Below are 60,948 nucleotides of genomic sequence, written 5' to 3' on the forward strand. Positions count from 1 at the left end.
ATTGGCACATCAACTGCTTGGAGTTGCTGGCTGTGCTTTTGGCCCTGAGGGTTCATCATTCCGGGCAACCTCATTCTCGCAGCTGATGCACTATCACAACTGGTCACGCACTGTGGAAAATGGAGACTCCATCCCCAGGCAGTCCAGCTGACATGGAGTCAAGCCACAGGTGGACCTGTTTACCTCCCAGAAATCCTCCCATTGTACTCTGTGGTATTCCCTGACCAAGGCCCCCTCGGCACGGATGCACTAGCGCACAGCTGTGTGAGTATGCATTTCCCCCAGTGAGCTTCATCGCACAGACTCTATGCAAGGTCAGGGAGGAATAAGTTCTAATAGTTGCCCCTTATTGGCAAAAAACCACAATCAAAGCCCAGATCTCTGGAACCTCCACATTTGGTCTCTGGATAGGAAGAAGAACTCTGGGGACTATCACCAGCGGAGATAACATTTCTCAGGCTAGAGCCCCCATTAATAGGCAGCTATACTCCTTGAAGTGGCACATTTTTACTACATGGTGTTCCTCCTGAGGTGAGGACCCATAGAGATAAGGCCTCAGTTCAGTGCTTTCCTCTTACAGCAGGGTCTTGTGAGGTATCTTTCTGCCTCCACTTTGAAAGTGTATGTGGCTGATATAGCAGCTTAGCACAATACTGTGGATGGCAGGTCTTTAAGTTAGCTTCTTGAGAGGCAATCAGAGGTTGAATCTCCCGAGAATGCGCATCATCCCTTTTGGGATCTTTCTCTGGTCTTGCAGGCCTTACTGAAAGATCTGTTTGAGCCCATGCAATCAGTGGAGCTTACTGCCCAGTCTATAAAGACGGCCCACCTGATTGTGCTTACATCTCTCAAGAGGGTGGGGACCTACAAGCCCTTTCAGTTAGTGAAAAGTGCTGGCCTACTCTCACGTTATCCTGAGACCCAGGCCTGGATATGAGACCAGACTTCCCACAACTCCCTTTAGGGACCAAGTGTTGAACCTGCAAGCATTCCCTCCTGATCAGGTTAACCAAGCTGGTAGTGAGCGTTCACTCCACTCAAGGTGTCACTGCCACTTCAGCTATGACACACAGTGCTTCGTTAGCAGACTTATGCAGAGCTGCGGTCTGGGCTACACCAAAAACCTAAGCAAGATTCTAAAATCTCCGAATGGAGCTAGTTTTGTCTTGAGTTTTTGGTGATACCGGGTAAGTCTCTACGAATTGTCTGGGTGCAGTGCTTGCATTAGTGCCTTTGCCCTCTCTGAGGTGATAAGGTGTGCTCTTAGTTTTAGTTCAGGAATGGTGAACAGTAGGCTATCCGTCATTCTATCCGTCATTCTAGCACCCTTGCAGAAGTTGAGTTCAGCAGAGGCCCTCACCTCCAGGCCCATTACTCGTGAGCTGCCCCTTTTCAGGTGAGGCATTGTTGGCGAACCTGGTGTCTTCCCCTCAACAGAGCGAGCTCTGTCTTCAGTCACTGTGGGATAGGTAGCCTCCCCTATGGTGGAGCCCACCACAGAGTCCTTAGGATGTATTTTCCAAATGGGAACCTCCTCTTCAGATCAGTTGCAGTCTCTATAGCATTCCTGTCCCTCTTGGGAAGAGAACGCTTCCCAACGTTAACAACCAGGTGTACACAGCTGTTACACCTGGTTGTTGCCTTAAAAGAATCAGAAGCGACCCCACAGGTGCGTGGCCTCATTGAAAGGTGAATAGCAGTCCTTGTCAGAGATAATTTACCCTGGGTGTTGGAAGATTATGAGTGAGCATTGCTGCACTTGCGCTGCTTTATTTCGTGACATGTTACAGTTGTTGTGCCGTTTAATACTATAGGGAACCCATATGTCTTTTTCAACACATATCAAAGTGACTGACGGAAAGGTAACTTCTCAGTTACGTATGGTAACCCTCCTTCCCTGATGGGAGGGAACAATGATGTGTCCCTCATGCCACAACTCTTTACTGACCGCTGAAGTGTCCAAGACGCTACCTCGGCTTCTAAGAACAAAACTGGAGGACACTTGCATGCCTGCCAGTTTATACCAGTATGTATATCAGGCCTTATCTGATATTGCCAGAGGTGATTGGGGCTCCCAAGAGCAAACCCCATTTGTCAGTGTTTTGGCTTTTTGTATGAATATGTTAGCCCTACTGTTATCTATAAGCTAGTGTGCTCCAAAACAATAACAAAACTCACATTTAGAAGATATAAGCAGTCCCTCCCTTCTTGATTTAATTTTGATGACATATTAATTTTTCACTTCAACTTCTCCTCATATTTTCTGTCCAATCAAATGCTCTCTAGAATCTGAAGCGTCCCGCTGCTGAAGCTGCAGCTTAAATCGGTAAATCTTCACACATTAACTACTTTCAACATGGTGAATGGCACATAGTGCACTATATAGGGGATAGGAAATAATTCAGACAGGTTAAATATGCTTTACATTGAGGCGAATTAAGTTAGTGTCATGTGAACACACTCTGCTCTAGTCCAGAGACTTTATAGCACAGAGCAGATCATCTGCCCAAGTCTGCGCATATGCAGAACATATCGGACCCATTTGGATTCTGTACAGAATGCTATATTTATTTTAAAGTGATATTGAGGAGATTAGGAGATTTACATAGCTCAATGTCTCTGGCTGAGCTGTGATTTAAACAAAGTGCCATTGGCTGTTTTAAAAAAGGGGAGGAGCTGTTTGATCTATCCCGCCCTGTATTTTTTCAGTGGAAATTATGTCAACACATTGAATAGTTCAAAAGCACTTCAGGGGGTCTTTTAACATAACACTCACAAAATCGCTATAAAACTATGACCAACGAGAACAGAGATGTATTTTCCTGTTACCTTGTATAGCTCAATGTCACTTCAGAATACTATTGCATGAAAAGAATATTGTGGTTTTTGAATTTAATGTACATTTCTCTTTAAATCTACTGTAGGCCTACTACAGACGCAGATGAGTGTTGGAGTGCAGAAAAAATCAAGACATCCCCTAAATTACCATGAAAATGGAATAAATAATTATGAAAAATTACCACAAGAAAATAAAAGCAGTGAATGTGAATTACTCTATACTTCAAGCTAAAGGAAATACTCAAATTTAAATATTATAAAATGCCCTCATTTAATTCATGCGATTTGAATATGCACTATTCATATACACAACCAGGCACACCAGAACACAAATGCTTGTGAAGTGCAATTAACACATTTTTTTCATCTCACTTTTTTATCTTTTTTATTTTTTAAAACATTATGGTAACATAATACATGAATTTATTTTGTATTAATAAAGTGTGTATAAGAAGTAACAATGAATAATACCTTTATAGCATGTATTAATCCTGGTTAATGTTGATTCTGCATATATTATACTGTACATTTTTTGAATTATTTTAATTTGTATAAATTAACATTGCTTAATGTATAATCAATGAGTATGAATTCACATTGATTTGTATTATATTTATTAAATTACAGTGAGGTTTATAGATTTTGCACCTGGTTTTTTTTTTTTTTTCAATGAATAACCAAAAAAACAATAGACTTTAGTCTGGTAGCACCATATATTTTTAACATTTGGCAAATTAAAAAAAGGCTATAGGGATAGCATTACAGTGTGTTTAACGGATTGTAGGCTGATGAAACCTCTTTTCAAAACAATTTAAGGAGACAAAAACACTAAATGAGTTGTGAAAGTAGTTTTGAAAATGCAATGCAATCTATGCGCTTTGTACAACATGCATGCATTGTTAAAAACAATCTTTATAATAAACTAAACTACTGTATATTTATAGACTTGTCAAAAGTCTTATATAAATTATATTGGAAGATGTATATAAACACACATAAATTGTGTGGCTTATTTTGTTTTTATAATGGTCATCTTTAGAGCTTGACAGCCCCATTTCACCTATAAATGAAATAAAGCAGCATGAACATTCTGCCTAACATCTCTTTTGAGTGTTCTGCAACATAAAATGGTGATCGGTTTTCACTTTCATCTTTGTAAATGTAAATTAAATGACTGGGGTGCATAATGGTACAATGTAAAATGTTACACGATTGCACCAGTGAGTGTTTCTGGAGGTTTAATAATATAATGAGATTCCGCATGATGCAACAACTAAGAACCCTTTCGAAACATTCATGAGCAAGTTTGTTTGCTACTGGATTTTGTGAATCTTCTATATAGGCCTTCTAAAAACCTCCCATTCTACCTCATTCAGTCCTTCTGAATTAAGATCTTAGGACATGGCAGTGAATGTCATATGATGTCAGATGATGTTTGCTTTTGGATCTACTGAGACTGTGCATCTAAGTGCATTCAGACTTTGGCCATACATGGTTGTACACGTTCTGAAACGGGTTGACTGAAGTCTAAGAAAACATTCACTACAAGCCTGAGCTGAATCCATTGATCAGCCTGTTTTTGATCTTAACAGAATATATTATATTCTTGCCTTAATATATTCTTGCCTTAAATGACATAATTTTGTTGAGGATGTGTCTGCTGAATCCATGCTATTAGCTAAATTAAAGTAGCCTATACCATAAAATCAAAATTGACCATTCTTATTTAATTTATGTGCTTGCGTAATCTATTATCAATGTAACATCGCCCTTTTTCAGTGACATCTCTTCTACTGGCATGAGGGTGGGACAACCTGTCAGTCACATGAGATCACTGCAATAGCAAACCACAACCATCCAATCAATTCCCCATTGACAAAATCAAGTCCTGTCCTAAATTTTTATTGTTCCAGAAGCCACTTCAATCAGATATGCAGACTATCGCAAATTTAGTTTCATGCCAAATTTCAGTGGAAATCGAAAACTGAAACTTGATTGATAATGAAATGATTATTTCATAATTTCAGGAATTACAGTATGTCATCGTATTGCAGCAAAGGCAAGATAAACTAGGGGAAAATGGTCTGTCTCTTTCTCTGTGCCTCTTATCAGGCCGGGCAGCCCATAATTTTAGAGCTGAAAGAACGAGGTCACTGAGTTGAGGTTGCTATGGCAACGTCACATCTAAAGAATAGTGAATGTTAGGAGCAACCAGCAAGCAAAGCTGAAGTTGTGTTTGTGTTACTCCTGAGTTGATGAAATCCTGCCATTATTTGTTCTTTCTTTACCATTTACTCTTAAAATAACTTTGGTTAGTTAGACTTGAGTCGTGGCTGCTAATTAGATGTAATCTGAATAATTCTTAATGATCATTTCTGTCTGTGTAAGATTGCAATGTGAGTACCATTTCTTAAATGTCCCCAGTTTTATATGTAAAAATGCATAAAATTATCTGTTAGGGTTGCATTTCGTGGTAGTAGATACTGTATGTACATGTTTATAGATTGTCGACATGAAACATGGAAACCCAACGTGTGTGTGTGTGAGAGAGAGTGAGAGAGTGTGTGTGTGTATTATGCAGAAAGAGAGAGCTTACAAGACTATATACGATATCGGGTTCACAAGATGATATTTTAAGACATTTATATATAAGAAAACTTCAATGATTAAATATATGACTGGAAAAATAGTATTTTATTCAACTAAAACTCACAAAATGCAAAACAATGCAGGTGAATAATGCATGTTTTTTAACTAGTCATCTTGTAATGAATGCACTTCAGTTCTAACTTCCGAGTATGGTTCTTATAATGTGCAGTAACAGACAGAACAAGATAATGCAAGCCCTCGAAAAGGCTTTGCCACAAACTCAATGCTGATATCATAAGACAGGGTTTCACCTTTACAAGAAATATTGTCACGCTTCAAAATCGCGACATCTTGCTGCACGATATATATATATCGGTAAATGTTGTGTTTCCTAAGGTTCCTGTGTTTCCTTCCTGTGTTTAGCTGTTGCTAGTTTGTTTCTATGATAACTCATTGGTTAATTGATTATGTTCACCTGTGTATTGTTCAACCCGATCTCACGACCAAGTCGTACGAATTCGACGGATGATTAAAAAGTGGCTAATTCGTAACAATTCATACGACCTCACTCGTACGAATTAATACGATTTTGCTAAATCGTACATATTTTACGAATTGCCCAATTCGTATGAATTTGTACGAATGACCTACCACTTACCCCGCCCCTAAACCTAACCATCACGTGGGTTTAGACAAATCGTACTAATTAGTACGAATGAGGTCGTACAAATTAGTACGAATTAGCCACTTTTTAATCATGCGTCGAATTCGTACGAATTGGTCGTGAGATAGTGTTGGTATTGTTTGGTTCCTTATTTACTTGTGTATTTAAGTTCTCAGTTTAGTTCTTACCTTTGCTCTGTATTGTCTTTACATGTGTGATGCTGTTATGTTGAGTCTTCCCCTACTGGATTGCCTTCTTTTTTATTGTAAGTAAAAAAATAAATAAATAAATAAATAAAAATACTGCTGCAATATAGATCCTCTGCTATTGTTCCCTTGCTTGCACTCTGACAGAATACAGGACCAAACATTGATCTAGGAGCTGCTTTCATTGCCCTCACCTGAGAAGGTCTTCCTTTGTTGGAATACGTTGCTAGGTTATGTGAGTTGGCCCAACGCTCCTAACATAATCCCACATTAAAATATATTTTTGGGGGTGGGAGCTTAATATCATGGCCCACTGTATTAACCGGACATAGGGAATCTTACGTGGCAAGAAGCCATTCTCCTTTTTTAGAATGTGCTTACCCATCAGTTGTTGATGCTTTTCCACCATTGGGCCAAGCCTTCTCATTGCTTAACCATTCCATTCCTGGCCGATCTGATATAATTTCATTTTCCACTGAGGTGCTGAAGGTGTCAGTTGTTGCCTTGGTAACGCAAGAGTTTATATATGGTATGAGATGTAAATTAGCAACTGCATTATGGGGGATTATCAGATGTTTCGCTACAGTTTACTTCGCTACAGAGAAACTGGCAGCCAGGCAACAGACAAGTGACCAATCCTGAGAAGCGACGGCACTGCACACATTCTATCAGCATGGTTGGCTCAACAGGCCGCTATAGACCCCTTTTGCGCCGACGTCACAGTTACGTCACAGCGCTAGCCGGAGGCAAAACAAAGTGAAAACTGGAGGCGGCCAATGCAAATCAGCACAGTTTCAGCTGCATAATAAGGAGCTTAAATAATTGTTACTATTATTAAAGGAACACTCCGACTTTTTGGGACTTTAGCCTATTCACCTTACCCCCCAGAGTTAGATAAGTCCATACATACCTTTTTCATCTCCGTGCGTGCTATAAGTCTGTTTGACGCACCCACCGCTAGCCTAGCTTAGCACAAAGACTCGATGTGACTGGTTGCAGCTTTCATACTAATCCAAATGAGTGACAAAATAACGCAAACGTTTTCCTATTTACATGTTGTGATTTGTATAGTCACATAATGTACAAATAACAAAGTCAAATGAGACACAGACATCTTTTAACCGTATAAAACCTGGGAACTATTCTCTGAAGGCGAAGCACTGCTACTTTGACGGCGTAATAACCGCATCACCGGAGACACGCCGTGGTGAGGAGCGGAAAGTTCGCTCGGTGTTTGGGTAATAGAGTCAGCAATTTATAAATAGTAAAAGCGTAGTTTAGAGTCATGGGTTTTCGCTCTATTGTAAATAGCTGCGACAGTAAACAGGGGAGGTAATACCATGTTTCACAGAATTCCAACTAAAAACGCTGACTGGATGAAAAATTGCTAACTTACTCTGGATATTTATCCAAACACACCTAAGATTATCAAGGGACATTATGTTTGCTCGGTACATTTCAATGAGGACGACTATTTTGAAAAAATTGAATTTGCCACACGGACCATAATGTGCTGAAGGATACGGCCATCCCATCGATAGCACAGACAGGACAAGTGGACCACCTGCGGTTGAGGTAAGTGTTCCGTTATGTTTTTAGATGACCTACTGTAACAGTGCCATATTAGCCAGAGCTAATGTAACGTTAGTGACACTATTATATGATTAGGGTATGAATATGTTTTTATCTTGATGCGGTGCGGACGCGCTTGGGGGAAAAAAACGAGCGCGTTTACCGCGTTGAACTTGCACCCTGCGCGCGGCGCGCCTAGTAGCCTAAATTTGAAATAACCATGGAAATAACGAACTTGAGCGTGCAAAAGGGTACGATAGGCTGTGAGTTCATTGTGCAAAAACAATTTGTGCTATTACTTTCCCCTTATTCTATCCTATAGTAATGCAATACTGTATATTATATAGGCTACTGTTGAATACATTTGGTTAAATTGCATTTAAAATATATTGATTCCTGTAATAATAATTATTTATTCATGTGATATTTATAAATCTGGGTGCGTTTTTGGTTGGAAATCAATGAAAAATGGTACTGTATTACCTGGTCTCCCTTGTTTATTGTCACAGCTCATACAATAAAGCAAACACCCATGATAAACTATGCTTTTCTATCTAACGTTAGTAATTGCTGACTCTTTATTCCAACGCTGAGCGAAGCGAACTCTCTGCTCCTCGTCACGGTGCGTCTCAGGTGATTCATGTTATCACTCTGCCCAAGTAGCAGTGCTTCGCCTTCAGAAAATATATACGGTCAAAAGATGTCTGTGTCTCATATGGCCTTGATATTTGCACACTCTGTGACTATACAAACCACAACATGTAAATAGGAAAACGTTTGCGTTATTTTGTCACTCATTTGGATTAGTATGAAAGCTGCAACCATTCACATCCAGTCTTTGTGCTAAGCTAGGCTAGCGGTGGGTGCGTCAAACAGACTTATAGCACGCACGGAGATGAAAAAGGTATGTATGGACTTATCTAACTCTGGGGGATAAGGTGAATAGGCTAAAGTCCCAAAAAGTCGGAGTGTTCCTTTAAATGTCATCTTGTTGTGTTTTTTGGTGCAAGAATTGATGAAAAATGAATATGCTGTATCTGGAACTTTTATTTCTAGAAAATATTCACATCACTAAAATCGCACTGTAATGTCACTCTTTACATTGTCGTGGTCTCGGCGCTGGCTCGGCAGAACTGCAGATCGTACACACAAGTCTTGTACAGGACCATATAGGCATCCAAAGATTTATATGCCCTCAGTTTCTCTTTACGATCGGTTTCTCTATAAGCTAGGTGTAGAAGTCAGGCCACTCAACCGAGGTAACGAACGTTAACTTAATCCTGTCAGATCATCCATGCATTGAGTGAGCATGTAGGCGGCTACAGGTCGGCCAGTCTGGTTCCGTCCGTTTAAAATAACTTTTGGAAATAACAATCGCAGTCCTGGACACTGGGTGACCTTACACATTAAGATAATATCGGATTTTCTCCAGTCATTGTTAAAAAAACAAGCTAACAATCCTTGCTAACTAGCGTTAGTGAAGCGGCCAGATGGATCTTTCTGCCTCCACCTAAGCTCCGCCCACAAAAAAACGTCACCATGTTTACCAACTGTAAAAGGGTCTATAGGTCGCTATCTCAGACTGAGTACAGAAGCGAACTGAAATTCGTGAAAATGACGTAGTCAGGCTAGTTTGTAATAGTGCCGTGCCGGGGTTAGACATCGTAAAGCAGATTTTCACATCCAGACAGATGAAACAGTATATTTTTGATTGATTCATAAAGACCGGTCCAAAGTAGACAGAATTTAAACACTTATTATAGGCTTACAGTGATTCAGGATAAGACAAAAACATGTTTTGGAAAATGCATTCATGATGTACTCACTCGTTGTTTAAATATGAACACAAAAGTTACGGACTGCAGCTTTAACAATCACTTTTTTTTATGAACGTTTTGAAGCATCAGATGTAATCGATACACTCGTTATTTGAAGCGACTTTCAAAAGGTGATTTACTTTTTATTTTATTTTTTTTATTTACTTGGTTGCTACTGTAGACATCAGTGTTTATACCCGAACAACAACCTTTTATCACCGTACTTCTGTGATCATTTGAATATTTATAACACATAAATATTGAAACTGTGTGTGGTTGTAAAAGACTGTAAAACTTTTTAAAGATTAAAGGACAACTCCGGTGCAAAATAAACCTTTGGTCTAATTACACATTGATAGCCAACCGTTATCTGAGATTTGTTTTCATGATGATCGAATGTAAAGAGTTTTATCTCTAAAAAACTGTTTAGCTTATAACGCTATGGGGCATAGAGTAATGAAAGGTTTGCATGTAGGGACCCTGATTATGCTACAGTGTTAGTGTTGGGTTATTTTGAGCGTGTTAGTGGTATTAACTAGCAATTTTTATTTTCATTACTCTATGCCCCATATAGCGTTAAATAAGCTAAATAAGCGTATAAGCTAAACAGTTTTTAGAGATAAAACTCTTTACATTCGATAATCATGAAAACAAATCTCAGAGAATGGTTGACTCAATGTGTAATTAGACCAAAGGTTCATTTTGCGCCGTTGTTGTCCTTTAATTGTGCAGCTCTACTGTCTTATACTCTTATTGATATCTGACGCAAAACATAAATGAGTAGGTTTTCAGTGCATTTATTACTATTTTAATATTCATGAGGTGAGACATCACTATTAAAGGATAAGCTCCCAGCACTCCACCCAGACATCACACCAGAACCGTATTTGTAACCAAAACGTTGGTATTTCGCACGGTTTCAGTATTTTTCAAAAAACACTGCGGTTCTGGATAAGAACCGATTCTTGGTTCCCAACCTTACTCCTAACCCTGAAATCTATTCCTTTCCGTGTAAACACCTAGATTCCCTGATCCCCTCCTACTTTCAAGCCCTGTCTCCCCAACTGGTCCCCAAATCTCCTTCGTCGCTGCTGGTTACACCGAGCCTCAAGCCGTCTTCATCAATGCTGGTCCTGCCCAGCCTCCCATTCCTTCCTCCACCTCCTTCGCTGGTCAAATCAAGCCCTCTTTTTCAGCCTGGCTCCACCTCTGGCTTTCCGGATACCAGCTTGGCTAAGTTGTAAGGATATCCTGGCTACACCTTGGGCCTCCGTGCCCTGGACTCTACCACGACCTGTAGACCCATCTCCAGCTTGGATCCACCATTGTCCGTCATCCCTCAGGCTCTGTCTTACTCCCTCGTTCCTGTGGTTCCGCCTTGGCCAGTCATTACCCTTGTTGTGCCATGGACTTCTGGGCCTCTGGCTACGCCTCGTCTCTCCACCCCTTTGACCCCTCCTTCCCTCAGGTTCCACCATTGTCCTCACTCCTACCGGCTCTGCCCTGATCTACCAAGCCCTGTCTCCATCTCGGTCCAGCAAGACTGCACATCCACCTTGGCCCTCCATTCTATCGGTGTCACCCTGGGTCTTCGTCCCTTTGGCTCCACCTGAGTCTCCACCTTTCCTGGCTCCATTTCAGTCGTCGGATTCCTGGCTCCACCAGGGCTTCTCCATCCATTGGTTCCGCAATAGGAACCAATCCTAATTATTCTGCTCTGAGTGGCTCCCTGGCTCCTCCCTTCATCAGCTCCACCTTGGTGTCACACTCTTATTGTGGCAAGGGTGATGTGGTCTATCGAAGTCTGTGATAGGAGAGAGGAGACACAAACACCTGTGACTGGCTTGGAAAGACCTGCATATAAGTGTGCACCTTTACTTTGTTCTTTTATATTGTTTTGGAATAAAACCCACAGTCTCCCCAAGCCGACCCTGTCCTCTTCCTTCCCTTCATTCTGAACCGTACCACAGATATGTTCAGTTTGTGGAATCTTATGTTGTGTTTCCTTTAGTTCCTATGTTTCTTGCTGCAATTTACATTATCTGCTCCTCTTACATTGCCTGCTTCATGACATACATTGTTTGGGATCTGCAAAAATCGAAGGAATGAAATCTAATGTGGGGGTTGATTCCCGTATAAAAAACAAACTGCCAGGCAGTGGAACACAACAAAATAGATTATTTTTTAAAATGTGTCCTCTAAAGTCTTCATATGTTGTACAGTTTGTTTTTCTGGTAAAACCATCATTGTTTTAAAAATGTATATTTGTACTGTAATGCAAGACAAATAAATTGAATACAAATATTTGCAGCAGCTTGAGTGGACTATATATATATATATATATATATATATATATATATATATTAACACTTCAGTGTGTGGAGTGTCTGGTGTGTAAGATGGGGAGAAACAGTTGGGGCTGTGATGAGTGATTCTTCACTACATCCTGCGTGTGCGTATATTCCCTCCTATACATATTGTAGTGTCTGTGGATTCTTTTGAAGAGATTCTGAGGTTGCATTAATATTTAATCAAAGAATTCAACAATAAAATCCATGAGGATCTCTCACTCTCTGACTCAGTCTTTCTTCATTTTTCTTTCTCTTTATTTATGCATACAGACAAATAGTATAGATGCATACTGTATGTGTGTGGGGGGGGGGGGGGGGGTAGGCATGCAGTAATTGCACAAGAAAACACACTCGCATGCTACTTAGTGGAATTGCTTGCACAGGGTCAGAGAGCACATGTGTACTCTAAATGATGAGCTCTAAATCTTTTGACATTCATTATGATCTTCATCTCACTGGAACTACCTATATTATTTTTCTTTTTTGTTTTTTCTTAATGAGGACCCCACATTATACATATTTAATTTCAAACATTTGTTTTTACCACTTTTTTTTATTATTAGTTTTATTACACATTATATTATAATAAAATCAAACTGAATAAACTCAAAATCCTAATTTTCTTGGCATTTCGTATATAAAAATCTAGTATGGGGTTGGTTTCCGTATTTAAAAAAAATCTGCTGTTGGAACAAGACAAAATAAATTGTTAATACGTTGCACAGCACTCTAGCAAGCCGCACTCAAGCTGCATGAATTCATACAAATCCTAATAATCATGTTGTCCAGCATGATTTTAGAATCTCCCATGAGTGTTTTGTGTGGAAGGAAATTAAGCAAGTGATAGAGAAATTGAGCGGAGCAACTTAAATATTTTGTATTTATTTTACATCATAACATTTTAATCTTAAAACATTCTGTTCATTCATTTCTGTTTATCTCTTATTTTTAATGTGGCCTCGGGCGTTTGAATCCCACTGTAAAAATAATTAAAAAAAATTAATAAATAATCTGTATGCTCTCCTGTTCAAGAAACAGTCTGCCGTTTACTATTAACTTAAGAGAAATCAGAGAGTGACATCTTGTGGTCATCTTTGATCAAGTCGCCATAGAGATGGGAGCAAAATTGATAAACACAAATACGATAGAGAGCCTTCTCTCTCTCTCTCTCTCTCTCTCTCTCTCTCTCTCTCTCTCTCTCTCTCTCTCTCTCTCTCTCTCTCTCTCTCTCTCTCTCTCTCTCTCTCTCTCTCTCTCTCTCTCTCTCTATTTATACTGCAGTGGAGTGGGTAAATTTCATTCCTTTAGACCCCCTTCTCCCTCCTCGCCTTTCCCTTGAGACACAACGCACACAAAGAGCCCAGCAACCACTCTTATTAACTGACCTGAAGGGGGATGGGTGTGTGTGTGTGTGTGTGAACCCCTGATCCTCCTAACTACTATACCTACGGTTTGCATTGTGAAGCATTGAACTATCAATCACACATGCACAAAATAAAGCAACAGGCACTGTGTATATGTATTTGCATGTGTGTTTCTCCACACTCAACACTTGGGAGTGTCTTGATTTTGTGTATGAGAGAGAGAGATCGAGAGGGAAAAAAGAAAGTAAAGGAAAGGAGGTGAACTTTTGGGGCCCTGCTTCCCCCTAAAACAAGAGAGTAATAGAATCCATATGGACTCTCTCTCTCTCTCTCTCTCTCTCTCTCTCTCTCTCTCTCTCTCTCTCTCTCTCTCTCTCTCTCTCTCTCTCTCTCTCTCTCCATGTCTGTCCTATCTGTCTCTCTTTCCCTCATTGCATAAGATAATTATTTATTGAAAATGAGGGGAACTTATAAAGAAAGAGTAAATTATCAAAAAACAAACAAACAAAAAAACCGTGTAGGCCTATATATGTCCAAACAATGGGAGAAAGTGAGAGACAGGGAAAATGAGAGAGAGGATGTGTGTGTGTGTGTGTGTGTGTGTGTGTGTGTGTGTGTGTGTGTGTGTGCGTGTGTGTGTGTGTGTGCGTGTGTATGTATGTGGGAGAGCAAGTCTCTTGTGTGAGTCATAAAGAAAGCGAGATGGAAAAATACAAGTAGCTAGAAAAGCGCGCGCACACACACACACACACACACACACACACACGCGCGCGCACACTGTAGTTGCAGTTCTGCATTAAATATGTGATATGCTGTGCGTGGTTTATTTGCACATTAACAAACTATTATCTACAATGACCGACAGTAGCACAGACTACAGTAGATATTGATTACATGTATTGGGGATTTTATCCGAGCAAACATAATAAAAGCAGACAGCTTGCATTCCATTGAATTTTGCTCTAATTGGCCAACTTGTCAGACTGTACAGTAAGGAAAGACCCTCCAATTACAGAAGCGTCTGCCCTTTCCTCCACCCCTCCCTCGTATCCCCCTTCCCTTCGTGAAGTACTCCCTCCCCCTCTCCTTCTCTCCTTCTCTCCACTCCTCTCACGGCAGAGCGCGCGTTTGATTTGACAGTCGCATCTCTCCTTGTGTCCGCGAGTGCGCGCGTGCGTGTGTGTGTGTGTGTGTGTATGTTTACGATCGTCGTGCTCCACGTGCGGCGTATGGATGCGCTCTTCGCGCGCTGTCGGTAACAGAAACCATGACCGGCTCGCCGCGCGACCCCTTCTACTCCTCTCCGTTCGGTCCGTTTTACCGGAGACACGCGCCCTACCCGGTGCAGCCAGAGTACCGGATGCACGAGCTCAACAAACGGCTCCAGTCCCGGCCTGAGGTGAGTGATCACCAAACATAAAACAATAGATGGGGACTTTGCATTTAGCATTTTTATACGTTCTTCATAAAGTAGGCTTTAAATCTCACAAACTCTAAACATTCATTTTAGATAAGCTAATAGATTACACATCAATAGATTCCTCGCGCAATCGAAGGAAAACTTTTCTGTCCACTAAGAGGATTTTAATGGTGAAAAAAACATTTCCCTTCAAAATTGCTTTTGTGATAAAATGATGAAAAAATTGTTCAAATCGGAATTTCTAATTTGCACTTTTCCCAAAAAGGACTTAAAATCAGTTCATGCATTTGTATGTAAAATGTCATAATATTCTGTTCCAAATACTGCAGTCGTTTCATAACGTTTTAGATATCAATTTCAAAATATGTTAATAATTGAATATGATAGAAATAAGAAGTTTACGGTGAAGCACATCTCTGCCAGGATAGCAGGTAGCAGAAGATCATAATTGTAATTAATTTTCAGTTTTTGTGTGTGTGAGTGTCACGGTTATTTAAATGAATAGATAAAATGGACTATTCTACTATTTATCTAAAAAAAAAAACTGAAATAGATTCACATACCAAATACAATTAATGGTTGCCAAAGCCATGATCAGATCTTTATTATCCACATATTTCACACACACACATATCATAAATAGATGACACATAATTTAAATAAGTTAAATTTTAAAACATATATCAAGGTCTCATACTGGAATACATTTCCTAAAAATCAATGTTTTCCTTTTGTGTCCCACTGTTATGTTACAAACTTATTCAAGGACTTAATACCAAATGCACTGGATTATGTGGTGGTTTTTTTTTTTTTTTCAAGGTGATGTTCGGGTTGCAGTGTGATTTATTATAGAACTCGCTATAAGACTGAGAACGGACAGACAGTACAATGAGACCAGTAATGCCGTACCATGTTTATGACACACTGTATTTAAAAAAGAACATTATTCTCCTCCTCACTAGGTCCCAATTTAAACTGCAGTGCAAGAATCCATAATAAATTGTACTTTTAGAATATTGCCTCTACTCAGAAAAAGGAATGCGAATAAATGGTGGAAAATAAAATATATGGGTAGAGGTAAAATGCTGTTCAGCACACCTGGACATAATAATTTGACGCTTAGCGCTAAGAGAGACTGAACTATTGGAATAATGACCTACAGAAACATCCATTTCTCACAGTCTAATAATTATCTTTCACACGTTTTTAACACAAAGACTGAAGTGCAAGAGCTGTCACAATACAGTTATTGTGCCTTTATTGGCTGGTATAATGATGTCCAATATAATCAAGTGAATATCAATAGCAGGCCAGCGATAGTTGGCTGGATTTGTGGTGTAAATAGCTGCCCTTAATGGGGCGAGTCAACTTGGGTGTGTGTATATAATAAACAGTAAGCTTTGAAATGATAATCACTGTGCCAGGCCTAATTATGGTCATTTTGGGTCATTCAGGGGCCAAGTACTTCTGTGCCTCTCCTCTGTCTCACTCGGTGTTAAAAGTGTGTTAATGTGTGATCCCACAGGACTGTGATATTCTGTGGTGGGATGCATTCTGCACTGAGTTCTTTGAAGAAGATGCCACGCTAACTCTCTCATTTTGCCTGGAGGAGGGACCCAAGACATACAGTAAGTGTGTGCAGAGCCATAACCAGTACCCCCACCCTGAACACCATATCATAAATTGTAAAAATTTCAGTGGTAGATTCTTTAACTTTTACGCTTACTCTAAATATTTAACATTTGGTTGGGTCGGTGATGCTTGTTTTCGTCTCTTTTGTATTTATTAACTTATTAAAAATACATTAAAATGCAGTTCATACATTCAATGACTAATGTTTTTCATTAGTGATGCACAAAATAAAAAAATGACATACAACTGTCCTAATATCATAATAAAGAAAAAAATAATAATTTTATTACATTTTTTTTTAACAAAACTGCTGACCTACTTTTTTAAATATTTGTGGTGCAAACTACAAAATCATAAGACCTTTACAGACCCTCGTGATTTTGTGTCAAGGTCAGTAAGTCAGGTATTTTGACATTTTTAGGACATGCAAGATTGCAAAATGTTTTTTTTTTAAAACATTATACTATTTATACAAAAATACGTTTACCTTGTGAAATATATTTTAAAATGTATTAAATGTGTACATGTGTTATTACATTTTAGTTGACATTTTTAAATGTTTTAATTTTAAATTAATTAAATTCAAACTTTTCTGGAAAGTGGTATAAAAGACAAAACTTCTCTAAGTGTAATCGGTTACACTTTATTTTAAGGAGTCATTGTTACAGTGTAACAGTGTAACTGAGTAATATGAACTAATTACATGTACAGTGTACTTATTGCAGTGTAGGTTTATGTTTAAGTTTGGTTTAGGGTTAGTTGCATGTAATTATGCATAATTTATAGTTGTTATTATAGTAACTACATGTAACATGTGTAACAAGGACGCTATTTTACACATACGTTTTAAACAAGCTTTTTAAAGATATTGAGCCAGTCATTTTTGTCTGTAAATTTTGTAAACATCAAAATATTATGAAGTCATGGTGTACATACTAATTATTAATAATCAATTAAATGAGAATAAGATCTGTGAGCATATTTGTGTTTGAGCGTATTACTCTTAAAACTGTCTATATATTAATTTAGATTAATTTCAGCTTGTTCAGATTTAGACAGGGACACAGTTGTGCTGGATTTCACTTATTCTCATTCATTCCTTATTCACTGTGTATGTGGTGAGATTTGATTGACAGGTCTGGGGTGTATAATAAATATGGGCCTGCAGACTTCACACACTTCTACTGCAGTGATTGACAGCTCCAGAGCACTAACTGTTCTGTGCGCTCGCACAGCCTGCTGGACTTAATGCCTGCGGCATTCAGTAGCCTGTTTGTTTCTAACTCTTAGGGGACCACACACAGAGACACACACACACACACATTTATGTTTTCCAGTTCAGGTGTTCGACCAGTGTGCCACCTAACTTCGAGTCTCTTTCATTATATGGGCATAAATAAATAAATGCTTGGGCACAAAGTCAATACCATTCTTTTCCTTACGTTCTGTAGTCAGCAAATGCAACTGAAATTTTTCTCTCCGCATATGTTTCTCTCACTCACATTCTTTCTTCCCCAGCCATCGGGCGCACCCTGATCCCTCGTTACTTCAGTTCTCTGTTCGAAGGAGGAGTCTATGAGTTGTTTTTTGAGCTGAAACAAACAAAGGAGTCGTTCAACAACTCAACTATTACTGTCGACTCTCATCACTGTACAATGACAACACAACATGGCAAACCTACATTCACCAAGGTACTGCACGCACACGCACAAGTCTGGCTCAGTGAGTCTTTGCTTCCTCATTTTCAGCACTAATGTATTCCTCATTGTGAATTCTGGGCTGGAACTGCACAAAACAAAAAAGGAAAATATAACCCCCCACTCTTTCCCTCTCCCTCATACCCCCCCGCTCCTGCTCTTTCTCGGCTTCTTCCTCACTCTCTCTCACCCTCCCTCCCTCGTTCTGCCTCTCTCAGAAAAGCTTTTCTTTTTTCCCCTATCCTATAGGTTTATGTTTTAACATGATATGATCTTAATAGAAAAGTCTGCAAGTTACACTATTTTGAGACCTCTCATATGTTACAATAATGTTCATATAATGCTCTTGCCTTTATAATTTGTTTCAGATGAAATAAATACTTTGTTCCCAAAAGCTGTCATGTTAATAAGACCAGTGCAACTGTGTGATTTCCTGAGTGTCCTATGCAATATTCATATGGTACACCACTGTAGGACGCAGAATCTATTAGTTGTCAATTAGAGAGAGAAGAGTTTTGTCCAACTTTGCTTTTTAGTAAATGAACATTTGTGAATTAAATATTGATTTGGAAGACTGTATGTTGTAGCTAAGTTATACAGATACAGTTACCAAGTGTGTGTGTGTGTGTGTGTGTGTGTGTGTGTACTGGAGGCATTGATCAGAGCTTGTCTGCTGGGATTACATCCCTCCCGTTGCTATGCCAACCTCGCAGCTACCCTCCGTTCCCCCGGCAACAGAATGTTGGGGTTCAGAGTTCCACACAGAATTCTGCCTTTGCTGAAAATACTGCTTTAATGAGAGAACTGTGTAATTTGATTTGCTTTAAATTAATGAAAAACAAAAAGTCATTAGATGTAATTCTCTCGCATGTTTTTCTCTGGTCAAGTCGGTGTTATGATTTCGGAATTCACGGTAATTGTAACAATGACTGGAAGATTATGTCTATGTTCTTTGTGTGGTATCTTTCTTATTACATCCTGAAAAAAAAAAAAATAAATTAAAAAGTTATTAGAATGTTAAGCAAACTGAATGGTGTAAGGGGACGGTCCCAAAACACAGACCTGATTCTCTTCCTGCTTTTTTTCACAGGTCTGTACGGAAGGTCGTCTGATTCTTGTGTTCACTTTTGATGACCTCATGAGAATCAAAACATGGCACTTCACTATCACACACTACAGTGAGCTCATTCCCCGCAGTGTCTTGGCTGTTAATGTGAGTTCAATGAATCAATTAATCGTCCTAAATATTTCTTGTAAGTTACAAGATGACTTGGGTGACCATCTACATTTGCAGCTTTTAACAGAGCACACTATTTTACTTTATCCTATAATTTGATGTGCTAGATTTGACCTTTGATTTACATTCCTGCAAATGAAGCAGAAGTAATAGCAACAACAATTTTAACAGCTTGATTATTACAATTATTATTATTTTTTTTTTAATGGACTGCCAAGAGTCCAAAAACACATTTTTACAGCAGACTTGTTTTTGAGATGACAAAGAGATGGAACTCTGGTATCTTTTGATTATTTGATTTCTTGTTTGGAATAGAATAACAAGAAATGAAAGCCAGCTCCTTTATTCAATTTTTTGTTTAGTTTAAAAAACTAAAAATTTGAATCTGAAACGCCCCTTTCATCTGATTGTTCAAACCGCTCTGCCTTCAGTACAAGCTTTGACGGCACTGACAAATGCACTTATGTTAAAAAAAATGTCTGAAACCACCACTTACTGTTAACTATGCACAATTTTTGAAGCAGAAATATGTTGCTGGTCACGTAACTCGTGCTGTTGTGACTTGCAAGCGACCCCAGTAATGTGAGCCACAGCAGGCCTACATATGACAGATTATTTTAGCATGATGTATTTCCCATGATAAAAACAGTGCAAATAGTTCCGTCTCTTTGGATAAAAGGGAAGTGGAAATAAAAATTAATAATAGACTGAACTGTACCATGATAAAATATGTCTGTAACATTAGATGTTTATATATGACCAGGTGATAACACAGTTTGTACAGTAAACATCAATAATAGACTGAACTGTACGGTGATAATATGTTCATAACATTTACCACTCTTGTCTCTTCGTGTGACACATGTACAGTATAGGCCTAAATAATTTTGAAAAATGAATAGAAATAAAGTTTATATTTATACATTTAAGCATGTGTAGTCTACTCAGTTCATATGAAAAGAATGAGACAGAAAAGAGAGAAGCTATAGAATCAGTGTACAGAACGTACTTACAAAATTAGCAGGGTTTGGGATTAATTAAAATCATGTCAGTTGAAGAGCACGGCATACCTTTAAAATGTTATTAGTTTTATTATAAAACTTATATACAATTTTATTTCATACTGAATTAGTCAATGTTTCTCTGAGTTCTGTTTATTATGTTGCCTTGAGAAAGCCAGCATATATTTAAACATTATTATTATTTATTATTATGAGAAATTGACTACACCTAGAACTTTAATGGTGGCTGGTGGATTAATACGAGAATGAAACATAGGCTTAATTTTGGATACATGAAATGCGGGATGAATCCTACTGTATGCCGGAGGCAATTTTAGGCGGACCTGACTAATGATCTTGGTGACAGTAAACAGGCCAATAAATTTGGGAGCAAGTTTATTATAAACGGAGTGGAGAGGAATATTTTTTGTAGAAAGCCACACTTTTTGACCAACGACGTACAGTATATGGGAGGCCTTGACCGGTTGCGATCGGCCGTAGCTTTGGTGCGCACCCCCACTTGGAGTAGAGTCTCCCGGGCTCCAGTTCAGGTGGAGTGACACCTCTGGACAAAGACGTGAGTGGAGGGAACCGCAACCTCGGATTCCAGACTGGGAAAAATTGGTGGCTGGTAACCTAAACTAAACTCAAACAGAGATAGACACGTCGATGACACTGGTAACGCATTGTGGGCGTACTTCATCTTGGACAGTTGTCGGCTCCATGTGGAAGGATTCTTGGAAACCAAACATCGCAACACTCTCTCCAGATCCTGGTTGGCTCTCTCGGTTTGGCCATTGCTCTGGGGATGAAACCCTGAGGACAGACTAACAGTCGCTCCCAGTAATTTACAAAACTCTAGCCAAAATATGAACACGAACTTGGGTCCCCTGTCGGTGACCACGTCCATCGGGAGACCATGTAAGCGAAAGACGTGATCTACGACGTGATCTACGAACTTACCTGGCATAAAGTGAGCTGCCTTCGAGAACCAGTTCACCTCAGATAAAACGACCGTGTTACCCTGGGAGGGCGGTAATATAATCTAGTGCAATATGGCACCAGGGTCTCGAAGGGACAGGCAGTGGTTGAAGTAACCCATCTGGAGGTTGATTGGAAGTGTTACCAGTGGCAAAAACCGAGCAAGCCAAAACAAAACTGTGAATGTCACAAGCCATAAGTGGCCAGCAGAATCGTTGCTTGACTAAAAAGCTAGTGCGATTAACTCCTGGAGAACAAGCCACGTTGGAGCAATGACCCCACTGAATGACGTCAGACTACAATCCCTCCGGGACAAATAAACGATTCGGGCGGAGGCGTTACCCTTTCTAAGGCCTTCTTGACCTTCGATTAGACCTCCTACACGAGTGTGGAGATAAATAGAGTCTCGGGTAAAATGCACTTCGGGAGTAGACGGGCGTTCGGAACAATCAAAAATGTGCAACAAAGAATTGGGTTGGATGTTCTTGGAACCCTTGCGGTACGAGAGAGTAAAATCAAAACGTCCAAAAAAAAGTGCCCACGAAGCCTGCCTGGAATTTAATCTTTTGGTACCCCTGACAATTCAAACCAGTGTCGCCACTCCTCCAACGCTAACTTGACTGCCAACAACTCTCGGTTACCAATGTCGTAATTGCATTCGGGAGGGGACAAACAATGAGACAAAAACACGCACGGATGCATCCTGTCGTTTGTGCGAGAACGCTGGGATATCACTGCTCCTACCCCCACCTCTGACGCGTCGACCTCCCTCCACAAACTGACGTGGCAATGAGGTAAACTGGTCGACCATATCTCGCAGCACTTCGTTTACGAGTACTGGAAGACTGCTGGGGAGTTGGACAAACCGAAAGGCATGACCAAGTATTCAAAGAGCCCCCCCCAAGGGGTGTTAAAAGCAGTGTTCCACTCATCCCCTTTCCTAATACGGCCCAAATCATGAGCATTACGTTAGTCCAATTTAGCGAAGATAGACGCTGTCTGCAACCTCTCGAAAGCTGAAGACATCAACGGCAAAGGATAGGTATTCTTTACCACGATGCTGTTCAACTCTCGGTAATACACAATCGCAGAGATCCTTCAGAGATCCTTCCTTCTTTCCCCAAAAAAAAGAACCCTGCCCCCTCTAGAGAAGAGGAATGGCGGATGAATCCTGATGCAAGAGAATCAGAATTATGTTTTTCCATAGCCTCCCTCTCTGGAACAGAATGCGAATATAACTTGCCCTTAGGCGGAAAATCTTACCTGGCAGTAAACCTACAGCACAGTCATTGGGACGATGCGGAGGAAGAGAAGCAGCTCGAGACTTACTACACACCTCCTTCAGGCCTAGGTACTCCACGGGCACGTTAGATAAATCCACTGCCTCCTCCTGAAACACAGAGACAGCAACAGACGAACAGGCAGACACAAGATAGGAATCATGACATTTATTGCTCCACTCCAACACTGATCTTTGCTGCCAATTTTGGGATTGTGTTTGATAAGCCAGGGGTGTCCAAGAGCAATGGATGCGAGTGGAGAGTCCAGTATATAAGATCTAAGTGTCTCAGAGTGTGTGCCTGACATGATGAGTGTGACTGGTCCGGTGATGAGGGAGATGGTGGGTAGATCTTGACCGTTGATTGTATGTACAGCTATCTTACAGATGAGGGGTAAAAGGGGGACTTGAAATTTTTGCGCAAACGAATGGTCCATAAAGTTACTTTTAGCCCCTGAATCCACCAGTGCTTGACAGTTGTGATTCTGGGCTGATCATCTTAGTCTTACCGGGAGGAGCGTAGATGTTGATGAGGTCTTCTCAGCGGAGATCCTACCCGACAGTAGCCTCATACTTACTGTCGGGCTTGGCCTTTTTCTGTACAGTTATACGCATAGTGTCCCGCTGCTCCGCAGTAAAGACAGAGTCCTTGGGATCTCTGCCTTTCCTTATCCTCTCGGGAAAGCCGAGCTCGCCCGACCTGCATGGGCTCGTGATTGTAGATGGGGCTGACCGCATCCTTGTCGCTGGACCGCTGACTTTCGGCTCCTCCCAACACTCTGTTGGGTAGTACCCGTCGTTCAACCCTGGTGAGTCACGCATCCAATCGAAGAGCCAGATCCACCAGTCCATTAAGCGAAGTGGATAGGTCCAGGGCATAGATTTTCCTCTGAACGCGGTCAGCCAGCCCATGCAGGAACATGTCCCACTGCGCTTTTTTTTTTGTTTTTTTTTAAACAAACGAATAAACGAGCTGGCGTTCATTTTTTATTTTGAGGTTTTGAGGTCGGTAATATTTTTTTAATGTTTTTTGGAAAAGTCTCTTATACTCAGCATGGCAACATTTATTTGATCACAGATACATTGAAAACAGTAATATTTTAAAACATGATTAGAATTTATAAAAATTGTTTTTAAATTGTTTATTATTAAAATGCAATTTATACCTGTAATGTCACCTTCACTTTTATTTACATAGACCTTTATACAATACAGATAGTTTAAATTCAGCTTTGCAGTTAATGAAAATAGTAAACAGTCATTATTCAATTGAAATCAGTTAATTGTTGATTCATTTCAGTTAAATTTCTGTGCAAAGTACATCAATTATGAAATGAGTTCAATTCAGCCATAAAGCAGCTCTGCAGAAAACCGTGATGTTGTCATGCAGCTAAGTTGAGTTCTTATCCTATAGAGTCAGTGCATTCAAATCAGTGATATTGTGTTTTGGGAATATTAAGTGGAGAAATATTGGAAAAGCAGTAGCTCAAACAGTAGAGCATTATGCTAGCAAATACAATGTCATGGGTTTGATTACCAGGGTATATGCTAATAATTCATGTTACATCTTGAGTGCAATGTTTGTTGCTTTAGATAAAAGTGTCTTAATTAGATGCCCTTCTCTTTGCATCAGTAATTCATGTGGCTCATACTCTCAGTCACTCTTAACATGAGTAAAACAATGTTCTTACTATTTATGACACTGTATGTTAAATATTATTCTCACAAGTCAGTTTCTCTTTACTTGAGCCAAGTACCACTTATTTGAGTGCTGTGTTGTTGCGTAAGCTTTTAGCTAAATGTTTAAATGTAAATAACATTTTATATGTATAACATTCACAACACTACATCACTTTCATTCAGTAATAATCAAAAATGAATTAGTTGTATTCTAGATAATCCAATTTCCTTTCATGTTATGTTCATCCTGCATTTGTCTAGCAGGTTAGCAAACATTCGCAAGTAGCAGTTTATGGTACAACAAAATGTATTTCATTTTTTTTCATTTTATCAATCAAGGTGAAAGCATCCAAACCTTTTAGCTAAGCTGTCAGGATGTTGCTATGGAAACATATCCTGTAATGAATTAGAGCTCTATCTGGATGGAGCACAAAATAAGAGAGAATAAATGGACTTGTGTGTCCATGTGTGTGTGTGTGTGTGTGTGTGTGTGTGTCTTTATCAGGCACAAGACCCTGGAGCTCTGGAACAACTGTCCAAAAACATCAGTCGAGTGGGACTTACCAACCTCACACTGAACTACCTCAGAGTATGTTAAAATCACATATAAACACATTTAAATGCACTCACTCTCTTAAGAATGGTCATGAAAATGTGTTAAACGCCTGAGTAAAAAGATAATTTTGTTTGTGTGCAGTTGTGTGTGATTCTAGAGCCGATGCAGGAGCTTATGTCAAGGCATAAGACGTATGGACTGAGTCCCAGAGACTGTCTGAAGACCTGCCTCTTTCACCAGTGGCAGAGGATGACAACACCACCAGGTCTCAAAAACACACACACACGTTGGGTTTCCATTTTCTATGGGGACTTTCTATAGAAATAAAGATTTTTATACGGTACAAACAGTATATTATATCCCCAACACTAAATTTACCAATCATAGAAAACTTTCTGCCTTTTAACATTTTTCAAAAACATCACTTAGTATGATTTATAAGCTGTTTTCCTCATGGGGACCAAAAATGTCCCCGCAAGGACAAGGATTTCAGATATTGCCATCTTTGTGTGGGACATTATGTCCCCATATTGTAGGGTTTACCAGGTGTGTTACAAACACACAAGCCTCAGAGTCTCACAAGTGTTATTTTAGTTAAATTACTATTATGTATTCATATTTTTTTTGTATATTTTCCATATCTATATCTTAATTTTATGTATGTTTACATTTGTGCAATTTTGTGCAATTTTTCTTAGTGAAAAAATGCTATTTTTTAGTTTTATTTATTTTAGTACATTGTTAAACTAAATGAAAAATGAGAAATGTTGCCTTTTCAGTAACGTTTATTTTATTTCTAGTAACAAAACTTGTTTCTTTTTTTAGGATTTAGTTTTAGTTAACTATATCAACCCTGGCTCTAACATTCTTCATTAGATCTCGTTTCATGGCTCCTCTTAGCTTTCTTTCTCTTTTAAATATAGTCTGTCATGAAAGATTAATAGAGTAACACCAGCATTGTTCAGCTACTCTTTCCCCACCAGCGTTTAATTTCTTTTTGTTGTTCTCCTTTTTAAGAGCTACAGAATGTCATTAAATTTACAGTAGTTTGTTTCATACATTGTAATCATATTTCATATTCCTTATTAACATTTCAAAGTACTGAGCACAGGCTGTTAAGGGTTTTGTGATCTGCAGTAATTAATGAAGACTTTGACCTTGTGTTGTTATTTATGTATTATGTTACTGCTCTTTAAAAAAAATAACTACCTCCTGCTGTTCTTTAACAATAATTCCTTCACTTTGCCCGAACAAAATCTTAATGCTATTTTCAGGCAACTCTCTTTTTTTTCTATGTTCCTCAATTTTTCTTCTTTTATGTGTTGCATCCTCGTTATTATTTACTGAAATTATATGTTAATGTTTGTTTCTGAATAATGGTATTCATTTCTTTCATTTCAGTTGGACCCTCACCAAACTTCAAGACAGAAATATTTCCCACTAATTCCAAAAAATGTATGTATGTCTGTTATCACCTTAAACATTCTAGTTAGGGTGTGTTCTAAACTCATAAATCTAAATATTAAATATATATTTTTTGTACATATAAAACATTTTTTTTTTACTACTCTTCCAAAATGTCCTATTGATACTGCTAGAATGTTCTGCATTGGAAATGGTGCCAAAAGAAGTTATGTAATATTTACATAATATATTGTGATTGGTCTTCGTTCTTACATCTTACACGGCACTATGGCTGAATTCAAATAACATACCAGACTACTCTTAGTATTATTAAGAGTACTATGCTAGTATGCTATTCTTAATTAAGTGCTGATTCCTGTGTGTGGAGTTTTAAAGCAGAGATACAGTATGTTGTGTATTCACACTTCATTTTTAATCAGGTTTAATCTGTTTTCAGAACTTTATACAAAATTCATAGAAAGCAATGTTAATTCCATTTGCATTATGCTGTTTTTATGTTTTGATTGACAGCAGAGCCAGCCAAACCAGCAGCAAAGAGAAGGAGGAGGAGGAACTCAGCTGGTAGCGCATCTAATAACAGCACAGGAAACAGCAAGAAGCGAAGCCCAGCCAATAACTTCAGCCTACCCTCACAGGTACATCACATACACACATATGCTAACTCGAAGCCTAGGTTTGGAATGTATATAGCATACTACCGTACTACCTTTACAATTGTTGCAGTATATATATTATTTATATTGTGGACACAATATGCTATGTTTCTATATAAATATATAAAATGTTCATATATATTGATTCAATTAATTGTGTGTGTGTGTGTGTGTGTGTGTGTGTATATATATATATATATATATATATATTGGTGTTGACAAATCTAACAAAAGTTTGTTTATATAATATGTGTGTGTGTGTGTGCGCACGCATGTCTGTGTATATATACATATACACTCATAAATATGTATGAATATGTGCATACACACGCAGACTATATATATATATATATATATATACTGTATATACACACACACACATTGAAACAAACTTTTATGTTAGATGTGCGATTAATCTGTCAAATCGATTAATCGTGCATCTAAAATAAAAGTTTGTTTATATTATATATCATATATGTGTATGAAGTTTGTAAATATGCATATATATGTGTGTGTGTGTGTGTGTGTATACTGTATATACTAAATATTATAATATATATTTACAAATTTTTATGTTAGATGATTTTTTTTTAAAATTAACTAATCTCTAATTTTCATATGCTTTTAATTTTTAAATACTTATCGCACCTTTAATTGAATTACACATTAAGAGGTTACTTGACAATTGTAGTGTCTGTTTGAAACATTTATTACTCCTCTCGCTTCACTTACTATTTTTAAAATTAAGTATTTAATGAACAGCATCAGTACATATTAATCAAGTATTCTATTATGAACAGTCAAATGCACACTTGCTACACTGAATCGATCATGTAGAAAAGATATACTAAAATGTATATAGATATATAGAAAAATATATGGGGTGTCTGGATGTCTGTATGTGTGTGTGGGTGTGTGTGTAAAGAAATAACAAGCCGTATAGAAAGGGAAGGACAGAGAGAAAGCAGCTTATTAATTTAACCCATCTTTTTTCCATATTGTAATATGCAATGTATTATTTATTCCAACATTTATTTTACAAATCAATACCTGAATTATATTGTTTGTATTGTTTATAAATAAGTTAAACAATCAGTTTCCAGTGTGCTTGTAATTTGTAATGTTAGAGTAATTTTTTGAATTTTGAATATATAGTCATTTGTCTCTTCTGATTCATTTGTTTATAATTGAGACTAATTAGCCGAAAATTGATTTGATGATAATTAGTATTGTCCGTCTCTGGTCCCCAGCCTAAACGTGTCGCCGGGGAAACGAGGGGTGGCGGGTGGCTGGAGGCGGAGCTTAGGTAGGTGAGTGACACATGCAGACAGTTATCACGCAGCATGTGCTGTCTTAACGAGCTACTTAGCAATGCAAATTTGCTTAATTAGCACATATGTTGTTATTTAGGTGTTCTCTATCTGAAAAAAAATCTAATTAAAGACCAAGGAGCTAGTGTCTGGAGACGAGTTTGTGTGCATATGTGTGTGTATGTGTATGACTGCATATTTAAGAAAGCGTGTGTACGCCACATTCATCTATGTATGTATAAAGTACATATATACACTATCATACACATTTCTCTTTTTCTGTAGTTGTGCACATTTTTACTGCATTCTTGCATTAGCCCTATTGCAAGAATAACAGCCATAAATGATTCTGCTTCTCTCTCTTTCTACACCCCCGCCATTCTCTCTCTCCCCCTCTCTCTCTCGACCCCCTGCGTCTCTGTTTACGTCAACTCTTTCTCTCTCTCTCTTTCTCTCTCGTGCTGTAGGATGTGATGTTGGTAGGGGAGCCCTCTCTAATGGGAGGGGAGTTGGGTGACGTGGATGAGCGTTTGATCACACGCCTAGAGAATGAACAATTCGACCCTGTCAACGGTCTCCATGATGACGGTCTCCATGACTTCGCCAACTCACCGACACTTGGAAACGGCGGCTCCTGGAATGGCCAGCACCCTAGCAACCAGGACAGTAAGCCTGATACCATGGCAACGCAGCAGTTGGAATAATGTGATCTGACAGTGGGTAGCTATGGCAACGGTGCTGTCAAGGGATGGGGGTATTTTCAACTGTAAAGGAGACATTGCTGGATAGAAGGGGTGTGTGTGTGTGTGTGTGTGTGTGTGTGTGTGAGTGAGTGTGTTTGCATGCTTGCGTTTATGTTAAAGTATTCCATACTTGAGACATACAGCTTCAACCATTTAGTTTATGTATTCAAAACAAAAACAAAACACTGCAAGCCTTGTTAATAAACAGATATTAATCAATTTCATATCAACATTTTTCAACCCTTTTTTTTAAAGTTCAGTGGATGTGTTGGCTTCATTCTGTACCACAATGGTTTTGTTTGTCTTCAACTACTTGATGAAAAAAGTCCCATTGTGAACGCTATTTTTCAGCCTAAATGCAGATATCTTTATTGCTCTAAAGTTTAATGCATATTGTAAAAAAACATTCATATTTGTGCTGTAGTTGTGTATTTTATGTATGGTTTTCAATCATTTGCATTAATAAAATGTGTTTGGTTATGATATCAGATTCTGTGTGCTTGGTTATTGATATTATTCTGTGTGTTTGGCTATTGAGAGAGATTTTCATTGTTATAATTCAAATAGTTACAAAGAAAGTTATCTTAAATAGAAAATAGCAATTCTATGATGCTACGAAGTAATCTCTAAATCTATTGCGCCCTCTAATGGTTAGAAAATGTGGTACATGTCCCGCACTTAAAGTGTTAAATTAACCTCATGTCGTTACAAACCCAAGACTGTCGTGTATTTTCGGAACACACAAATTTAGATCTTTTTGATTAAATCAGAGCTTTCTGTTCAGCAATCGATAATTAAAACTTTTACGCTTCAAACAGGTAATAAATCCATATGAATTGAGCGGTTTAGTCCACATTTCCTGAAGAAACTCTTCATATTGAATTTTATTCACATATAAACATCAATGTGCTAAAAAATTTGAAGCATTAAAAAATTAAGATTATATCGATTACTCGCACATCTAACATAAAAGTTTGTACAAACACACACACACACACACAGACACACACACACACACACACACACACACACACACACACACACACACACACACACACATAGTATATATATATATATATATATATATATCCTAATAACTGTTACAAATCATTTAAGAAGAATAAATTCATTAAAACATGGTTTAGACTGGGGGATTTGCTTGCTTGTGTGTATGTGTGTGTGTGTGTGTGTGTGTGTGTGTGTGTGTGTAAAATAGGTGTGAATTTAGCCAGCTGCATTGTGGGAATTGTAGTCATGTGTAATGACGTATGCCATGACGCCTGAATGTTGTGTCTGTGAGGAAGATGGCGGACTCAGTAGCGGCTGGGCTTGGAGACGAAAATGAGACTGATAATGAGGATAAAGAGAAGGAGAAACGACTCTTCAGCGGCGTCAAAAAGACAGAGAAGCAAGCCGCTACATCAGATGTTACAGAAACTCTGGGCTTTTACGAGAGGAAGGCGAAATGCAAAGAGAGAAAGAGCAATATGTCAGGTAAGAGTGACTGACAGCGGTTCTGTGCGCTAAATACACATCGTTTTCAACCTAGTGAGCTGTCTACATAGACTGTATGTATCAGCATCATAAGCATGTCACATATAGATCTAGTTGGTAAGCAATGTTTGATTAAACGTTACAACGCGCCAAACTGTCTAGGTAGGAAGCTAGCAAGTTACCACACACAACAGCCACAATGCATTGCATCTAACGTTTTATAACGTTACTGTCTGAAGCATTATCAGTTAACATACCAAAGTTTGTTTACCTTTAATAAAATCAGATAGTTCGACATCCATTAGTGTATTTAAGGTGCCGCAATTACCAGTGTGGCTCATGTGACACATTCAGCCGCTTGCATAATGAGACTAACTTAACTTTAGAAGCACAAGGATCAAGACAGCTGATCAGTTGTGAAAATGTAAAGTTCTACACGAGGTTGCTTAGGAACAGTAACGTTTAATATTAACATTATGTAATGCATTAATTTGTGGTAACATGCATAATCAAAATTATAGCATAACATTTATTCATCATTCATATTCATTCTTGAATGCACATGAATCTCTAATATATTAATAGGTTTATTAATTTAAGTTATTATGAAGCAAGATTTCTGCTGGAAATTTGATAGTCCCACTTTATGTTAGGTGTCTAAGTAATTGTTAGGTACAATGTATTGTTTTCATGTGGTATAGCAGAACACTTTTGCGGCTATCGAGGTGGGAGACGGGTAAGGTTAGGGACAGTTTTGGTGATATGGTAAGGTTTAAGCGGGTTAAGGTGTAAGGCCCAACAGTGTAATAGATCCAACTACATAAATAATTACAAATACATGCAGGTTTCTAAAACGGTTTTTATATAGTTATCATTAATGCTGGGATTTTAGTGTGGGTGTTTGTTTAGGCTATGTGAGAAGCGAGGATAATGCTTCTAGAATTGCTACTAGAGGCTTTTGTGGGCGTTTAAGAGTTGATGCTAATAATTAATTTTAAATAGTATACAAAGAAATGATCAAAATAACACACTAGCCTAATTTTGGTCATTCATAATTAGGGCCCAAGCCCTGAAAGGGCGAAGGCCCTATTGTTTTCCTAAGGATTATTTTTCTTTACTATTATTATTATAATTAGGGCCCAAGCCCTGAAAGGGCGAAGGCCCTATTGTTTTCCTTCCGATTATTTTTTTTTTTTTTTTCTTTTATTTTTCTAACGACTATTCGGGCACTTTTGGGGCCCTTAACATGCTCGAAAACTCTTGAAACTTTGCACACGGGTCAGAACCCGCGGCCATCAGGGCCGGGCTGAAGCTGGTACCCGGGCGTGGCAGGGGGGCTCGACAGCGCCCCCTGGAACGGGGTCCGAACACTTGGTCCATAAATCAAACACGCTTGCATGTAATAATATGAAACTCGGTACACATGTTGATCTCATCGTTTCATCTATACCTCGCGCTTTTACTTTTTACCCCAGCCCAACAGGAAGTCGGCTATTTAGGGTTGTTCGTAAAACACTCGCAATGGAATTTTTAATACTCCTCCTAGAGCTTTGATCCAAATTCGACGAAACTCGGTCAGCGTGAAGTCAAGACATTGAGGATGAAAGTTTGCGAGGGGATTTTTGATATCTGGAACGGTTTGGCCGTGGCAAGGAAACAAAATTATGGCGAGAAACGTGAAACAGGAAGTGTATCATAACTTCAGCACACATCAACCGATCTTGATGAAACTTCAGCAGTGTGTTCGCTGTAAGAGGACGATCACATGGATGTGACTATTGCGAGTCAAAGTTATAGCGCCACCAACTGGCAGCAGGAAGTGTGTCATTTTCAAAATGCTTTGATATCACCCTTTTATTTTTACCCGATTTGCTTCAAACTTCATCTGTATAATGCAAACATACGGCAGATGTAGACCTGTGAATGGATTCTTGATATCTTTGAAACTGTTGCCGTGGCAACGCATCAAACTTTACCATTCTTTTAGGATGCTTTTGAGACTCTTAGCATGCTTCAAATTGCATGAAACTCGACAGACACATCACATTTATTAGCCAGTAGACATGTGCAACGTTTCAGAAACGGGTGTGGTGAGGGCTCAGTAGCGCCACCTTTTGACAAAAGTGGGGTTGTTAGTTTTATCTACAGTTACAAAAATCAGTATGTATATTGTACTCCTCGAGCCGGACAACTTTCTAATTGACACTCATTAGCTAGGACCCACAGAAAGTCAGATATGTTTGTTTGAATGTAGAGAAAATCTCAGAATTTTGCCAGTCTCTCAGTGTCCCTCTGTGTGAGTGAGAGGAGGGGCGCCTGTCAGGTTAATTTTAACCCTTTATTTGCTGTGTGCAACTTCTCTGGCATTTTCGGGGGCCTTAACATCCTCTAAAACTCTTGAAACTTTGCACACGGGTCAGAACCCATGGCCATCAGGGCCGGGCTGAAGCTGGTAACCGGGCGTGGCAGGGCGGCTCGACAGCGCCCCCTGGACTGGGATTCGAAAATTTGTCCATAAATCAAACACACTTGCATGAATTAATATGAAACTCGGTACAATTAAAGATCACATCAGGCCAAACAACTTTCGTGCTCTAAGTTTTAAGAAGGAAGTTGGGAATTATGGGTTGTTTGAATAATTCTCCTAGGAGAAATACATCAAATTACAACGCATGTGTTTACCAATCACAACCAAACTCGGTGTGCATGAAGTCAAGACATTGAGGATGCTCAATTCCGGACGGATTTTTGATATCTCGAACGGTCTGGCCGTGACGAGGAAATGAATTTTATGACTAAAAAAGGACACATAAAGTGTGTTATAACTTTGCTCATTTTACCTACAGTTACAAAACTTTCCACGTATATTGTTCTCGTCAAGCCGATCAACTTTCCAATTTAAAGTCATTCGCTCTGAGCAACAGAAAGTCAGATATTGTAGTTTGAATGGATTTATTTCCCCTGCGATTCACTCACTCTCTCTCTCTCTCTCTCTCTCTGTGTGTGGGTGTGTGTGTCTCTGTGGGGAGGGGAGGGCTGTTGTCTGTGTTTGTGTGTGTGTGGGTGTGTGTGTGCATGTGCGTGTGTGTGTGGGGGGAGGGGAGGGCTGTTGTCTGTGTTTATGTATGTTTGAACCACACAGTGTGGCTGGCTGCGATTTTTCCTATAAGTCCTTGTCTCTAAGTCCTTGTCTTTTTGCATAACAATTTTGTATTTTTTTTAAATGACAAAATAGGCATATAACCCCCATCTTTTAAATGTATAGTTTGCTTTAAATAAAAGTACGATTGTATTTGTAATTGAAGCTGAATGAATTTAAAATTCTTGTGCTATATTTCAATATATTTGTTTTCCTTAAGATTTTAAAACACTAACTTCATTCTTTTCTGAATTACAAATATTTGTTTCTGTATAAAATAATACTCTGACTAAAAACACATTTGATGTTTCTTTTTGTATTTTTATTTACATGTATTTATGTATGTGTGTGTGTGTGTGTGTGTGTGTGTGTGTGTGTGTATAAAGTGCAGGTTTTTTTAGATAAAGTAGAATTTCTATAACTATGTGTTGAACTGATAAATCACTCTTTTTTTTTCTTTTTTTTAACCTTTATTTATCCAGGTAAAATGTTTGAGAACCACTTCTCATTTACAAACATGACCTGGCCAAGAGGCTACAGGAAAAAATAAGAACATAATGTACAGCTGTACATAGTCAAACACATAACACTTAGAACAAGCAGCTAAATAAAAATAAAAAAGACAACAAAGAGGAAAAAGAAAACGAATAGAGTGCTTAAATAAGTGTGTAAATATGGTTCATGATTGTCAGCAGGAACAAGAGTCAACTATGTAATTTTCGAGGTTTTGCTTAAAGGTGGAGATTGGGATCAGAGATGCAAGTTTCAGGGTATTTTGAAGTATGTTCCAGTCGTGTACTGATGCAAAGCGGAAGGCATTATGTCCAAAGGTAGTAGAAGTAGGGGGGATACTAAATTTAATCAAATTACTTGATCTTGTGTGATAGGTGTTATGAGCGGCATGAAATAGGGATGACAAATAGAGAGGTGCCTTGCCCAAAATTGTCTTATATATGAAGAGAAACCAATGATGGAGCCGCCGGGTATGAAGGGAGGGCCAACCCACCAGTTTATACAGGTCGCAGTGATGAGTGTGATAGGGTGCATTAGTGGCAAAACGGATGGCTGAATGATGGATTGTGTCAAGTTTTTTTAGAGCTGTGTTTGGTGCCACTCTTGTGTGTGTTAAACACAATCTACTTAATACAGACAACTTCATTATAAAGATAAATAACAAATCCAAAAAAATATATGATTATAATCTATGACAAAAAAAGCCATTACAAACTATATTAGTGGTAAATACACATTGCTCTTTGTATTGTTGTAAAATACATTCATGAAAAACAAGATAACAAAAATCAAAAAGATAAATTATTTTAGATAGAGCCATGGCTGCTATAAAATTGAGACAACATGTTTTAAATGTATAGCAGAGATGTTAAATGAGGCAGCAACATACAAACTTTCTAGAACAACATGGACCTGGATAGCTGGTTTTTATGGAGGACAGTGAATAGGAAGAGGGTGCAAATCAAACAGCTCATTCTCAGACTACACAGCAAACAGCTTAAGTTTTTAGTGCTTTGTTTGAGGTTTTTAGTGCTCTGTCCTATCTTTTATCAACACATAATAGATAGAACAGAACAAGAAAGGCAATTAATAATCTGTCATTGCATTATGATATGAAAGGCTCAGTACAGTGTGGCACAAAACGCTTATGCGCATCCCGAGTGGAGAATGATGCGCTTAAAGCCATATGGAGTTACAGCGCACAGCGCATCGAGTCCGCATTGATGCAAGCTCTACAATACACTTCTTTTCGACAGTCAAAGTGGGGGTTACGTTTTTGCACGTCATACAGAATAACCCTAAAGGCACCAAGGTGGCAGTGCCACCGGCTTTATATTAAATATAAATATAGCTGTGAGCAGCGATAAAGGGCCAAAGCCGGCGGTACCACCATCCCGGTGCCTTTAGGTAACTAAAGGCATCAGGGTTGCGGTGCCACCGGCTTGGGCCCGCAATCGCTGCTCGCAGCTATATTTATTATTATTTTACTACCTTTTGGGCACTTTTGGGGCCCTTAACGTGCTCGAAAACTCTTGAAACTTTGCACACGGGTCAAAACCCGCGGCCATCAGAGCCGGGCTGAAGCTGGTACCCGGGCGTGGCAGGGCGGCTCGTCAGCGCCCCCTGGAACGGGGTCCGAACACTTGGTCCATAACTCAAACACGCTTGTATGTAATAATATGAAACTCGGTACACATGTTGATCTCATCGTTTCATCTATACCTCGCGCTCTTACTTTTTACCCCAGCCCAACAGGAAGTCGGCTATTGAGGTTTGTTTGTAAAACGATCGCAATGGAATGTCAAATACTCCTCCTAGAGCTTTGATCCAAATTCGACGAAACTCGGTCAGCGTGAAGTCAAGACATTGAGGATGAAAGTTTGCGAGGGGATTTTTTATATCTCGAACGGTTTGTCCGTGGCGAGGAAACGAAATCATGGCGAGAAACGTGAAACAGGAAGTGTGTTATAACTTCAGCATACATTAACTGATCTTGATGAAACTTCAGCAGTGTGTTCGCTGTAAGAGGACGATCACATGGATGTGACTATTGTGAGTCAAAGTTATAGCGCCACCAACTGGCAGCAGGAAGTGTGTCACTTTCAAAATGCTTAGATATCACCCTTTTATTTTTACCCGATTTGCTTCAAACTTCATATGTATAATGGAAACATACGGCAGATGAAGACCTGTGAATGGATTCTTGATATCTTTGAAACTGTTGCCGTGGCGACGCATCAAACTTTACCCTTCTTTTAGGATGCTTTTAGGATGCTTTTGAGACCCTTAGCATGCTTCAAATTGCATGAAACTCGACAGACACATCACATTTATTAGCCAGTAGACATGTGCAAAGTTGCAGAAACGGGCGTGGTGAGGGCTCAGTAGCGCCACCTTTTGACAAAAGTGGGGTGGTTAGTTTTAACTAGAGTTACAAAAATTGGTATGTATATTGTACTCCTCGAGCCGGACAACTTTCTAATTGACACTTATTAGCTAGGACCCACGGAAAGTCAGATATTTTTGTTTGAATATGGCCACTCTGAGCCTACATGTGTCTTTGGCTGGCTGGCTGGCTGGCTGTCTGTGTGTGTGTGCAGGGGGAGGGGGCTTAACCATTTCACTGCTGTGTGTATGACCTGCATAAAGAAAATACATTTCTCAAGCCTGGTATTTTTTAAATAAGTTTTTATTTTTATTTTTTATAAGTAAAGGCATATAACTAGTTTAATTGTAGTGAATTGACAATAGTTTTATATAATTAGTTTATTAATCAGATTAACTTGGTCAATAAACTTGGTCTGAAAATTTGGTCCATAAATCAAACACACTTGCATGTAATAATATGAAACTTGGTACACATATAGATCTCATCGTTTCATATATAGCCTACTTCACACTCTTACTTTTTACCCCAGCCCAACAGGAAGTTGGCTATTTAGGGTTGTGTTTAAAACACATGCAATGGAATTTAAATTATTGCTCCTAGAGCACTGAACCAAATTCGACGAAACTCGATCAGCGTGAAGTCAAGACCTTAAGGATGAAAAAGTGCCACGGGATTTTTGATATCTCGAACGGTTTGGCCGTGGCGAGGAAACGAAATTATGGCGAGAAACATGAAACAGGATGTCTGTTATAACTTCAGCATACATTAACTGATCTTGATGAAACTTCAGCAGTGTATTCGCTGTAAGAGACCGATCACATGGATGTGACTATTGTGAGTCAAAGTTATAGCGCCACCAACTGGCAGCAGGAAGTGTGTCACTTTCAAAATGCTTTGAAATCACTCTCTTATTTTTAACCGATTTGCTTCAAACTTCATCTGTATAATGTAAATACACGGCAGATGTAGACCTGTGAATGAATTTTTGATATCTATGATACTGTTGCTGTGGCAACGAAACAAACTTTAACATTCTTTTTTGATGCTTTTGGGACTCTTAGCATGCTTGAAATTGCTTGAAACTCAACAGATACATCACATTTATTAGCCAGTAGACATGTGCAACTATGGCAAAAGATTAAAGTAATGTCAAAAAAGTAAACACTAAAAGCCTCATATCTTCTAATAATGTAATTATACATCATTTGTTTCTAAATTAAATTATACAAATATTATAACGTCCCCAATTTTTCCCTTTTTTCATTTAAGAATTATGTTTACGTTCAAAAACAGCCAGAATTGTTGTAAAATTCAAAAAAAAAAAAATAATCTGAGTCATACGTAGTGCTATACTGCCCTCTTGTGTTCAATATCAGGTAGGCCTATTGTGTATATTCCCACCGGTTAATCAACGTGTGACTCTGCTGGGACTTGGGAGCTTTTAAATCGCTTACTTAAAACCGAAAGTCAAAATACGGATGTCCGCACAAGACATTAATGGTGTGGAGTAGAGCGAGCATTTTAAATAAATTCCTATTAAGTAGGATTGAACTAAACAGAAAGAATGTTCACTCTGTTCTGCTGGTTCCTCGCTGGTGGATCATATGATTACTTTGTCATAATCTATGACAAAAATGCTATTATAAACTATATTAATAATAGATAATACACATTGCTCTTATTTTTAAAAAATACATTCATGAAAAACAAGATAACAAAAATCATAAAAAGATAAAGCCATGGCTGCTATAAATGTTTGAAATGCATAGGACAGATGTTTAATGACGCAGCAACATATAATTGAAAGGCAATTAATAATCTGTCATTACGTCACTGCATTATGATATTACGGCTCTAATACGGTGCAGCACAAAGCACTTATGTGCATCCCGAGCGGAGAATGATGTGCTTGAAGCCACATGAAGTTACAGCGCAGTGAGTCCGTATTGAAAAGTTCAAAGCACAAAGGAAATACATATTTATGAACAGTGTATTATACATTATCTATCTATGCAATAGTTTATTGAGCCTTTTCTTTTAAAGGTTTTAAATTTCAGTTACTGTGTGCGTGAAGAACAATTATAGTGCTCTGACTCTAGTGTTGTGATCTAACCGACAGCGTCCGACACCCGGTAGAAAGTAACACGATTAAGTTACAGCAATAAAGTCCAGCAAGAAAAAGTTTCTTCATTCGAAAATATAGACCTTTAGACCTTTATCTTAAAGATCCAGTATAATAGGATTAACATTGAATCATCTTGAAGATCGTTTCATCATTGACTGTAACCGAATGCGACGTGCTGTTTGAATGCTGAATGGAGAATGACTGACAGGCGCAGAGAGGGAAAAGTTTACGTGTTCTTGAATTTAATGACTTAAATATTAATTTCTATATCACATAATAGCTTCAGAACACTTATAATACAGTACACAAAAACTTTATGGTACTTTAGAAAGTTTTTGTGCCTTTGTGCCTTACATAGAATAGTATATGCACAATATAGAATTTGAATCAGCCTCGTCAAAGATGGCAGTGTCAGAGCCGATACCGATCCTGAGTATCTAATCGGCGCACTTCTTTTCAACAGTCAAATTGAAATTGAAATTGCTTGAAACTCAACAGATACATCACATTTATTAGCCAGTAGACGTGCAAAGTTTCAGAAACGGGCATGGTGCAAGGACTAAATAGCGCCACCTTTTGACAAAAGTGGGGTTGTTAGTTTTATCTACAGTTACAAAAATCGGTATATACATTGTACTCCTCAAGCCGGACAACTTTCTATTACATAGTCATTAGCTCGGACCAAGAGGAAGTCAGATATTTTGGTTTGAATATGGTGAGCCTCTCTCTGAGCCTACGTCCCTGTATGGCAAGCCCTTTTAACATTTTAAAGCTAAGTTTGCCTATCCGGAATTAACATTGTAGATATCAACAACGTCTTTCTGTCTAGTCGTAATTACATTTTGGATAGTTTGTATTATCATTTAAGATATCTGTAACATAATTTTGACTAGTCGAAATGACAGAGTATGGCAAGCCGTTTTAACATTTAATCATGAAAGGGCCAAAGCCTTCGGCACCGCCACCCGGGTGCCTTTAGGTAACTAAAGGAACCGGGGTTGCGGTGCCACCGGCTTGGGCCCGCCATCGCTGCTCGCAGCTATATTTTTATTTGTTATCTGCAACATCAGACTCAGAAACTAAACATGTGAATGCATTGTTAAATTACTAAAATTAGCTTAAAATCTTACTTAAAGTAAATATTTTTGCAGCAATGTTTGTTTGACAAAAAAGGTTTGAGTTGAAACAGAACGCAGGAAGCCAAAGTGAATCCAAACAAACTTGTCAACCTTTTAAATGGGTGGAATATATGAAACTGAGGGCATTTTTTTCTGTGCTTTTCTTTTAGAAAGCTTTTAGGTTGTCATCATGAGCTCAGATAGCAAACAGGTGTTTGTTGGATGATAAATTTACTCATTTTATGTAACTTAGTTATAAGACAAACAGATAAGAATCTGGTATCTCTCTGGCTCTCTCTCGATCTTTCTCTCCACTTTGTTTGTTTTCCCATTCACTTTGTTCATCCTCAAGTTTATCCTTCTCTATTACTGTTAAAAATAGAAAGTACTATGTGTGTTGGCAACAGAACACATTTGCAATGTGTGCTGTTCAACTCAGGACACTTTCTTGCTCTTATCACAACACGCTTGGCCTTAGGTCAACATAAACATGCACTAAAAACCGTCCAGGACTTTCTGTTCCACTTAAATTAAACTTTTATGTTACTGGTCTGCTCTGCTGTAGATAAAGTTTGTGTTAACAGAGAACCACCATCACACAGCAACTGTGTCAACAATGTTCCTGATCAAATCACTAAACCTTTACTGCTGTGATATGAAAACATAAAACAAAGAAAAGTTGCTTATTGTGGCTTTGTTTGAAGATTGCTTAAAAACTTCTATTTAAGTCTGTGTACGAGAATCACATTTTTCTATTTTTATCATGATTCACTCATTATTCTGAATAGACAGCTTAACAAAATAACATGTAATTTACTAGACGTTCTGACAAAATGTGAATTGGAGCATTCTATAAAAAAATATATATAAATAAATCAGTTTTAATGAACACTGACTCGCTTCACTACTGCGACTGTCAGCTAGAATGTGGATTCTGTGCCTGAGTGTAAATGATTTAGATTTAGTAAATTATCTATTTCTGCAGATATATTCGTCATTCAAAAAGGGAAACTGACACTGCCAGCTGCAGATACACAAACTGTAAACAAAGCAGTGCATGCTGCTTACTGTTTTAAATATCAGTCCTGTTAAACACTTTCTTTATTCCACTCTGTTCGAGTTAATAATGAAATATTTGCCAAGGAACACTCAGGTAAGATGACGTAACATAAGTGCAGCCTTCTATCTGTAGAGTTTTGACTTCTTTGCTGCTGTTTTGCTATTATACTTGTGCACTGACTCTTTCACTAAGCTGAACAGCCAATCAGAGTTCCCTCTTTCACCGATGGCCCGACGGCGATTACGCCAACATGTTGAGTCGGCCCAAACAAAGCCCATGAGGACCAATTTCAGCCGACGGTATGGAACCGTGTGGTTCCATGCCGTCCCCTCCGAGGAAACTTAGTCGGCCAATGCACAAAAACTGCCCGACGGCTGATCGTCGGCTAGGCTTTTGGTGTGTTCAAGTGCAGCTTTTTTACTCCGACGTGAGGCGACAACCAGTGTTGCCACACGTATGATAATTATCGTATTTGTACAATAATTTTGACCTGTACGATGTACGATCAGTAATGAAAAAAAGTCCATAATGTACGATAATTTATGAATTTTGTGACGCATGAATTTTGGATAAGACTGCTTGGGTGTTTTAATCGAGATCACAATTTTTTAACGATTTAATCGTGCAGCTCCACATATGGAAAATCTAGGATTTAAATATAAATTTTGAAGTTTTAAAAATGTAAAACAAAGAATCATTATTTACAAAAATGAATGCACTGCATAATACTCAAAGGGCTAATTGTTGGTAATTTTTTTGTATCCAACTTTTTGGTTTGTTTTGTTGTTTTAACCTTTCACCATTATTACAGGTTTATAAAAACAATTTTATTAAAGACACTGTATTATTGTGCTGTTGCAATGCAAACAACATCAGTACTATACATTTACCTAAAGAATTATTAGGAACACCTGTTCAATTTCTCATTAATACAATTATCCTGTGGGCAAAAATGCCTTGTTAATTCTAGAGGTCAGAGGAGAATGGGCCGACTGATTCAAGTTGGTAGAATAGCAACTTTGACTGAAATAACCACTCGTCGTTACAACCGAGGTATGCAGCAAAGCATTTGTAAAACCACAACACGCACAACCTTGAGGCGGATGGGCTAAAACAGCACAGGATCCCACCGGGTACCACTCATCTCCACTACAAATAGGAAAAAGAGGCTACAGTTTGCAAGAGCTCACCAAAATTGGACATTTGAAGACTGGAAAAATGTTGCCTGGTCTGATGAGTCTCGATTTCTGTTGAGACATTCAGATGGTAGAGTCAGAATTTGGCGTAAACAGAATGAGAACATGGATCCATCATGCCTTGTTACCACTGTGCAGTCTTGTGGTGGTGGTGGTGTAATCGTTTAATGCCACAGCCTACCTGAGCATTGTTTCTGACCATGTCCATTTCTTTATGGCCACCATGTACCCATCCTCTGATGGCTACTTCCAGCAGGATAATGCACCATGTCACAAAGCTCGAATAATTTCAAATTGGTTTCTTGAACATGACAAGTTCACTGTACTAAAATGCCCCCCACAGTCACCAGATCGCAACCCAATAGAGCATCTTTGGGATGTGGTGGAATGGAAGCTTCGTGCCCTGGATGTGCATCCCACAAATCTCCATCAAATGCAATATGCTATCCTATCAATATGGGCCAACATTTCTAAAGAATGCTTTTAGCACCTCGTTGAATCAATGCACGTATAATTAGGGCAGTTCTGAATGAGAAAGCGGGTCAAACACAGTATTATTATTGTGTTCCTAATTATCCTTTAGGTGAGTGTATAAGACCCTCAATCCACAACTCACAAAGTTTTAAAGAAATAAAATAAAATTGTAAAATAAATTATGACATTAATTTTAATTAGAAAATGATCTAAAGTGATCTAAAATCCTATATTGGAAAATATGGAAAATCCTATCGGAAAACTATTCATAATGGCATTTTCACAAGTGGACTATTTTTTTTTGTAATGGTAGATAATTGAGAGAGATGGAGAGAGGTTTATGCTGGCGCCCTTGTTTATTCATCCTCCTTTCACACACACACAGGAACATTTTGAGCTTCCATCCTCTGTGTACAGTATAGTGCTAAATGATTGTGCTGTTTCATTGTGCTGGATGCATGTGACTACACATTCATGTGTGTGTTTATTTGTCTGTCTGTGTGCAGATCTCTCTCTGGTGAGGTTTATTAGTGCTGAGTTGACTAGAGGATATTTTCTGGAACACAATGAGGCCAAATACACAGAGCGGAGAGAGAAGGTTTACACCTGCCTGCGTATTCCAAAAGAACTGGAGAAGGTACCAAACATGGCACAAAATTACACAATCCACACTTAATGAAATAACTGTTCAGTACAATATCTTTCATCATACTGTGCGTTGTTTTATTTATCTGCCAACCAAAGGAATTAAAACCATAATTATATATTATTATAATATTATTAATGTTAAAATATGTTCCTAACACTCCCCTCATCTGAAAACAGATGTGTCCCAAACTCACTCCCTTGGGGGTTGTTATGTCATGTTGATGGCTTCTGAGTGTATTTTTGTATGGGTAGAAAACAAACAAATGGCTTAATTAAATTAAAAATATATTATTACATTTATTATTTACTCTTGTCTTATTTATAAAAATAATTAATTGTAAATATAATGTATTTTTAATTGTTTATTAAAACATATTGTATTATATTTTTTTTATTTTATAAATATATTTTTATTATAAAAAAATATGTATTTTCTAAATTTATACATAAATATAAAAATAAATGGTAATACTTTACAATAGGGTTTCATTGGTTAACATTAGTTAAAGGAGTAGTTCAATTAAAAAAAAAACAAAAAAAAAATGTTCTGATGATTTACTCACCCCCATATCATCTAAGATGTCCATATCTTTCTTTCCTCAGACCAAAAGAAATGAAGGTTTTTGATAAAAAACATTCCAGGATTTTTCTCCATATAATGCACTTCACTGGTAAACCAAACGGTTCAAGGTCCAAAAGACGGTTTAAGTGCAAACTGTCCAAAGGGCTTTAAACGATTCCAGACGATGAATAAGGGCCTTATCAAGCAAAACGATCGCTCATTTTTTTAAAAAAAAAAAAAAGAAAAGAAAAAAACAAACTTTAAGTTTTATAAGCTCAAATGGCCGCCTTGCTCTGTTCTGTGATGCGTGTTCGTGACTCTCTTGTTCAAACTCGTTTATCAAATTGAACAAATATTTTTTCGTGTCATTTGGTTCATTCAACAAACGAAATGAACAAATTGAAATAAAAATAAAAGTTTAAATAAAAGTTTTATTTTAAAAAATAAAAATAAATAAAAATTTAAGTTTTAGAAGCACAAACGCTCGCCTTCCTCTGTGACGTTACGTAATTGCGTATTATGTTATGTTACGAACGCGCATCACAGAACAGAGCAAGCTTCATATAACTGAAGTCCATTATCCTGGATAAATCCATAGATCCATAAGTCCATAAATCCTGGAATGTTTTCATCAAAAACCTTAATTTCTTTGCGACATAGACATCTTGGATGACCCGGGAGTGAGTAAATTATCAGCAAAAGTTTTTTTGTTTTTTTTTAAAGTGAACTAATCCTATAACAAATTAAACCTTATTGTGCGTAAAGTGTTACCAAATAAATAGTTTGAACATTTAATACCTTGTTTCTTCAAATTGAAGGAACGGATCAGTCATGTGACATTTTTGTCAAACCTGACATGAAGCATCTAAATGTGTGTTCTTTACACAAATCTATCAAATAGCTACAAGAATATTTGCAAGCGCACAAGTTTTAGCTACTACTTTTATGAAATTAATGGTGCTTTTTTTTGTCATTTTGGAGTTTGACAGTCTGAGTTTTTGAACTAAGTTATACCACATCCAGGACTATCACTGACTATCTCTCTCTTTCTCTCTGTAGCTGATGATCTTTGGGTTTTTCCTGTGTCTGGATGTGTTTCTGTACGTGTTTACCCTTCTGCCCCTCAGAGTGTTTCTGGCCCTGATCAGACTGCTGACACTGCCCTGCTGTGGCCTCAGGTAATACACACACTGTACTCCGGATATGCTCTGAGCAATGTTCCCAAAAGTAGGACTGTAATATGATTCTGATAAACCAACAGGTTGAAACATCTGAGCTCTCTACTTTTTTCTTTCACAGTATTATTACAGACACACACACAGACCTACACACACTTAAACCCAAAATGATTGTGCATATACTCTTCTGCCTGCAGAGCTAGTATTTGTCCCTACTGCAAAAAGAGCAGGTATTCAGAAAAAAAGGACTGCAGCTGCTTTAAGCACACACTAATGTGCTGGTATGATTGCAGCGGCTGTGTTCAATTCCCTGCGTCCCAATTCGCCTACTTCTACTACACCCTAAAAGTACGTACTCTTTTTGTGAAGAAAAAGTACATACTTTTGAGTGGACATACTACTTCGTCACCTTTAACGGACAGATCTGTCGCGTGCACCCTGTCAATCATCTCGTCAAAGTTAAAATCCTTACCGTTTCGGAGAGAAATGTTGTTGGACGTTCATCTTCCAGTCGTGGGTCTTTCATGCGGAGACTCATGTGTTTGCAATTTGAATATAATGATGCATTTAAAAGTTAATGTCTAACGTATCTTTACAAAAGTTCACAATAGGGGATTATCACGCTTCCGGGTTTCATGGGCGGGATTTGTCAACTTTGTGCATGTCCACTTCCGACGCAGTTCAACAATGGCTATATATGTCACTGCTCTATTCCACTTTGCAAATCTAACCAACAACGCCAACCCTACGTAAGTTTTCATGGATTCCCCGACTGAATTGAGTATAAGGATGAACTGGATTAAAACTTTAAAATAAAACAAGGTAGCACGTTTGTTTGCAACCGGCACTTTAGTGAATCAGACTAATTTACCAGGGATGCCAGTGTAGTCCGTCATCAGTTCGCCAGCAAGATCGGTCATTCAACGGAAGTGGCAGTGCACAAAGATCACAGAATCTGGAAGTCCTACGTATCAGCGTGACAATCCCCTATGCTTCTGCATAGGGTTGGGTATCGTTTGAATTTGAACGATTCTGATTCCGATTCCGATTCCTTGTTTCGATTCCGGTTCCTAACGATTCTCGATTCCGATTCTTCTAAGAGGCAGGGTCAAAAATTTTTAGCTAACCTTGCTAACCAACGGCCTTTCTGAAGGAAATACTCCTTCTGTAAAAATACTCCTTTTGTCACAAATTTTTTCATTTTGCCGAGATTTCGTTATTTTTAGAAAAGTGAAGCCACACTTTGGATCTCCGACGTAAGGTACTCATGTTCGACTCGCGTGGTTATGCCAACACTTCCGGTTAGGGTTGCCGCGGTGAGGAAAATTTCCCACCGGTTAATCGACGTGTGACAACACCGGTAATCCCGGTGTCACCGTGGAGGGCAGGGCGGGGGGGTTAAATAGCTTTTAAATGCGTGCGCGTTATACTTTCACTTTCGAAATAAGCGTCAATTGCTTGAATGGACAAAAAAAAAACAACTCGCTGATAATAAAACTTTTATTTATAGACTTTTATTAGCATAACGAACGAATAAAAATAACCCCATGCATAGGCTGAAAAAAGTGAAAATCGGCAAAATGTGGGCCCAAACAAATAAGAACCATAAAACGTTTATTAACGAATAAGAAAATAAAATAGGCCTAAATAAATTACACAAAGTTTAAATGAGATAAAACCAATTAAAAAGAGACGAATATAAAATAAAAACTTCAAAACGGACCTTAGCCTACATAAATGACATACTTTCACTTTCGAAATAAGCGTCAATTGCAATTCAGCGTCAATTGCTGGAATGGACAAAAAAAAAAAAAACAACTCGCTGACAATAAACTTTTATTTAGACAGCACTTTTATTAGAATAATAAACGAATAAAATATAGACAGAACTTTTATTAGCATAACGAACGAATAAAAATAAAGTGAAAATCGTAACGAATAGTAACGAATACTTAAAAAAAAAAATCAAGACATCGCGGTGTCACGGTGGGAAAGTGATGTCACCGGTGATGGGGCTTAAAACCGGTAACACCGTCAACACCGTCTATCGCGGCAAGCCTACTTCCGGTAGACGCTTCTTCGTTGGTGTCGTTCAGCCGTTTCTTCTTCCGCTCGGCGGACTGTGAATATCGAAACTAGGAATCGAAATTTTAACTTTTGAACGATTCCGGGAAAAACTAAAAGTTAGTCCCGGTTCCAATCGATACTCGATTCTCGATACCCAACCCTACTTCTGCAGATGCAATATAATAATGTAGCCAACATTCGTCAGGTTAGATACTGATAATTAATCACTTAAACCCCTTTATCTAAACCTCTCTACACAACCGCCGAACTCGTGCGTCCACCATGTCTGTAGTTTTTTAACATTGTTTACTCGTGTTTGTAGTTCTAACCGAATCCTCGCCCAGCGCGCAATGGGTTGTGAGCAATGTCAGCCGTTAGAGTGTGCATCGATCTACACTTCGGATTCTGACCGGATATAGTAGATCAGGGGTGCACAATCCTGCCAAAGAGACCATCCGGGTCTCTTTGGGACACTCATTTCAACATATTACGATTTGGGACGATTTTCGAATACTATTTAGGACGGATAGTATGCGAATTGGGACGCAGCAACACTGTTTTCCACACTGGCTTCCGTTGCCATAGCTGTCTAATTTTGCACTGTTGTGCTTTGATTTCACAGTGGAATACTAAAATCATCTGGGATGATTCTCAGAATGGCCATGTTGTTCTTTCTGTCTTTAAGGTGTACTTGCATGATCAGTCACAGGATGGCAGTGTGATCACAGTTAACAAGCAAAGCTCTGTTAAAGGAGAAACAAATGATTAATGCAATATATTAATGTATTATTAGGTTTGTGAAATGCTTCTGATAATGGAAATTCAGTAAGTTGCATTCAGTGCATGTTTACGTACAATTAATTTTTTAAAATATATTTGTCCTAAGCCAATTATGTGTAAAATGCAGATTGTATTTACAGTAAATGTAAATAGTTGTACTTACTGTTAGCAACCCAGTGTTAATGCTAACAATGTGCATTTTGTCTAGTAACAAACTTTTATAATAGTATATCAATATGCATTGCCGTTTGAGGTTTTGGGGATTTTTTTATGTCCTTGAAAGATGTCTTTTATGTTCAAAAATACAGTTATTTACAAGTTTTCTATATGAATATATTTTTAATATGAGTAAAACTCGTATTAATGGAATTTTTGTTACAGCAAATATTTGCATTCCTTTCCATTTTTAAATTATAGTTAAATTACCTGAAAATTAAATTAGTGAAAATTAATTATATGTATAAAAATTATGTCTAATGGCATTTCTGCCTTTTATTTGGATAGGATAAAAATACTAAATATTTCAATGCTATGTTTTAGAATAATGTTAAAAAATGTTTTATAACAGCTTTATTTGATGTTTTTGGGTACGTTTACAATGCTGATCTTTCCTCAGCACATGTCCTGTGTTGTAAAATCTTTAGCATGATGCATGAACCACTGAGAGTGTGACTCGTGATCACTAACCCAGTGGCTTTGTGTGTGTGTGTGTGTGGAAGATCTTACCAACAGAAGAACTGCTTTGTGATTATAATCAGCTACTCTTCCTTTTGCGTAATTCCAGATGTCTATGGAACCAATTTAACCAGAAAATGTTTTGTCTTGTCTGTGTGTGTGTGTGTGTGTGTGTGTAGTGGATCTCGTATCTTGCAGCCCGCTCAGGTGTGTGATGTTCTGAAGGGTTTTATCATGGTTCTGTGTTATTTCATGATGCATTATGTGGATTATTCCATGATGTACCACCTGATCCGGGGTCAGTCTGTCATAAAACTCTACATCATCTACAACATGCTAGAGGTACAGTATCACAACACTCACATTTGTTACTATTATATTTACAGTAGTAGGTGAATTGACACTCTCTGTGTTTCTCCTCTAGGTGGCAGATCGCTTGTTTTCGTCTTTCGGTCAGGATATTTTGGATGCTTTGTACTGGACTGCCACTGAACCAAAAGAGAGAAAGAGAGCTCATATAGGAGTCATCCCACATTTCTTCATGGCTGTTCTCTACGTCTGTATCCTTCACACCAGCTTTGTTTTAAATGTCACATAGTCATATTTGGATATAATGACAATTTTATATAGATTTGAATAAATTCTCAAACTCTGCTGTTTAATATATAGTGTGTAATAGTAAAATTGATTGTAAAAATGAATACAAAAATACAGAACTAACAAGTTAGTAATTACAACTACAGTTTTAAGTTCTGTATGAAATATGTTTGAAGTAAAAAATTTTCATATAGCTTGAATGTAACACTACACCCTGCCTCATTTAATATACGCATTTCTATGAATATGCAAATTAGCCTCCACTCAGTCACACCAGCTCAGTGATCGACTCATTGATGATCACACCTTGACGTGATTGGTTACAAGATAGTTTGTGACGTCATAAACGCCAGCGATTTCAAACCGTGTTTTTGAGACTGTCTTTGGTTCACTGCAGTATTAAGGAGAAAATACTCAGCAATGATGTTGACTTATGAATTTACACATGGTTTGTCTTAAAGCATATTAAAAAAACCGCATAAACTACATTAAAAGCTACACTGAAACTGCTCAGTTGTATTTTTATGATATAATTTGCAATCTGTCATAAGTTATAACTTTTCCTTAATTAATAATGCAGTTTTACATGCCATTCTAATTATGGTTCAGGCCACCACACTGAATGTGGCTTTCAATTCTCATAACAAGTCACTTCTCACCATCATGATGTCTAATAATGTGAGTGCGTGCACAGCTTGTTTATTAAATTAAATACACTACAAATGACTTTGCTCTCTACATTTGTCTCTGTATATTACATTATACAGCAGCACATACTTTCACACTTTCTTTTGTAGGGTTTATATTAATGTATGTTTTTCTTTACGTAGTTTGTTGAGATCAAAGGAAGTGTATTCAAGAAGTTTGAGAAAAACAACCTCTTCCAGATGTCCAATAGTGGTAGGTCCATGTCTATAAACTCTTCTCAAACTGTCACTGATGAATTGTCTCAGTATTCCTATCTGTCTTTCTCATTACAGACATTAAAGAAAGATTTACAAACTACACACTCTTACTAATAGTCTGTCTAAGAAATATGGAGCAGTTCTCCTGGAATCCAGGTATCCAGTTAACAACTGACACATCTCAGATATTTTGTGAATATGCAACATTGATGTGTGTATTAATCATTGATTATTGCTCATAGATCATCTATGGGTGTTGTTTCCTGATGTTTGTATGGTAATCGCCTCAGAGATTGCAGTGGATGTTGTCAAACATGCCTTCATCACCAAGTTTAATGACATCACAGCAGATGTGAGTTCAAATTATTGTTGCACTGTATACCAGGCTTAAAATATTGGCAGCACAAAATATTCCTTAGATTGTAATCATAAAATATATTATATGTTAGACATATTACAAATATATATATATATATATATAAACATAAAAAACATATATTAATAAAATATGCTGATGTTCATGTTATCCTGGCAAAAGATTAAATGGTTAATTAATTTGGCATTAGTGAAATACACATTTTTTATATTTTTTATCAAAATAACAAATATATAATCATCTTGTGTTGTATATTTAATATTCAAATATAGTTATAATAATTATTATTATTATGTAACTGTGTAACGTTAAATACAAATAAATAATATAATATTTAATGACAAACACTAAAAGCAATACATACCATTTTCTGTCAGAGCGCAAAGATTTGCATTCGTACAACATGAGTAGGCTGATGGTACCTTCACGTGCTATGGTATAATTATGGTAAATACCAAAAGCCGACAGTAACACTTTACAATAAGGTTCATTAGTTAACAATAGTTAATGTATTAACTAACATGAACTAACCATGAGCAGTACATTTGTAACAGTATTTGTTAATCTTCGTTGATGTTAGTTAATAATATTAAAGCTGTTCATTGTTTGTTCAACTAATGTTAACAAGATTTTAATAAAGAATTAGTAAATATTGAAATTAACGTTTACAAAGATTAATAAATGCTGTATAAGCGCAGTTCGTGCTAACTAATGTAGTTAACTAATGTTAACTAATGAACCTTATTGTAAAGTGTTACCAAGCCAACGTTGAAAATTAGGGAACTGGGCACTCATTAAATTATGGAATAATTGTTAAAAAAGAAATAAAATAGGCATATTTGTGAAAAAAACAATCTGATATTTGAGTTACATAGAAGCTTTTTATTTGTTTTCTTCCTAATTGTACTTGAAATAGTGGTCAAGTCGGTCCAAATTTTTTTAAATGTCACGCCACGGTACTAGATGCGCGTGCATGTCCGAGACATTGCGACCGGCGGTGCTGCTGATGTGGTGGCTGTAAATCCACTTGTTGATAAGAAAGGAGGAAAGAGCCAAATATGGAAATATTTAGGATATTTGCACATTATAGCGATATGGCGCGCTCATTTTTACAGGCGCGCAAGTTCATTTGCCGCGTTTCCATTACCCTTTGCGAATTAAATGTACGCACAATGGAAACACGCCCATTTCGTAAAAACTTCCATTTATTGCAAAAAAGTTTTTCAGGCAATTCGAAAAAGGAATATTTCGCAAAACTGTAATGGAAACAGGTTTTGCGCATTTACAGTCACCTGACTTGGAAGACATGGTGTGTTTGGGGTCCGTGTCCGCAAATAATAATTATCATCATTATTATAACATTTATTAGGCTACATATGTAGAAGATCCTTTTATCCAAAAAAAGGAACAAAGCAATTCGCCACATCTCATTCATAATACAGCTTGGACAATAATAATACAGGGCTAAGATTATCACAAATAAACACTTTTGACGCATACCCAAGTGTGTGTGCGGAGTGTGCACCTGCCATTTAATGCTTGGATAACACACCAAGTCTCCTTCCATTAATAATAATTATAATGTCTAGTACGGTGGCTATAAACCTACCAATGTCCATTGCCATTATTTTTGGAATGACTTATCGCGAGAGGAAAAAAAGATGTTTTAGTCACATAACATTGGTTAATGGAAACGCCGTCATTTCGCAAAAATTACGTCACTCTCGGCATAGGTGAACAGATAATGGGCCAGATCCGAGTCTATTTTAAAGGTTTAATTAAAGGTGAAAGCACACTTTTGATGGGGGGCCCATCTAAGATTATCTTGTCCCGGGCCCAGGCAAGACTATCAGCTGGCCTGCGTGAACGCACCATAAGTATCATCATACTAATTGATATCATGATACTTCTGCTGTTATCATGTTGTTGTGGTTGTGATTTAAAGGGATCATTTTCAATTTTGAATAAATAAAGCCATTAAAATTTTGAGAAGACAGTAGTTTACCAGTTAATACGAAACACTATAGGTAGATTATATGAACATTGAATCACCTAGAAATGAACTACAGTTACTTGAAAACAGTAGGTCTTAGTGCAAATAGAAGTTTTTTTTGTGCGTGACCTTACTCTGCTGAAATGACAATACACTAAAACATGTATTCATGTATAACTTTTATCTGAATAAACTAAAGAAAATCAGAACATGAGAACTGTGACATGACCTAATTAAGTCAAAGGGTTTCCTTATGCACATATTCGAGACTGTTCCTTCTAGTCTAAAACACAAAAACCTGTCTCAGTCAAAAAGAAGCCTTTACAAAGAGATACAGGTTTCCTTTGGGGGTGTGTCTGAAAATCAGCACCGCTCTCAGTGTCTTGGGTAACCCTGACAGATCCACTGACCCAAATCTATCAGCACACACAGAGCTCAGCGTCTGTCCAGTGTAGAGCCCCTCTGCTCTTGAGATACTCTTCAAATGAAGGATCAGTGACACTACAAACTAAACTGTCCCTAAACAAGTGTCTGAAAGAGGAAAAATAGAAGGAACATATGAAGAAAATAGGGGTTAAGCAGTCAAAATACAATGTGTGTGTGTGTGTGGGGGGGGGGGGGGGTGATATGTAATGACAGAAAGACGAGTGTAGTTACTGGCAGGGATTAGAGACAGATCTGCTTAGTTTAGGCAGGAAGATTAGTGTCACAGCACACACGGGCACACTTTTCTCTCTCCTGTACTGTATTTTTTCCTAGAAGTGGACACTAGCCAAAAGAAACAAAACAAGTTACCATATATTCAATATACATCTTAAAGTTTATGTATTTTTTATTAAATGGCTCAAATTGATCTTTCTTTAAATCAGAACCAGCATTTCAGCCAAACCGTTACCAATTACACAAAAGTTTTTGATCAAAAGTGACATTTACAATTACAATAAAAAATTTCTATTTTAAATAAATGTTGTTCTTTCTAATCAAAAAAGTTTCACAATTTCCACAAAAATATTGAGCAGCACAACTGTTTTCAACATTTTTGATAATGAGAATTGTGAGCACCAGATCAGCACATTAGATTGAAAAATCGGTTTATAAATAACAGTTTAAAACGTATTAAACATGAATGAACTCTTTGGTTCTCGTATGTTAAGCAAGCAAGCTTGAGCTTCTGTTTACTACAAATGGTGTGTGTGTGTTGATGAATGTAGAAAAGAATAAAAATAATCTTGATCTCCTGAGTTATTTGATAGAATCATTCTAATGTGGCTTCTTAGTTTACTGATTTTTGTAATTGACTGAATTCATAATACCTTGTAACTGTGTGTGTGGGGGTGTGTTTGTGCAGGTCTACAGTGAATACAGAGCGAGCTTGGCCTTTGATCTGGTCAGCAGCAGACAGAAAAATGTAAGTGCATTTATCATATCAGAGACCTTTTTAAGCAAGACCATAATCTTCCGAACATTTACCCAAGTCTATGTCAAATTATGTATTAAATATGATCGATTGTTGAAAGGAATGACTTAATTTTTTTTTCAGTGTCTTGTTTTCTCCTGATCACATTGAAGGGCATTTTGTCAAGCTTTTTTAATCAGATACTGAAATATGTGTGTTTTCCAGGCATACACAGACTACAGTGACAGTGTGTCCAGGAGGATGGGCTTCATTCCTCTTCCTCTTGCTTTACTGGTAACCTGCCTCATCTTTATTTCATCACTATACCAAATCTATCACACAGTACAATGTAAAAGCAAGAACATAAATCCTTACAATGTTTGCATTCATTTGCAAATTGTCATTTTACAGACTCTTGTTGACTGCACTGCATTCACTTACACAAGCTGTATTTGTCAATACTTTTAAAGCCATTAACAGGGAAGGTACTGTGATGTGTAGTTACTGTTATTAGTTATACTCATGTAATATGTGTTTGACAGTTGATTCGGGTGGTGACCAGTTCTGTGAAGATCCAGGGCTCTCTGTCCATTGTATGTGTCGTGCTCTTCTACCTGGGGTATGAGTTTGCATTATTTGTAACAGTTTAAAAGTTGTTTTTTTAATCAAATATATTTTTATAATTGATAATAATGTTTAATAATTACACTATTACAAGATCACCTTTAAATAAAGTGTAAACTGATATTCACAATATTAGTGTATTTTTGATTAAATAAATGCAGGGTCACACTTTAGGGTCCAATTCTCACTGTTAAAAAACTATTTACTGTGACTTTTGCCTCGATAAACTCCTAATTATTTTGTATTTTGCTGAATGTGAATCATGCTGAATAAGGCAAGGTTAGGGTTAAGTAAGCAATAAGGTACGAGAGGCTGTGCTGTATCGTGAATAAGTAACGGCTGAAGGGCGTTGTTAGGCACGACGCGAAGCGGAGTCACAATTGCATGTTATAAAGTCAGAATTGCGAGATATAAAGTCAGAATCGTGAGATTTAAAGTCAGAATTGCGAGATATAAAGTCAGCTAATATAAAGTCGCAATTCTGAGAAAAAATAACAGAAGTGTGACTATCTCACAATTCTGACTTTTTCTAACAATTGCGAGTTTACATCTCTCAATTCTGACTTTATAACACATAATTGCGAGTTTATATGTCGAAATTCTGACATCTTTTCTCAGAATTGTGAGATATATACTCGCAATTGCGAGTTATCACGCCAATTCTAAGGGGAAAAAAGACTAACTTTTTTATTCAGACACAATTCTGACTTTACAACACGCAATTTCGACTTTATATCATGCATTTCTGACTGTATAACACGCAATTGCGACTTTATATCTTGTAATTCTGACTTTATAACACGCAATTGCGACTTTATATCACGCAGTTTTGACTTTATATCTCGCAATTCTGACTTTACATCTCGCAATTCTGACTTTATAACACGCATTTGCGACTTTATATCACGCAATTCTGACTTTATATCTCGCAATTCTGTCTTTATAACACGCAATTGTGACTTTATATCACGCAATTCTGACTTAATATCTCGCAATTCTGACTTTACATCTCGCAATTGTGAGAAAAAAAGTCAGAATTGTGAGGAAAAAAAATCCGAATTGCGAGATAAAAAGACGCAATTACCTTTTTTATTTTTCCTTCTGTGGCGGAAACAAGCTTCCATAGCAACTAGATATAGCAATAGTGAAAATTGGACCCTAAAGGATTTCTTTTCAAAAACTCGTACTGATTGATCACACACTTTTGAACAGTAATGTGTATAATCCAAATGTTGCATTGAGTCTGTGTGTTTCTGTGTGTTTATTCAGAATGATCACTCTGAAGGTGCTGAACAGTATATTGTTATTGGGGAAATCCTGTATGTATGTAAAAGAAGCAAATATGGAGGAGAAGCTGTTTCAAAATCCCCCCTCTGCAACTCCCAGCAGAGTGTCCAGCAGAGCAAACCGGACCAAACACACACGAGAACCACCAGGTAACACAAGAAACCTTGAAAGCAGAGAGAAAAATAGTTTGAAAGTCTTATAAAGGTTTTGTTCTCTCTGACTAATTGTGTCACCCCCTCTGAAGGTGAATCAGCGGAAGAGGCGTCTGCATCAGTCACCACTCAACCCACCCAAAGGGATGAATGCCCCGCCCCTCAGCTCCCCACCAGCGAATCAGATCAGTTCCTCACAACACCAGATGAATCGGAAGATAAAAGCCTTATTCAGGACGATACAGAGCTTACACACAGGGCGCCCAAAAAAGACTTGCTGGAGATTGACCGCTTTACTATCTGCGGTAACCGTATTGACTGACATCAACATGCACCTTCAAGTTTGATGCCAGTTATGCACTGAAATGCCCACCAGCTTGATTTGTTTGACATTTGAACTTGAGCTTGTTGGAATTGGACAGCAAGAAACTGCAGGATATTTATTAATTAATGGTGCACCTAATTTATTTGAGACTTAAACACACCCATTCACATCATATCAACACACACACACGCACACAGTTTTACCCATTTGGAATCCACCCAGTGAAGTTTCAAAGCTTTCAAGAGGTTCACCAACACCTTTGGATGACGGGGGAGATCTTGGTCCAGTGGTCACTGTGCTCTCCTTTCACAGAGGATGCCCATGAAGAAAAAAAGAGAATGGGATTAATTCTATTCTAAAATTAGATTCCATTTGATCTGCATTGCTTTAAAGCAAATGGCAAAAGCTTCTTGTTCAGTTCTCTTCTTCATCCATGATTTCTGTATTTGGAAGTGTCCCTTCAAATCTACAATCTTAATTTCCATCTGAAGACTTTTTAGTTTGACAAATCCCCATGTTCATTGGCAGTCAATTCCGAAGTGTAGTTTTGTAATTGCAGATGTGTTATGCAGGTTTTCTTTGTGTCTTTGAGTGAAAGCAGGAAGCAGGCTAAACTACCTTTTCACATTTTTATTTATTTTTCTTTGAGTTTGAAAACAGGGTTTCCAAAGTTTTACATCATTTCATGTAAGGACCATTTAAAGGGCCATTGCGAGTATGGGATACTGTGCTAAAACGCATGTTAAATGCCGATTGATTTACATCGTAGAATAAGTTTGCATCTGAATGAAAGGATCGTAGATTAATGCAAGATAGTCGCATGGAAACAAAACTGAGTAGCTGGACTAGCATAATGTGATTTGCCAGCTAAAATGAAGGAATGAAATAGTTTCCATTTGGTGATGGAAGGTCTTTATCTTACTGTACCAAGAGCAGCAGATTTAATGAACATCATACATTGGTGCTGATGTTGGGAGCAGATGCTAAATAGTCAATTAACAACATTCCAAAAGTCAGAATCTTGACCAAAACATGGTTAAATATTGAACCTTTTGCTAATATCTTGAGCGTATTTGGAAGAAATAAAATGCCTCTGTTGGCCCCTAATGTATTTACAGATCTATGAGCATCAGAAGCCATTAACGTAAGTGAATAAGTCAAAGTTTCAATTTCTAAACCAGTGACGAGTGCCCATGCTCAGAAACAATGCATGTGTAGTGCTTAAAGAACTTATTGGAGTGCATTATTATCACAGAGAATACTTTTTGTCATACATTTACTTTGCATAACAGACCACACTGTCTTAACCTTATTTTTTTCATAATCATATCACCTAGTACTGGAGGTCAGAATTTAAGTTGAATTTTTTGAATTAGGAATTTGTATTACTTTGTATTACAAATGTGTGGCTATAATTGCTTTGCTTTGTAATATGGTGGCTTTCAGTCTGACAATTCACACTCAAGTCAGAATGCCAAAAGTCATCATAAAAGTCTGTCATATTATGTTAGGTGCTCCGTTTCATTTAGGAAATGTTTTAAGCTGAAAATATCAAATATGTCAAGGAATCACTTACTCTCCATTATCAAACTAACACTTTTCAAAACATTTTCAGAAGCATTCACTTGACTTAAACTGCCAAAATGATATCAAAGAGCATTTCTCTCTTTTTTTTTTTTTTTACATTTGAAACACTGATGTTAGAAATACTTCTTATTTTTTAAAAGATAGACCACTATATGCAACGTTTGGTTTTGTTGTGATTTTCAATAATTACCTGTGCATTCCCATGTGGGTTAAATCACCTTTTGAAATAAGATTGAAGTTTGACTGGATCAGTAATCAAAAGGATGGTTTGCTTGACTGAACCTTTGCATTACATACTCATATTCATTTATTTGGAAATACTGAAAAAGACAAGTTCTTTCCACACTGCTGGACTTCACTACTGTTTTCTCGCTGATTAATATCAGTTTGTTGTTTTTTGTGTGTTTATGTTTCCATATTGGCTTCAGCATAAGTTTCTTGCAAACTTGTGTTTCCTGTAGAAACTGAAGAGGAATGACGATGTCACATCCCCTGAATGGGATGTTTCAGAGACTGATTCAGGGGGAGAAATCAGGGCGTTGTGTTAATTAAAGTTTGTTGTTTTCTACCTTTGTGGCTGTTAGTCTTTTTTAAAAGTGTTTATTTAGCATGGAGTCCTAATGGATATTTTCTTAAGGCACTGTAACACTGATAAGGTTACATTGTGCATATGTCTCATAATGTTTACATATACTGTATACATTTTTATAATATATATATATATATATATATATGAAGAGTTCAGATGCAAAAGCCTCTAAATGCCATTTGAAATTTTCTTCTAAAATGACCATTTTTATCAAGCTTGCATATTTAAGTTCAGTAATTTCACTTAAATGACAATTAATAGGTAATCTTCATTGCCATTTAAGTGAAATTACTGAACTTAAATATACAAGCTTGATAAAATTGATCATTTTAGAAGAAAATTTCAAATGGCACTTAGAGGCTTTTGCATCTGAACTCTTCATATATATATATATATATATATATATATATATATATATATATATACACACTATATTAGCCAAAAGTATTGGGACACCCCTCCAAATCATTGAATTTAGGTGTTCCAATCACTTCCATGGCCACAGTTGTATAAAATCAAGCACCTAGGCATTCAGACTGCTACAAACATTTGTCAAAAAAATGGGTCACTCTCAGAATTCAAGCGTGGCACCGTGATAGGTTGCCACCTGTGCAAGTCCATTCGAGAAATTTCCTCACTACTAAATATTCCACTGCCAAATGTTAGTGGTATTATAACAAAATGGAAGCAATTGGGAACAACAGCCACAAAGTGGTAGGCCACGTATAATCACAGAGCAGGGTTTGCGCATGTTGAGGTGCACTGCGCAGAAGTCACCAATTTTCTGCAGAGTCAATAGCTACAGACCTCCAAACTTTGTGTGGCCTTCAGATTAGCTCAAGAACAATGTGTAGAGAGCTTCATTGAATGGGGTTCCATGGCCAATCAGCTTCATCCAAAGCGTCGGATGCAGTGGTGTAAAGCTCTCCGTCATTACGCTTCTCTGTCTGCCAATCCGATGGACGAGTCTAGGTTTGGCGGCTGCCTGGAGAACGGTACTTGCATGACTGTATTGTGCCAAGTGTATAGTTTGGTGTAGGGAGGTTTATGGTGTGGGGTTGGGCTTGGCCCTTTAGTTTCAGTGAAATGAACTCTTAATGCTTCAGCATAACAAGACATTTTGGACAATTTCTTGCTCCCAACTTTGTGGGAACAGTTTGGGGATGGCCCCTTCCTGTTCCAACATGACCACACACCAGTGCACAAAGCAAGGTCCATAAAGACATGGATGAGCGAGTTTGGTGTGGAAGAGACTTGACTGGGCTGCACATAGTCCTGACTTCTTCAACCCAACAGAACACCTTTGAGTGGAGACTTTGAGCCAGGCCTTCTCGTCCAACATCACTGCCTGACCTCACAAATGCGCTTCTAGAAGAATGGTAAAAAATTCCCATAAACACACTCTTAAACCTTCTGGAAAGCCTTCCCATAAGAGTTGAAGCTTTTATAGCTGCAAAGGGTGGGCCAACTCCATATTAAACCCTACGGATAAAGAATGGGATGTCATTAAAATGCGTGTGCATGTAAAGGCAGACGTCCTATAACTGTTGACATAGTGTATGAATATGTTTCTTTTTTTATGTGGAAATTGAATCCCTTGCATGCTCCACAAAAGCTAAATGACTCAAACTCAAAGGTACATACACCTCATGACGTTCTCATTTTTGCACCTTTTTTTTATTGTGTCTATTTGCACAGCCAGCCACTCATACCAACAGACTGCATCTCATCAATGCTTTATAAATCCACTGACACCTGTATCTGTACAACTAACTTAATATTCACTCGAACACCTTTCATTGTCTTCTATGCAATGGAATTTTTAATACTATTGAATATTCTTCTTCTGTCAACTGAATATTGTGCAGCAGACATGATCCTAACAGCCACTAGATCTGTCCATCACATTCTGTCTTGAGTGGCGGCAAAATAGCGAGAGGTGATTGTTGTCAAGGACTGGATTAAATCCAACCTATCCGACCCCAAGCCAAAAATAATCACCTAAAGATTATGTAACGCTAAACTGATCTGAGCTAAAACCATAGAGATCTGAGCACTAAACCGATTGAGATTTTGTCTTGGAATGTGTGTAAAATTAGATCACAGAATAAATGAACGCCACTATGAGGTAAGTGTATTTAAAACTGGATTAGAAATCTCCAATTCTTCGGCTGTACAAAATCTTAAAAAATACAGAGCATTGTTTTAAATATATTTTCTTAAATATATCTTATATAACAATGTTTCTTCAGATATTTAAAAATCACTCTTATTTATTTATATTATCGGTACGCATCTTGCATCATCCATTGCACTTAGGTCACGTGTATTTTTTTCTTTCTCAATTGAACTGTTTCTATACAATTTAATATTTTAGTCTTTTATTTTTAATCATAAAATGATATTGTGGACAATAACATTTTGAGAGATTCGTCTCAGGGTGTGATGCAAGTATAAAATTTGATTAGAGATATTTAAAGGCAATAAAACAGTTGTATTCATGGATTAAGAATATGTCCGATTTGCACTTGTACAGTATAAAAATCATTATGTTTATTGAATAAATGTGCCCATAAAACATGAAAACAAAAGCATGTGTTTGCGTCTGTCTGTCTTTCTCTCACTCTGTTCTGTTTGTTGGTATTCATGTCCATGCACACACAACCGCACAGAGGCTTTTCAGC

At 37.7% G+C, this 60,948-nt stretch overlaps 2 protein-coding genes across 4 annotated transcripts; both read left to right on the plus strand.

Annotated features, from left to right (window-relative positions):
* The first annotated feature begins 14,489 nt into the window (after positions 1-14,489).
* ldb2b (LIM domain binding 2b) lies at positions 14,490-29,498 on the plus strand. Of its 3 annotated transcripts, none has more exons than XM_039693413.2 (10): positions 14,490-14,800; positions 16,347-16,449; positions 17,972-18,144; positions 19,241-19,363; positions 24,834-24,917; positions 25,026-25,149; positions 26,286-26,339; positions 26,820-26,944; positions 28,213-28,272; positions 28,740-28,877. In XM_039693413.2, exons 1-9 carry the CDS (start codon positions 14,669-14,671, stop codon positions 28,270-28,272), a joined length of 978 nt encoding a protein of 325 aa, XP_039549347.1. In that variant the 5' UTR covers positions 14,490-14,668; the 3' UTR covers positions 28,740-28,877. The 3 variants fall into 3 exon arrangements, with proteins under 3 accessions (XP_039549347.1, XP_039549338.1, XP_039549330.2); XM_039693404.2 differs by having other exon boundaries at positions 28,213-28,268; positions 28,740-28,845; XM_039693396.2 differs by lacking the exon at positions 28,213-28,272 and having other exon boundaries at positions 28,740-29,498.
* Positions 29,499-30,281: 783 nt separating this feature from the next.
* Positions 30,282-58,243, plus strand: tapt1b (transmembrane anterior posterior transformation 1b). The gene is made up of 14 exons (XM_039693384.2): positions 30,282-30,509; positions 43,030-43,160; positions 44,793-44,911; positions 48,613-48,775; positions 48,858-48,993; positions 49,611-49,708; positions 49,861-49,930; positions 50,011-50,091; positions 50,178-50,287; positions 53,653-53,712; positions 53,926-53,994; positions 54,243-54,319; positions 55,594-55,760; positions 55,856-58,243. Exons 1-14 carry the CDS (start codon positions 30,320-30,322, stop codon positions 56,083-56,085), a joined length of 1,701 nt encoding a protein of 566 aa, XP_039549318.2. The 5' UTR covers positions 30,282-30,319; the 3' UTR covers positions 56,086-58,243.
* Positions 58,244-60,948: the final 2,705 nt, after the last annotated feature.

This window comes from Pimephales promelas, chromosome 6, assembly GCF_988280905.1.
Source record: "Pimephales promelas chromosome 6, fPimPro1.hap1.1, whole genome shotgun sequence".
Classification (NCBI taxonomy): Eukaryota; Metazoa; Chordata; class Actinopteri; order Cypriniformes; family Leuciscidae; genus Pimephales; species Pimephales promelas.

Excerpts from the sequence above, each read along its gene's own strand:
- ldb2b (XM_039693396.2), top strand. The coding sequence starts at position 14,669 with ATGACCGGCTCGCCGCGCGACCCCTTCTACTCCTCTCCGTTCGGTCCG. Across the intron at positions 24,918-25,025 it reads TCACACTGAACTACCTCAGA|TTGTGTGTGATTCTAGAGCC; the intron begins GTATGTTAAAAT and ends GTTTGTGTGCAG. Across the intron at positions 25,150-26,285 it reads GAGGATGACAACACCACCAG|TTGGACCCTCACCAAACTTC; the intron begins GTCTCAAAAACA and ends CTTTCATTTCAG.
- tapt1b (XM_039693384.2), top strand. The coding sequence starts at position 30,320 with ATGGCGGACTCAGTAGCGGCTGGGCTTGGAGACGAAAATGAGACTGAT. Across the intron at positions 50,288-53,652 it reads TTAATGACATCACAGCAGAT|GTCTACAGTGAATACAGAGC; the intron begins GTGAGTTCAAAT and ends GTGTTTGTGCAG. Across the intron at positions 54,320-55,593 it reads GTCGTGCTCTTCTACCTGGG|AATGATCACTCTGAAGGTGC; the intron begins GTATGAGTTTGC and ends GTGTTTATTCAG.